General features: G+C 41.2%; 2 protein-coding genes and 1 pseudogene across 4 annotated transcripts; 2 read left to right on the forward strand and 1 right to left on the reverse strand.

The window, feature by feature from the left end:
• The first annotated feature begins 317 nt into the window (after positions 1-317).
• On the forward strand, positions 318-12,819 carry LOC146990233 (photoreceptor-specific nuclear receptor-like). Of its 2 annotated transcripts, XM_085770920.1 has the most exons (10): positions 318-417; positions 6,832-7,457; positions 7,488-7,604; positions 8,304-8,454; positions 9,195-9,298; positions 9,401-9,697; positions 10,244-10,422; positions 10,896-11,136; positions 11,648-11,753; positions 12,282-12,819. In XM_085770920.1, exons 3-10 carry the CDS (start codon positions 7,511-7,513, stop codon positions 12,412-12,414), a joined length of 1,305 nt encoding a protein of 434 aa, XP_085627046.1. In that variant the 5' UTR covers positions 318-417; positions 6,832-7,457; positions 7,488-7,510; the 3' UTR covers positions 12,415-12,819. The 2 variants fall into 2 exon arrangements, with proteins under 2 accessions (XP_085627046.1, XP_085627055.1); XM_085770929.1 differs by having other exon boundaries at positions 6,832-7,604.
• A 3,190-nt stretch (positions 12,820-16,009) lies between these two features.
• LOC146990234 (receptor for retinol uptake stra6-like) lies at positions 16,010-25,347 on the forward strand. Its single transcript, XM_085770940.1, has 17 exons — positions 16,010-16,318; positions 16,668-16,734; positions 18,306-18,391; positions 18,478-18,617; positions 19,167-19,333; positions 19,738-19,845; positions 21,232-21,299; positions 21,689-21,768; positions 21,883-21,944; positions 22,325-22,487; positions 22,625-22,700; positions 23,179-23,312; positions 23,433-23,550; positions 23,655-23,756; positions 24,177-24,340; positions 24,562-24,699; positions 24,826-25,347. Exons 1-17 carry the CDS (start codon positions 16,221-16,223, stop codon positions 25,107-25,109), a joined length of 2,055 nt encoding a protein of 684 aa, XP_085627066.1. The 5' UTR covers positions 16,010-16,220; the 3' UTR covers positions 25,110-25,347.
• Positions 25,348-29,018: 3,671 nt separating this feature from the next.
• On the reverse strand, positions 29,019-31,570 carry LOC146990235 (immunoglobulin superfamily containing leucine-rich repeat protein 2 pseudogene; annotated as a pseudogene). Its single transcript, XR_015035219.1, has one exon. The product of XR_015035219.1 is annotated as an immunoglobulin superfamily containing leucine-rich repeat protein 2 pseudogene (transcript).
• Between the last annotated feature and the right edge of the window lie 33,264 nt (positions 31,571-64,834).

The raw sequence follows: 64,834 nt of genomic DNA on the forward strand, positions 1-64,834 counted from the left end.
CTCAGGCTGTCGGTGGAGTAGTGGTCGGAGTTGAAGATGTTTAGAGAGGTACAAGTTTTGGGGAAAAAAACATTATTCTGACTGATGCCAGCAAACCTACAGAGAAAAAAAAAAAAAAGCAGTATTTAATCTTGCCTTTTTAATTTGTTTATCCAATAGGAGAAATTCTGTGATTAAGTTAATCAGATTTATCTTCCATATAGATAGCCTACACAGAATTTTTTTTAAATAGTTTTGTCGAGTGAAACTGACAGGAATCAGAAATGTTGTACAGTTCAGATGATTTGTTAAAACAATGAAAATCTCCCTGTGTTCACAGACCAACGTGTATTTTCAGCTCAACGTTCACTGAGATGACTGATGTGGAAGATGAAGATCTGCTGCCAGAGCTTTCCACCTGACACACCTGACACACAGGTAAGAGGCTCAGCAGCCACAGTCAGATCCCAAAGGCAGCTTTATCACACTGTTATATAACATACACACAAACACACACACACTGATGCAAGGCTGATGTGAGGACGCAGCCACACTGCTATCGTCAGCACTGGTCAGATCAGATTTAACAGCCCCCCTCCTCCTCATCTCCACACTCCTTGAGTTTCCCTCATGATCCGTGGTAACACACTCCTCCTGTGTGTGTGCGTATGTTTTTTTATCCTCTTTCATATTCGTGGCCTGCTCAGACAGGTAAGGTTAAGGTGGTGATGTAATCGGATATGCGAACAACAGATGTGAAACAAAGATTCATCACAACACCTGAGGACACATGGGAGTTATGCAACATAGTAGTCAACTGAAGAAACCAATTCACAAATCAAGATTTAAAATAATCAATCAAGAAATCTACACATTTCATAATAACAGGAAAAAACTGTAAATCAAAGAACAAAATGTTAAATTCTTAAGCCATTTTCAGGACTTTTATTTTTCTTACTTTTAGACTTTTAAAAATGGTTTTCAGTCAGGATCGATCTGTCAGATTTCTGATAACGACAAATCCGGTCAATCATAAAGTAATGATTCCACAATTAATACGTATATATTAAGACCATTAAATGTTAGTATTTTAAGCTATAATCAGTAAATGTGATGTAAATACACATTATTAATAAGAAAAACATATTAATATGAATAGGATTTCATACTGTATGGTTGCAACATCTTGCACCAAATAAAAAAGTACCATATAGATATTTTTGAATATGTCCATGTGCACATTGCACCATGGGAATTGTATAACAAACACATGCAATAAAATAATCATAAAAAAAAACTCCATGCAGTGGACTACAGTAGTAGTATAGTATTCCACAATGCAACATGAAAAGAAGTGGTCCAACCAATGGTCAATAACCAAGCTGTAGACCATCATAAATTGAGAATTATGCATTGATTCATGCTGAAAGACAGAAAACTGGTGTGGAGAAATGTGTTTTCATTTGTACAGATGAGCTCAGTCTATAGTCCCCTCCACTGACCTCTGTGGTTAGTGAATAGGAAGTTGATGAGTACATGATTTTGGGCACAACCTCAGTCTAAAGACCAATTCATGCGATTCTGCTGTGACCAGTGTCTGAAACTTGTCTCTGAAAGGTCACTAACCTCCTACAGACAGAAAAATAGTAGAACTCTGAGCAAAATCAGACGTAGAACTGTTGATGGAGGTTTGTGCTGTCTTAATAGACCTGTTTTCAGACTCTCATATGAGGCATAGCAGAGACTCATTAATGTCATTACATAACGGTTCCTCTAATCATTCTTTGAGTCCTAATATTAGGCTGCTCCCGAGCTAATCTATTTGTCTTCGCATAATCTATGGCCTGCTCGTGTAAGCAAGTCTCCACCTAAAACTTGATGGTGTCACAGTGTACTCCAGCTTATTATTATTATGTAAACTGTTTTAATGCTGCGATTGGCCCGGGACAGCAGGCTGCAGCCACTCATCTCAACGGCAGAGTCATCTTCTAAACTTAGAGAGCAGATCTGATCCGCAGCTCAACAGCTTCACACTCATGCAGCAGGTGTCACTTTTATACAGGGCACACCCGAGTACAAGCATGTTTGTCTTTCTCAGGGAATGATCAAAGTAGTTTCTGTAGTAAAGGTGAATAGTGTGCACACCAGGTCCTGCAAACATCAACAGACAGCAATCAAAAAGTTAAAAAGTTATAAAATTAAAGTGTACAGGAAACTTCTTTAAATTGCTGATATGTTTGATGTTTGTTTTTCATATTGTTCATTAAGAAAAATCTAACTATTTAAACTAATTCCAATTATGTGATAAAATAAAAGCAGTGAGATGATCTTTGCCAGTGAAAGGCTGGTAGTCAATACTGATGGTTAACAATTGATCAGTTGTTTAAGAGGAAGGCCTTTTGTTTACAATGTTAACACTCATTATCCTTCTTTAATTACTTTATAGTAATTATAACAGAGGTTAATAATTGAGGCTTTGCCAAACATAACCCTTCATGCATAGCACATATTATTTGAGTGGATAATACACGTGATTTCAATAAATAATAAAGCAATAATCCCATCACTCATGAGGTCCTTCTGCTCATAAGATATTAAAAGGAAGCACCAGCATAAGTAAATTACACCTGCATAATATATGAGTCAGATACCAGTCAGTTAGTTGGTTTTGGTCTGAATCTAGACCTGATGCTAGCACAACTGCTTTAATTTTCAATATCACTCCTGTAATACTTCACTATTTTAACTGTAAAATAAAAAAGCATTAGTTAAATGTTCAGGAAGATTTACTGACATGGCCAAATTTCACCATTGTCAAAATCAAAAATGTAATTCCTTGTATTAAAAATACATTCAAATTGAAATGTTATATCATGAAATGTAAAAATATCATGTAAGTTTTGAGGACATTTCTAAAATTCGCAAACAAATAAATAAAACAGTTTCAGTCCACTACCTTTCAGCTAATACTGTACATTCAAGAAAATGTGTCGCAGCTGTGTAATGAATTGAATAAATGAGAATTGTTTTGAAGCGGTGAGCTTTTTGTAAAATTTCCTTATAGCTAATATTGACATTTACAGTTGTTAACAGTGCAGAAGAAACATTTGCAGTTTGGTATTTCTTCACCAAGTGCTGTCTACAGAGGTGGAGAGGAGACCAATCTTCACTCTATCACAACTTTACCTCTAGTTAACATTACTGTAATAAACAGCCCCGCTGGCCTGTCTTGTCTCTTTCCGATAGCAACTGCCTTCAATTTCCAATTCGTGCTGCACAGAAGGTGTGTTAAAGTTGTCTTTTAAAATGATTAATCATGAAATATGCAATTTTTTAGATTACTGGAGAACTGAAAATGATCTTATCTTGTGATTGCAGCAATGGCTGGAGCTCTTGTCAAGACTCCACCCACTCCCAGCAAGAAAGTAATTCAGCATCTGAAATTAATTCTACCTGAAAAAAGTAGAAGCTAAAAGTAAAACAATAAACAATATATCCTCTGGGGGCGGTGCGTGGCGCAGTGGTTAAGGCGGCCGCCCCATTTAGAGGCTACAGTCCTCAACGCAGGCGTCCCCGGTTCGAATCCCGCGTCGGGCAGACCTTTCCTGCATGTCATTCCCCCTCTCTCTCCCTCCCCCTTTCCTGTCTATCTCACTCACTATCAAATAAAGGCAAAAATGCCAAAAAAATATACTTAAAAAACAAAACAAAACAATATATCCTCTGATTCTGATGCACCATGCAGGTGTTTCTTTTTATTAGTGACTTTTTTTTTTTGGGTACTTGCACTATTTATCTCCACTTTGTAGTTTTATTTGTAGTTTTATAACAGCAGAAGAAAAATCAGGGGGGGGGGGTCAAATTATTTTCTGTCAGCCTTGATCTCAGCTTCCCTTGTACAAAATAAAAAGGCTCCGTCAGTAATCAGCGTGTAATTGGGTGAACTGGCGCAGAGAGCCTGACCTGAGAAGACTAATTAACTGGTAAATCTTACAAAGGTCAACAGTGTGTTGGCCAAGGATGAAGAGAGTAGCCACCATATGGCTAAAGATGCCCACAAGAAGTGTGTCTTCACTGCTCTTTTAATCTTTTGAGCTAATTGTGTTTCTTTCCCCCCTCTGTCTCGTGGTGACTGCGGCTGGTGCCCAGGCAGACAAAATGTGGTCAAACTCTAATCTACTTAACTGCTTTCCACTTTGTTTTTCCAATTATGGCTGGGCCTTGTTATTGTGGATCTGAAACTTGCTGACATCAACTTTAATTTTGCTCTTCAAGCAAATTTTCTGCTTAGAGTTTAACAGAGATAAAGCGTTTAAAAAGACAGTTGTTTGAAGGTTTTTTTTTGCAGATTATACCAATAATAAAATGAAATAAATTAAATAACCAATTATTCAGCATGAATTAATTGGCTCTAGTTTATGTTCCTAGTGAAATCGTGAGTTGATTAAAGGTGCAAGAATCAATATTTGTCATACTGATAATAGATCAAGTGACTACAGTACCTATGTGTTATACCGTGATCATCCACGGTGAAGCCATGATTTGAAGGGGAACTATGCAAGTCCTGTTGCTTTTCCACTGTTTTGCTAACCCTCCTCCCAGCCATGTGCATTTGTTTTCAACAAAGCCGATGGGAAAGCAATCCATGTGGATAATGTTATTTATCATAGATGTGTTACGACATGTGTAGTCTTATCTCTCATAAACAAGAGAGTACGGGTTACGGGGTGTTTAGGGTTTTGGTGCCGCCGAGATGAGAGCTGGGACACCAGGTCGAAGGGAATGATGTTGCAAGGTTAGTTTTCGGCCAAGAGATGCTAGGTGGAAGGCAGACAGCCTCCGTTCTCCCTGTTAACAAGTTACAAATCATTTATTAGAATTGATAATGTATAATAATTCATAATTTAATATAATGTATTTATTAAACCATAACAATTTCTCCAAAGCTGTTCAATTAGGGTAAAAATGAAGCACAGTTAACCTAAAAATCCTGCACATGTCCTCTTTAAAGCAGCTATAACTGATTTTTGATGATGATGACGTTTGGTTCACAGAGCTCTACACTTTCTGCTTATTGCTAAACAGCAGACACAGAGACCAGCTGGTGAATATAGCAGGGAGCACTGAGTGACAGAGATTTCCCTCAGTTGTTTAGAGAGAAACAGAATTTAAGGATGGATGGTGGATCTATTGATAAGCAACTGCTTACTAAGTGGTGTCCTCTACAGGTGATGACATGTGTTCACAACCCAAAATACTGATGTCAGACCTGACCAAAACAAAACTCTGACAAGTCAATACTGTAGGTCTCATATAGTATTAGATTCTGTAATTGTAAACCAGGTCTAGGTTCTAGTATCAAAGCCTCAGTCTACAGAGAAATGCACACAGCCTGTATTCAGAAACTGAACCTTAAAACCAGCCGTCAGGACTTGTGTGACTTCAGCCAGTCACCAATCACAGCCATGCCCCAAGCCCCGCCCACCTGGATCAAATCGAGACTCAAAACTAGAAGTGTAAAATGTGGCACCTTTGCTTTTTACAGGATTTGTTTTAATTTAAAACTTAGACTTCAGGAGAATGGTTTCTGATCTGGTCCAAACTCACCAACTGTGCAGATCCCATCAGGACTACAATTTTTTTTTTTGTCTACTATCTCATTGTTTTGGTTTCTTTGGACAAAAATTGTTGTTTTCAGCAAATTAGCTCAACATTAAACTAGCAACCAGCTGACAAAGACATTTAGATGTTGAAGAGACAGACTGTACAGGAGTTAATGGAGATGAAAGACAGAGTTAAAGTGAATATAACATCTGTCATGTGGCCAAAACAGTGTTTGCCAAATGATCTAGCGCAACAACATGTCAGATGTTAGTTTCAGCTTGGTCAATTGGCATAAAAACATCAATTAATACGACATGCTCATGTGTCCAATCTAAAATCACTCATTAGTGCTGTTTCTAAAATCACTCATTAGTGCTGTTACTGAATCATAACAAACAGCAAACAGTAACAACAAACAAAGAGTCGGTGCAGATGCCAGTGGACAGATGTCAGAGACACTGCAGCTTGCGTCCCCTACAGATTTAGATTCATTCACTTGAACCACTCAACTGTGTGGAGCAACAAATAATGGACAACAGGCAGAAGCGCTGCCTGATGCCTGCTTCCACTTTTAGAACTGGATATTTCTTGATTTTTACAGTTGATGCTCTGTGACTTTTCTCTAAATTGATTTTTTACAATCATGCAGAGAAAGAGTTTTTTTAATGGCTTGTTTCCCTTTGTTTTGTTGGTCGTGCTTCTTTTAATCATAGCAATAATGTGTGGTGCTTTTTTCATTTAGCCCCAGATTGTCTGACATTTTAGTAAACAACAATTCATTTTCATTTAAATGTGATTACAAGGCTGCATGTTTCATATTCTCCCCCTGGTTCTTGGTGGCTGCTCCTCATGTAACAGCCACATGTTTGATGATCCCTGCTTCTATCTAAAAAATGAGAAATCGTTATAAAATGAGCTAAATTAGTGACACCTAAAATATCAGCCATTCAAAACTCTATTATTCCCTCTGTGACCTGTTTCCTCAGTGGGAGGAGAGGGAGGCTGCTGATCTCTAGTTTGTCAAAAAAAAAAAAAAAAAAGAGCAAAGTAGGAGTTAATAAGCAGCTCCTCAGCAAACACTGGGAGTCATTATGAATGGGAGGCAATCATACAGATCAAATATACGGCCGGGGGGAAATAGAGCTGGAATTCAGAGGCGAAAAAGATGGAAAAGGAGGGGAAATACAAATTGAAGAGGCTGGTAAATATAATAATGTGCGCCTCATGTAATCATTCCTTTAAATGCAGATACCGAAGAGGCGTGTTGACTGATGGATGCCCTCGTGGACAGAGGAGACACAGGGAGATGCAGCAGGATGGGAACTGGTCTAAAGTTACAGCTCCTCTACTGTAGGGAGCTTTAGGAGTCATCGCTTTTATTTCTTTTCTTTTTTTTGCCACGTCTGCTTTTGTTTGCAGACTCGATGGAGAGCCCAGTCTGAGCAGCACCAACGTTCTGGCAATGTGACTGATTGATCCAGTAGATGAACAGTAAAGATTAAGAGGATGACAAATAGGCATGCTGCTTACACAGCGCTTGGGGCTAATCCCCCCCCTCCACCCCCTGGACTCCCTTTTGAGGAGCTGCCACCGAGGAGCACCCACAGACAGTGACCGACCCCGACGACCAGAGGGACGACACCACGCAACCTGTTGACGTGCAACAAGTGTCAGCCCCGAGCTCATGGCAGGACCCCAGCCCATCTGCAGCTCCACACAGTAGAGGCTCAACCTGCCATCTGTCCACCGGAGACCAGGAGAGACCCCGACAGCTATACACACAGCTCAACTTTTCACCGTGGTTCAAAAGGAGTTTGAACTTTCTGATCCCGGACGTTGTATCTCATTCAAGAGGACAAAAACTTTACCACAAAGTTTCTCATCTTCATTCGTGGCTGAACGAGGATACAGGATTCTCAGTGGCAAAATGATGGAGGATCACCTGTCGAAGATCCCCATGATGGCCTCCTCTTCCCCCAGTGAGTCGTCAGCCAGCGCCGGGACTGATGACAGCAGAGGAGGTAAGAGCTCCACATGCACCAGCAGCACCAGCAACAGGTGATGCCTAAAAGATGGGAAACAAGTTTGGCCTTGAAAACAGTTACAAGGAAAATCAGTTATGGATATTCTTAATTTTTTGTTTTTTTTAGTTAAAAGTCTCTATTTGAGATACCAAACTTTTTTGTGCTTTTCTAAAATCATAAATAATAATAATAATGATTAATAATATTATTATATAATAATGATTATTCATAAATACACATATAAACATATTTCTAATAAGATCCAAGCAAAGACACGATGGCTCCAAGCTCATAAAACTGCTTTGTTTTTGAATAAATACATTCATTAAAGCAGAAATAAAAATTACATATTTATCATGGACCTGTGGGCAATAGGCTACAATCAGAATTTATCTATAATTAATGGGTTTATTTGGATTAATTTCAGTATCTCTGAATCATTTGTTTTAGTTGTTCATGTGCCTCCAGCAATTTATTTGTTCAAATTTCATAATCATCCACTAAATGAGATTTTCAGATCTAAACGTCTGTTGCAATATTGACTCGTATGCTTTGTGGCACCATGTAGCTCCATGCAGACTGAGCTGATGGTGCAGATGGCAGGCACATGTATGAAACAATACCAGGCTAAATGAATGGCACTAACTAACCGACCTGCCCTGTCTGTGTGTGTGTGTGTGTGTGTCTGACTCACAGCCAAGAGTCCAGCGCCTGGCAAAGCCCTGAGCCCGGCTCTGGTCTGCAAAGTGTGCGGAGACACCAGCAGCGGGAAACACTACGGCATCTACGCCTGCAACGGCTGCAGCGGCTTCTTCAAACGCAGCGTGAGGAGAAGGCTCATTTACAGGCAAGAGAAAGCTCCAACTCTCCTGCTGGGCCACCAAGTCTCAGCTTTTACATCTTCACACACCTAAACTCATCATGTCATGTTCCCATCCTATGAACCTAGACAGGATATGAGGTGCACAATGGAAAATTATGATAAAACTTTTTACCAAAAGATTCTCTCAGCCTTTGACTTTACAAAATCCACAACTTTATATGATATTGTACAAGAAATTATGGCCATGTTTTCAGAACAATAGTACAAATGTTTTTTTGTTCAAAGGCACAATTCATGATCCAAATGTAAACGAAACAAAATCTCAAATTACTTAATGTTTTGGTTAGTTTGTGCTCATGAATGCTTTAAGATAATGAATATATATAAAATAGGAGTAATTACAAAATTGCAAATCTTACATTTATTTATTTATTTTACATATTTTCTAAATATGTATATGTCTGTAAATTCACAGAAATTAGATGTGTCAGTTTATTGTTACTGGAAATTTACTTTTTTTTTTTAGTTTTTTCAATTTTGCGCAGGATTGTCTGTTTTCATTTGGATCACAGATTTTACCATTAGTGTGGATGATACAAATTTTTGGTAAAGGTTGGCATTCAGCCCTTCATTTCAGCTTTTGTTTTCATTTAAATACAGATAAGTCTGTGTTTTTTTTATTTGAAAACACCTTCAATCAGAAGCCAGACACAATGTTTTTTTTGTTAGACACTCCTCTTAATAGCTTGATTGTGTGTTGACAGGTGCCAGGCCGGTACAGGCATGTGTCCAGTGGACAAAGCTCATCGCAACCAGTGTCAGGCATGTCGACTGAAGAAGTGCCTGCAGGCGGGCATGAATAAGGACGGTGAGTGAGGAAATATAATCTCTGTTAGTTAGTAGTTAAAATTAGTTAAAACCCAAACTACAGATGTATATCATGGTGTTTATGGTTCTTCTCTTCGTGCAGCGGTGCAGAATGAGCGGCAGCCTCGCAGCACAGCTCAGGTCCGCCTGGACTCCATCGATGTGGACCCAGAGAAAGAGCACCTGGCCACCACACGGGAGCCCACCTCCTCCTCTTCCTCCTCCTCCTCCTCGTCTTCCTCCTCCAGCGGCTCTGTCATCACGTGGCCCCACATCACCTCCTCCATGTCCATCACCTCCTCCGTCGTCCCCCAGCGCTGCATCAGTCCCCAGAACAACCACCGCTTCATGGCCAGCCTCATGACGGCTGAAACCTGCGCCAAGCTGGAGCCCGAGGACGGTGAGCACTGAGACTGAAGCTGCTGCCAATGAATAACATATACCAGACTCAACGGAAACATCTCCAGCAAACATTATTGGCAACATCAGTGAAAATTAAGAGAGAATAGCCCTCTCCTCACATTAACAAGGCTCCGATCTGAATTTAACATTTTGTATGTAGCAAGTGGATGGTGAACACACTGGGAAACAAACATGTTAGGATGTAGATATATAAACTAGAGTTCTGCAAAAATCCAAAAAATTAAACCTTTAAGGACTTGATGTGATTGGAAAGTTGACACTGACCTGAAACTAGAAGCTTTGACTATTATTTTGTGAAAACATGTCCAGCCCTTTATTAGTTATAAGTCTTGAGATCGAGTGAGAAATGAGGGTAGACAGAAATGAGGTACAGCAGATAGACTGATCTGGATTAGAACCAGGGATGATGCAATTGAGGGTCCAATATCTATTGTAATTTTCAAAGTTATTTTTGTACATATAAGAACATAAAATGAACTGTAGTGGGTGACCCTTGGTTCTAAACTCATCTTTTCTGACTCAGTTGATGAAAACATCGACGTAACCAGCAACGAGCCAGAGAGAGCGTCCTCGGAGTATCACATGGCTCTGTACCCGTCCAGCTCTGAAAACGTGTATGAGACGTCAGCGAGGCTGCTCTTCATGTCGGTGAAATGGGCCAAGAACCTGCCCGTGTTTTCCAACCTGCCCTTCAGAGACCAGGTGAGACATGAACTGAGGTGGTTTTTACTTTAAGTTGCTAGTTGATTTTTGTCTGTTTTCCAAGAAAAACAAAACAAACAAACTAATGCAAATGTCATTTTGTTTAGATATTCAAAATTCTATAAACACACAGCAACACCATTGACTATGTGCATTTTGTAAGAGCCAAAATAATAATCGTTGAAAATCTTAATTTTTAATTTTTTTTTTTTACCAAAGTAATAAAATAAACTAATGCAAAATTTGTGTGAAGAGAAAAAGTGAAAACTAAGCAAGAAAATCTAAATGATTTAGTCAATTCTTTTTAAGTTTAAAAAATATTTTATAGTCATTCATCAGGCATCATGGTTTTGTGGCAGCACTCAACTTCCGTATATTCTCTCAGCAGCTCCTCTGTGAAGCTGGAAACAAAGCTGCTTCTTCCAGCTCTTGAGTTGTTTTTGTTAGATTTTCACCGTCTCTGTCTTCACCAGGTGATCCTGTTGGAGGAGGCGTGGAGTGAGCTCTTCCTTCTCTGTGCCATCCAGTGGTCTCTGCCCCTGGACAGCTGCCCGCTGCTCTCTCTGCCCGACCTTTGCCCCGGCATGCAGGGAAAGACCAGCTACACCAGTCTGGACCTGCGCCTCCTGCAGGAGGTCTTCACCCGCTTCAAGGCCATCGCCGTCGATCCAACGGAGTTCGCCTGCCTCAAGGCCATTGTTCTTTTCAAGCCAGGTGAGGAACCAAACAAGTTCAGTCCTGTTGTCTGCCCAGGACTTATATCAGCCGTATCAGTAACTCTAAACGCAATCAGGGAGATTTCCATAGAAGATCCCACAGAACACTATAATCCCACGGGGGGAGGCCGAGCACACTCTTCTCAGAGGATGAGCCCTTTACTCCAGGAGCTTTCCTCTGGTGCCACCCTGAGGCCTAACTGTCACACTTACACACAACATATCTCAACCTCAGTTTCAGTTTTAACTTCCAGAGAGAAATGTATCTAAAAAAAGTAAACCACAAAACTACTTTGCTCCATTATTATTGTGTGCTACTTTTTACTTTACTTTTAATTATACATTACATTATATTTTGATTATTTATCTGTTACAACACTTACATTTTTTTCTGTCTGGATTGGAATGAGCTTCCATAGTTGAGCTTATATTTAGTGACTCTTTATTCTCCGCAGCATCTTCTCCTCTTTATAATATTTGGATAATTAATCTGTCTTTCTTCTGCACAGAGACTCGTGGTTTGAAAGATCCAGAACAAGTGGAGAACCTGCAGGATCAGTCTCAAGTGATGCTGGGGCAACACATCCGCTCACACTACCCCAGTCAACCAGCCAGGTATGTCCTGTCACTCTAAAATAAAAAGAAAGAAAACACTCCTTCATACTCTTTTAATTATTATAAGTCAAATTGATGGTCACCTTCTGTTGAGTTGAATTCAGCCCCCTCTACTTCTCCCTTTTCTAAATTTCAGCCACAAGAGGGGGCTCAATACATGCAAATAGCAATCCATAGTAGCCTACTGTTCATTATCTGTTTTATCAACATACATATTTATCAAAGAAAACTATGTGTTCTTCAGCTTGACCATGCTGAATATGAAGTAAAATACAACAAATCATTCAGTGCACCTTGTTTTTCTGATTTATTAATTGCAAAATTGAGTAAAAAAAAAAGGACGACTTCCTGTTTTAAATATGTATAAAATTCAGACTTGCCCTCAAAGACTTTACTATCTTTTTTCTTTTACATTGAATATTTCCTTGTTGTATAAGTGATAAGATACAAACAAATTGTTAATGCATGCTGTGCTGTTTCCTGTTGCATGCAGAAGTTGACTTTTATTCTATTTTTGTGTCTGTTTAGGTTTGGGAAGCTGCTTCTCCTTCTTCCGTCTCTGCGCTTTGTGAACTCGGAGCGGATCGAGCTGCTGTTCTTCCACAGGACCATCGGAAACACTCCCATGGAGAAACTGCTGTGTGACATGTTCAAGAACTGAGCTTGTCATCCAGACACCCATGCAGTCTTCAACAAATCGAGATCACATCTCCCCGCCTGCAGGAATGACATTTGACACATACAGTACTTGCTTCATAACACCTCAGAGATTCTGTGTGATGTTATTTTTTCAGAAGCCACTTTATTATTTGTTGTCTCAACATCAGGTTTTTGTGAAAATTAAAATCATCATGCTTGCTGTTTATTTGTATCATATTTAGACTTTGATTTGTGTCTGAAGTGACTCACCATCACAGTTCCTCCTGTAGTGTTTCTCTGATTGTGTTTTTGTTTGTTTGTGCAGATCTTTATTTGTTTGGGTATAGATGGACTGTATATCCCTGCTGTCATTAATGTTATGTTCATGTTGTCATGCCTCCATAAAAGGAAAAATGGCTTGAAAGTGGCTCTTGATTCTGTTTTTATGACTATGACTCATAAAAGGTGATGCAGCCTCCAGGCTTTCACTGATAAAACATGAAACAGCTTCGTTGTGCATAATTTAAAAACACAAACAAGTAAAGAAAGGAAAACCTTGTGAGCTGCAGAGAATCAGAGGGCCTCCTCCACACACACACACACACACACACACACACACACACACACACACACACACACACACACACACACACGTGTACACACAAGTATGATCTGTAAACAGAGTCTAAGCCTTGACCATAGATAAGTTAGGAAGTCCAATGTGAGTTCAATGTTTCCCTCGTGTCCAGTTGCATTGTCAGGATAATGGGCTCAGTCTGGAGAAGACCAATGCTTACTGTATGTCTTCTGTGTGTATTCCAATTACTGTGTAGGACTCACGTGAAGTTAAAGGCCTGTTATGACTTTAAGTAAAGAAAAAAAAAAGAAAGACAAAAACTTGGTCAAAGAGGCCTTGTTGTCATCTTGTTAAGAGATGGATATTACAGTGCAGGATGGGGTTTTAGGGCTGACATTATTCTCTGCTGACATTATTCTCTGTTATAATTTAATGACTGTTTCATTTTTAAGCAGTCATTAAATTATAGATAACATTAATAAAACAAAAATAAATTAATAAAGAAAGAAGAGTAAAAAAGTAAAAAATTAAAAAAATTAAAAAAAACACTGTGTAAAAACACTGTCAGCAAAAAAGATTCATTGTAGGAAGTGAATGGCAGAATGTACAATACAGGAATCTCCTCTGGCTGTGGAGATGATGGCTGTCGTCCAGAGTCAGCAGGAAGATTTCTTCATTCATGTCAAACCAAATTGTTCCTTTGTCTAAACTTAACTTCAAACACTGAATTAATGAGACTGAGAATAACATTGTGTACAGTAAGTTGAGAAAACTAGTTTGCAAAATAAAGAGAAGGTCAGCCACTTCTATTGAACCTCATCCTGACCGGTGGCGAGGGCGGGGTTCACCTGCTTTTTGATGTGATGAAACTCTTCAGACTCCTGGATTCATTTGTTTGTGGCCAGTGTAATGTAATTATTGTGGCACTTAACGTATAAGATGTACTGACTCGTTGGCTGAGAGGAGAGTGTCTGCAGCACATCCAGCATCTCTACACTGAAACCTGAACATGGGATGTGTTGAAGCTCTTTCAGAATAAAATGACTTTGAAATTAAAAGTGAAAGCAAGACATTTGTGGTTGAAGTCAGAGTCGGTGCACCTCAACCAAACCAAATGTCAGTGTGATAAGAGACGTCACTCAGTATTACTTTACTTTCTGATTCAAACACATGAAAACCGTCTCACACACATCAAACGCTTCTTCCACTGACTTCGGCTGAGCTGTAATTCTGGGGTTTAACAGAAACTCGGCACATCAGTGGTGGCCTTTTATTTTGAAATAGCAGCAGTTGCGCGTTGAGTGTCCCGTGCATGGCCCCTGTAGAAAATCCATGGGGTCAGATCAGCTGGCCCCTCCATGCTCTCCGTCATATGAGCGAGCTCACAGATCCAGATTAAAAACTTTGAACTGCCAAAGCAGATTCATCTGATTTCACAGCAAACTGTGTCACTTTTAGCTGCGAGTAACGAGTCCTGTGGCTCAAACCAACACTTGCTTTGATCCACAAGATGAGCCTAAAAGAGCTAACTATGTACCTTTGTGCTAAAGTTGTGTGGTTTTTGGGTCAGATTAGTTACAGTACTATGCAGCAGATCATCAGTTGTTTTCTGTCTTATCAAGTTATAGAAATAAAACATGAATCCTGAGTGATCCAGAGCTGAAGCTTTACCTCACGTGTCAGACGAACAACATTCTGATTTTGCCCTTTTCTTAATCTCTGTTCACACAAAGGTCGCCTGTGTTTAAATGAGAGATTTTCATCTTATTATGAGATTAGTCCGTTGAGTAACAGGCGGAGGGAGGCAAACAGGTTAACGCCACGTTTCAGTGCAAAAAAAGGAAGAAAGAAATGACATTACTTAACCAGCGATCACAGAGAGCTTTTATTTCAACACATGTTAGAATGTCAGACCACTTCACCAAATGGACAAGCATGTTACACATCCTGCTAGTTTTGTATTTCTGGTATTTGTGGCCTGATGATTTAAGAAAGTTTTAATATGGCTTGGAAAAAACTGCACAGATCATTGACCACATTTAAATCAGTCACCAGTCACCTGAGCTGAGTCTTCAAATCATTTTAAAAGAAAAATCCAAATAAATACACAGTAGAAATAGAGATCTCTCATTGCACAGATTGTGTATTTGACCTTTGCACTTGTCCAACTGTTATTCTGGCCATCAGGCCACACTGTCTGTCTGTTGATGTCCATTAGTGATGGTGCTACGCCAGTATGTGTGTGTTTTCAAACAGTCTGGCTGCAAACCTGTTTCCCTACAAGGGAGGGTAAAAAACACTTTGAAGTTCGAAATGAACAAAAACACTGGGCGCTTTGGTGAAGCTTTTACTGAAGCACTTAGAAATGTCAGGTACAGCAAAATAAAATCCTCACAACACAATCACAACGGAACAGTGAAGAAGGGATTTTATGCAGTATGATTCATTTAATTTAATTTCATTCATTTGGCAAATGCTTTTGTGCAAAGTCAATGACATTTTGCACCATACTTTTGGCAAAATTTGGGTTTCAGTGTGTTGCTTTTGGACTGAACCACCAACTCAACAGTTCACTGTTAGTTAACTCATTTCATCTTCTGAAAAAACCTTACATTTCAATAGAAAACACAACATATTTAACGTCTTCACTGACATTCATTACCTAGTACAACCATACCTTACACAGACATGTAAATGTTTGAGACGTTATTAGTTGTAAAAGTGTCTCTCGTCTCTTCTTGTGATCCCCGACTGAATCCATGATGCTGTGTGAGGGCCTGACCTTCTGCTGCTCTGGTCTCTGCAGATATGACTCCTCTGGGCTCCTTCCTGCACCATGGATGAGAATCTATTGAAAGCTGCATAATGTTTTATATTCATCTTTACTGATACAGTTTGACTCATATCTTGAATAAAAACATTTTTGAACTTGTCACTTTAAGGAGCAGCAGAGGTCACTTTGGGTCAGTTTCTTCCTTCACTTCTTCCCTCACTCATTGTGATGTTGAAACTCTCTCTCACTCTCCCTCTCTCCCTCCCCTCTGAGCAGCTGTTAATCTGCTGTGTTTGGCTCTTGGTTGGACTGGAATGTGTCGGGGGGTGTTTGGGCCAAACTGTCCTGCCACGTTACAGCACCGGCAGATCACGGAGCTGAGGTTACCTGTCTGACTGGGAGGAAGAGGAGGGTCCCAACCTCTCTGGATCTTTACCTGTGTCCTGCTTCATCTGTTTGACTCAACCAAGCAGCCGCCATGAATAACAGCAAAGTTGAATTTGAGCCTTTTGAATATTCCTACTATGACTACGACTGGTACTCCAGCAACGCAGAGCCAACCAAACCACCTAAAGAGTGAGTATGAAAATCCTGTCAGGGTGAAGTTTGACAATGTCATGGTAAATCTCCAATACTGTAGTTATTAAGAATGCAGGATAGATATGATTTGACTTCTTATTGTGATTAATTTCTAATGAAAGCAGACGCTGCTCACAAATTAAGTATGAATTCTGATTTAACTGTCTCATCCTGAAATTCTGAAGCATTGAACTGTCTAATACATACGTTGTAAAATTATGCTATATGGATATTAACAGGGGCCATTTTGGATCACAACATTCAAACATTTCTCTCTGTTGTCTCTCACACATTTGCAGGTGTTTTTGTTCTGATCTTATTTCACAATTTCCTTTTGTCGCCACAGAGTGATTTTACCATGTGACCCCACGGCAGATGACAACCTGTTTCACATATGCATGCTGTCAATATCTGTGAGTATACTCAAGTCCAAAAAGTGACTGTATGGCTCAAATGTAGAGACACGTGTTTTTTCCTACAGTAAAATATGACATAGGTTGTCAAGGAAGTAGGCTTATTTTAACCCAAATTATTTCCTGAACCTAACCAAGTAGTAAGTGCCTTTACATAACTGTAATTGTTGTAACCATGGTGACAATCTGAAGGCCACAGTCACATTGAGGGTGGAGGAGTGGTTGGTTTATATGCCTAAACTGAACAAATTCTTCACTGTACCTTTGTCACATTGCACAAATCCTTATTTATTATGTTTGTTTATTTGCTCGTGTTATGAATCTTTTTTTTTTATGTGTTTTTTAAATTGAGCTCTCAGGGCCACCATACTTTATAGCACTCTAGCTGTACAGAACTCAACAGAACAGACAGCATTTTACTCCTCCCATTTAGAGAGGGTAAATATTTAGTATCTAACCACTTTGTGTGGTGCAGTTTTATGGATAACAATTGGTAACAACCAACACTTAGTATTAGAAACAACTAAAAGTTTGAATCTTTGAACAAAACCAGCTCCGCAGTCCCAGATTATAAACATTAATTCATATAAATCTGTAGAAGACATTTACACCACTTCATCCTCCTCATAAATACAGGATACATGGAAAAGTTTTTTTTTTTTTCCATCTTCCATCAAAATTTGTGGGACTTTTTTTCTGAAGCGTCAGCTGTGTCTGTTTCAGACTGATGTCAAATTTAACGATGTTTACCCTCATTTCACCTTCACCCAATTACAAGTGAGGGCCGCTTTAACTCGGTCCAGAGAGAGACCCTTCATACTGTACACAGAGGGAACATGGGCCAATTTCCTTGTTCAGTAGATAATAAACTGTGACAGCTGGGTCACTGCAGCTGAGCAGAAATAACAAGGCACTGCTCTCAGCAAAATAAGGTTCTTTATATGAGGCACCCAAGAGAAAATCATCATATAGACATTTAGTCGAATCTAACAGTGTTTTATCATTAGAATAAATATGTTAGTTTGATTGATGTTAGTTTAGCTTAAAATGTGTGGTTGTTATTTTCAGACCACTGAGAAACTTAGAAACTGAACATGAATCATTCTGACTTGAAATGATGAGTTGAACGAGGGAACTGCAGATGGTTTAGTCTAAAAATCATTAGATTAAGTTTGTAAAGACTCTGAACAAAGATAAGTGGACTTCCCAGCATGCACTGTAGTTAAAGTTCCCAGAGATTCCTCATGGAACTTAATCACTGAAGAAAATAGACATGTAAACAAAGAAATGAAAGTTAAGTTTCAATCCAGCCCATAGCCTCACACTTTCAACAGGGTTACATAGTGATTCAAAGGTGGTAAAGGTAACAGTTCACAGATAAAAACACAACAATAAAAGGATAAAACCCTTTAAATCAGGTTCCACAGGTTTTGATCAAGAGCTTTCAACCACCTGCCTGTCCACATCTGTCCTTTTCATGATGTTGAGAAAACAGTGACATATTTTAGCTGATGCTCTCCAGTACAGCCTGTTTTATACAAAGTCCTGATGAAGTTCACATTTCCCTGCAGCTGGTGGTCATGTTGGTCCTGGCAGCTCTCTCCAGGAAAAACAAAATCTGCCAAGGCTTTGCACGAGGATCCTCCAGTATCTTCAGGTGGGCTGAGTACACCGACACATAAACACAACATCAGACTGCAGGATTGTCTCATATGAACCAAATGCTCCTGTTTTATTTCCCAGCCCGACCAACTTCCTGGACCAGACTCAGGAGAAAGGCTTGGTCATGGCAGTGTTTGGACTGGTGTTCAGCAAGCTGGCGATGCTGGTCATCGCCCCAGACCCACTGCCTTTCTCCAAAGACACACCAGCAGAGATTAAAGGTGCACATATTTATGTTTGTTATAGTCATAAATATCGTTTTGGTCAAAATTAATTGTATCTCAAATAAAAACATATTTTAAAAAAAATTGTAATTGTATCAAATTTACAGTTAAACTTCTAAATCTTGTGCCGTCTAAGAAGAATATAAACTCAGACAGAGTAACTGTTTCTTTAATATGCCATAAAGCTTTTTATACATACGTACAGTAGTAAGTGGATGAAAGAAAGCCATATTTTACTCAAAGTGAAACGTTAAATACTTTTGAGACAACTGCATAGTATTGATTAGAAAGTATTCAATACTAATCCAAATATTTACAATTTACATTTGAGTGTAGGATTTTTAAAAGAGCTACGCTCTAAGCTTCTACATAGAGTTACATAATAGAGATGTTAATGTTTAAGGGACCTTGAGTTCCTACAAATGATAAATATGATCAAGATCAGCCTCTATCATGCTGCTGAGACTGAAACTATTTTGAAGCAACATTTTCATATGTATGGTCAACAGAATAATATACTTGTCTCTGTTACCTCTCATTTGTCAGAGTACATGAAGATAATTGCCATCTTCTACTATCCAGTCCTGTATTATCCTCTGTTGGCCTGTGGCACTCTGCAGCGCAAATCAGGCTACGTATTTGGTGCACTCCTCTCCTTCAGTCATTTTGGGATCCTGGTGTGGCAAAAGTTTGACTGTCCAAAGACTCCAGAGGCAAGACACTTGTAACGTATCAACACACAAAATGTTTTACTGAAGTATTAAAGTATGCAGTGACAGTGAGGAACCAAAACAACACTGGGCTGAAAGATGCTAAAAGGGGAATGTGTTGTTATTGTCAGATAAGTGTGTGTGTGCACAGTGTAAATGAGGTTAGCAAGACAAGTTTCTAGCTCTGTGTTACTTTTCTCCATGATGATCAAGGTACTGTTTTATATGTTTATATTACATACTCAATTATTAAATTGTTGGAGCATTCATGTTCATTTTTCAGATGCAGTAAATGGAGAAAACCAAATAAGTTAGCATTAGCTTAGACTGGCTGTGCAATCACTGTGGTTAAATCTGGGTAAATAAAACATGAACAGACCCTTCAACTCTTTCCTCCTTTTTCACAGATCTATAAGTTCTACGCTCTGTTTGCAAGTCTTCCTCAGCTGGCCTGCCTCGCCTACCTCTGTGTCAAGTTCATTTTGCTGTTCGTCAAAGGACCAGAGACGGATGAGGTGAGAAAAAGGCAATATTCAGTTAGGACAAAAAATGTAATCAAGCATTTTAATTCCTTATGATTTATACGTGTAAATACAACATCTAAACTGTCTGTGAAGCAGGAAACATGAATTCCAACTATGTAAAACATAACCGTGATTACTGTAAGCAGCTTTTTCAGGACAGAGTGGGTTTAACTCAGCGTCCTTGTGCAGATTATGACAAGGGAGGTGATATTCCCCCCTTTCAAACAAATGAGTTTGTTACAACAGCAGATTTAGTCACAGTCTGCTGTTTCAGTGATTTAGACTCAGAGCTCCCTGTGGTGGGTTAGAGTTAACAAACAAACAAACAGCCATTCATCTTTTAAACTTGTATTTTCACTCTGACAATGACAGCCTCCCTGTTGTGTGTTTAACTAAATATTGATTAAAGTGTATTAAAACCTCAAATAAGTCAGAATATAACAGGCTGGAAGCCCCCTTTAGCAAGGGTGTATTTTTTTCCACTGGAGGTGGATGATTTTAGTGTCACAGGCAGGGCTGTTGCTAGGAATTCTGGGCCCCCTGAAAGAATACTAAAGTGGGCCTCTGCCCCCTGACTTTTCCACTTTTTTTCTTAGACTACGTACTTATTATCATTTTTTATTTAGCCTACTTTGTTTTGATGCTAATGTAGCATTACTGTGAGTATTAGTCAGGGTCTTATGCAGAATAATTAAGTCATACAAAGATTAGACTACTGGGGTTTTTTTTTTTTTATATATTTTTGGCTTTTCATGCCTTTATTCGATAGGACAGTTGAGAGTGTGACAGGAAATGGGAGGCAGAGATGGGGGGAATGACATGCAGGATAGGGCCGTCCGATGCGGGACTCGAACCGGGGCCGTCTGCAGCGAGGACTATAGCCTCAACACATAGGGCGGGTGCTCTACCAACTGAGCTAAACACCGCCCCACTGGGGTTTTTTTGTGGGCCCTACTGGTTGCTGGGCCCCTAGAATTATCATCACCTTCCTCCCCTATACAATGGCCCTGGTCACTGGCCACTGTGGATGCCTGGTCCGAAAAAAAACCCATCAACATCAGTCCAGACAACCATAGAGGTGGTTTTTATGGGCACTGTCTCTCTTAATGTTACATCATTTCACTTTTCCCCTCTGCTCCTGTCATATAAACTCAAGACGTCACCTAGCAACAAATCACAATTTGCTGCAGGTGGGCTCAGTTTTCACAGCTGGACAGTTTTGAAATAAATAAATTCACCCACCTCCCTTTGTACTGTGAGTGATGCTCCAGAATCAGGTTTTCCAGTGAAGATCAGCAATTAGATCATGATCTTATTAGTTACAGTGACTAGTCATATATGATCTCTTGATTGACGTCTAATGTCTTCTGCTCACAGGACCTTGACAGCAGGTACTACAACAACTATGTGAAGTGTCTTCTCAAGAAAAAGTCCTCCACTGTCAGGTGAGTGATTCTGTGCCATTAATCAGCTCATTACACATGGTACAGTATGACGGAGGTCATAAACCCATCACAGAAGAAGTACAAGTGGAACAAGCTGTCCCTTGAAGCCACAAACACAACACCAGCACTGGGAACCAGCTCACCTGAATGAAATGCACTCATCATTCTTTTCTAAAGTCAGAGGCTCAGGTCTGGTATGTAAAAGCTCTATGAGATAGGCCTGCCAGTACTTTCTGCTCTTATTTACAGACTTTGGTTTGGACTTTTACATACATCTTTAGAGCTGGGATATTATTGTTGGAAATTCCACCAGACAACTGTCATTATTTGAGCTTACAGAAATAACTCTGATACTGTATTTGGCTAACGTGATCTGTTCATGATTGTAGCTCCACAACGACAGACAAGCCGACAGTGGCAGAGAGAATACAGGAGGTGCTGAAGGGTTATATTTATTTGCCAGAAAAAGGTGAGTGTCCTCCCACCAATACAGCTTTACATGATTCTACTTAAATGACACATGGACTTAAGTGTGTGATAACAGTGAGTTTTGTGAAAATCTGCCTCTCTTCTTGTCTTTCAGTTTTTCGTTTCCCGCTCAAACTGGCTGTGTCTGTGTTTGTTGCTTTAGTGGCCATATATCATGTAAGATCTCCATCAACTTCATCACCATGTGTTACCTCTAAAATCTGACTGAATATATTTGCTACTGTTTGTCTGGTGACACTTTGAAGTAACTACACACTATGCAGTATTAGTTATGTGCTTAATACACTATTTATAAAGCACTCTCCCTACTTTGATACAAATATATGTAATTACAAAGGTTTATCTCTGAATTAACAAGCTCATCTTTATGTGTTAAATGATACTAATTGGTATCAGTGTTGGAAGAAAGCTCTATACATGATGAATTTAATAATGCTTTAACTCTCCGAAATAATGCTTAGTTTTTATAAAGTGAAGTTGATCATCTTTGTGGAGCCCAAACACCTTGTACAGTATGTGACGTCACTTTGTTTCAGACGGCCTTGTTGTTGGTTGTGACCGTAGTCCCCACTCTCCACATTGTTCGTGCTGGTATTGATGAAAACATTGCCTTCCTGTTGCTGGGCTTTGGGATCGTCCTGTCAGACGACAGGATGGAGGTCGTCAAGATCGTGACCTTCTACACTTGGTTGCTGGAAGGTAAGAGGCTGCCCTTTCAAAAAATTGCTTTATTTTTATTTATTTATTTTTATTTACCTATTTGTATTTGACATATTAACCGTGTATGAGGAACACTGACTTATTATGTGTTTTCTTTCTCTTTTTCACCGTGTCAGTGTGCTACCTGTGTGCAATGACCCTCTCTTGTCTGGTCAGTCTCGTTATGCTCCTGAGGTCCATGGTTCTTCACAGGTAGCTATGTGTTTAAAGCTCCAGAGAGAGAGAGTCAGTGTTAACAATGGATTATCCTAATGTGATAATTTGAATGTTAGTGACAATAAATATTTAGTTCTTAATCCTGTTTTTATCTTGGAAGCTCAATATTGTATTTCTTTACCTTTTTTTATGAGCCTCACTGGCTCTTTCTATGAAGAGGTTTCCAGTCAGAGCTTTAACAAGCACAGAGCATTTCACCACAACTGAATTTGTGGAAGAGAGAAAAACAACAACAACAACAACAAAAATCAAAGGGGAAATTAAGTCAAATAGTTGAATTAATCCAAATAGAATAACCAGCCTCTAACTTTTCTCTGCTATTAGCTAGATAAAGAGGAAATTCATCTTTTAGCTTATTAAATGGAAGATATTGTTGCAAAACAGGTGACCTGTTGGCTTTTTTAGGCTTATCTTAGATTGTCTGATCTTAACATTGATATTTCCCTTGTTTCAGGTCAAACCTTAGAGGACTCTATAAAGGAGACATTTACAACATTTGTAACAGCCAGAAAACCATCTCTCCATCTCAGCCTGGTGTCGTCTGTTGGATGGGTTTAATAGGATACCAGGCTGCAATCGTCTGCTTCGGTAAAGCTACAGATCATCATTCTATAACAACTATGAAAACATCAAAGTTAAATTAGCAGCATATTTCCACGAGACTATGCTCCAGAAATTAGCAAAGGTTTCTGTTCTGTTTTTCTGCAGCAATGGCGATCCAGACTGTCGTGTTTTTCATCTGCTTCTTGTTCCTGGTGTTTTTGATCATCATCCCTATTTTTCACGGCCGTAACATTATCGTCTTTGAAATCGCAGGGAAAGCATGGTGGGTCAGCAACATCTCATGCAGCTCTCTTTGTAGTTTCTGATCAAAACAGAGGTAACAATTGTCTTTTTTCATTCCCATCACTGTTGTTTGTGATGTGTCAGGCCTGCCTGGGTCACACTGATACTGGTCACAGCGCTTCAGCATGTGACTGCCAAGTTTGCTTTCATCAAAAAGGAAGCTGGAACAAGAGACTTGAAAAACAGGTACAATCAAATGTTGTGGTCTTGTTACTTGTTAAAGGTGTTTTTCTAAGTTAATTGTTGCAATTTCACAGTGAATTATAGCATTATATATTAAGTATGTGATTCTCAGTGTTGCAAGTTTTGTACTATTTACAGACTAAAACAGACAGTTTCGTAGAATATTATAGAAATAACTCTCTCCTGAAATATTAATTCCAGAGCTATGTGTAAGGTTAAAATGTTAAAATAAAAGGAAAGCTGAATATTACAAATAAACTGTACAGAATATAATTATTAGAGAAGTGCTCCATCAATTTAATGCTGCAGTTTTATTAAGTCTGGGTACAGTTTTATTAAGTCTGGGTACTTAAAAGACATATTCAGTATTATACTGTACAGTATACTGAGATCCAGTTTCAGTTTTTTTGTGATGATTTGCAGAGAGAGCCTCTTCCTCCTGACCTACCTGCTCTTCCTCATCAACACTGTGTTGGGAATGGTCGTTGCCATCTGGAGAATGGTGATCACAGCTTTGTTCAACATCATCCATCTTGGTCGTATTGATGTCAGTCTGCTGCACCGCACCTCAGAGTCCTACGACCCAGGTACAGTACAGCAGTGTGGCTTCTAATGGGTCAATGAAATGACTAAAAGCACGTAATACAGTTCCGTGGCAGATAAGCATCAGCTGTGAGGCTACAGCGGGAAAAGAAAGATCTGGTTATAGTTTCTCCAGGTGATTTGTTGTCAAAGAAAAGACAAAACCACATTCACCAGGAAATGGCCTGAGTCTGACTTTTACTCTGTGACCTTTGACCCCATCCAGCCTACCGATACTACACTCAGTTTTTGAAGGTGGAGGTGAGCCAGTCGCACCCGGTGATGAAGGCTTTCTGTGGGCTGCTGCTGGACATAATGATCGAGGGCGGCAGATGTGGACAGAAAATACGAGACGCAGAGGAAGGTACATGTAGCACCTAGCTTGTTTGTTATCATTCATTCAGTTAGCATCCAAACATCTAAGCACAACCAGGAAATCTGGAGAGAGACCCTCCACCCTTCAGTGTGGTGTCTCCCGCTGCCCTGACAGCCTGCTCCTCCTCCATGCTTGCAGGGATCCAGGAGAACAGGCCCAATAAGGCAACTAGCAGTAAGAGGATCCGTGCTCGGTGGCAGTTGCTGTACACGCTGGTCAACAACCCGTCCCTGCTGGGCTCCAGGAAGCACTTCCAGGCACTGCACACCTCAGAGAGCGTCCTGAATGGCACTCCTAAACACAGCTCCAAGAAAGGCAGCAAGAAGGAGGCCAGCAAGGCCGCCGCTGAGCCTGACCCGTCCACCGAGACCCCGGCAAGCCAAGAAAAAACTGACTGAGGTTGTTAATCTAGACAGTACGGCCTGTGTTTTACTCCAGATGAAGTCACATCATGAATGCAGTTCTGTCCATTCACATCATGCTCAAAGGTTTGGCACCAGAAATCAAAAACATGCTCTGTAACCAATCACATTTTGCTGTACAGCTACAGGTGACTTTATATTTTTGGAGTCAATCAGGTTATTTTATTATTTTTATATTTGACTATGTTTGGCTGATCCATCTGCACACACCGGTGATTCAAACCTCATAGCCACTGACAGGAAATTTGGTAACACCTGTACAGCCATAAACTACAGCTGAGATATAATTATGCTTAGACAAGTAAAAAAGTTTGTTAACGTTAGGTCTAAGACTGTGATTGTGGAGTAAACTGTCTATACAGTCATGTAAGGCTTTCCCACAGCCCAGCTGGTGGGACTAGAATAAACTAAATCATCAGTTGGGCTCTTTAATGTCGGTCCAGTCAGGCACATGGTGACACACTCAAAGCCAGCAGAGCATTTGTTGTTGCAGAAGATAAAAGCACAGATTTTTTTTTTTCTTTTTTGGTCCCGATGTGATTTAAGTAGTAGAATGTGTCATTAATGTACAATAAAGCAGCTGCAGACTGGTGCTGGCTTTAGAGTTTGTTCCCACCTGTTAATGATATACTGAGATGCTTCTTAGCCTCAATGGTTTCATATGTGAATAAAAGCTTGTAAAACTAGAATAAAAAGGATCATAAACTGTGCCATTTAACAAAATAAAGCAACTGACCTGATCTCATGAGCTCCAGCAGCAATATGAATCAGGTCACAGCTACTGATGAAAAAAACAAGTTAAATTGTGTCACGTTTTGGCAGTAGTCTAGAGGTCTTTTAGTCATTTCAAACTGACACTGTACAGACTGACAGAGCTGATCAATGTTGGCATCAGAGCTGGAGTGAGGGGTCGATAAGAGGTCGGACATTAGTCTCATTAGTTGCCTCAGGTTGATGCAGAAATGTCAGCACATGCAGGTTCTCAGTGTGTTCTCTGCTTGCGTCGCTTTGATGTTCAGAAGGATTTTTTGTAAAGTCATGGATGGCAGGAGTGATAGCTTTATTGTTTCTCCTTTGTAACCTTTAGTTGCTATGATACAAATAGAATGTAATACAAATGCAAAACAAATCACATCATAATACTGTAATGTAACAAATACTGATGTCCTAGCACATATCAGAATATGGCAGATTAGAGTGATCTGTTACCTGATGCTTTTTATTTCCTACATGCTGTTTTAATGGTATTACAAATACAATTTTCTAATGCGAGTTAAGGAAAAAATAAATGGCTCCAATAGAAAGTACTATTCATACTCCTTTTATTCTCATGTATTTGAAATATAGCTTTTTACAGGGCAGGATTTTTTTACAACTTTGATATGTGTTGAGGTCTGAGGACTGACTGACTGACAGACAAATGGTCTGTAAATGGTCTGTATTTATATAGCGCTTTACTATACCTGAACAATACCCCAAGTGTTTTGAATAATAATGAACAATAACCAGTGTTTTGTCTAAACTTTATTGAGGCACACAGGACTAGGAGTCAGTGAGGAGATTTAAATGCTTTGGTAAAAACAGACAGTTTCATTTATTACACAGGTATAAAACAGAAAAGTACAGCAGCAAACGCTCACCCAGAGTTGATATTTTAAATATCTAAAACATATAAACAAGACACAGCATACTGCGGCTCACAACAACAGCATGCAGATTTTCTAACACAGCAATTACTGCAGGATGGACACATGACCCAGATACAACAGAGTAGTAACTTCACGTACACACTTGTTAGTGATGTTACAGTTAGGGTTTAAGGGTTAATCCCACTACACTAAAGTAGGCTTAGTGGATAATATTGAACTAACTTGTCGACATTTTAGCAACGTTTTCTTCACAATGACAACAGTTATGTTCATAGGAAATGTTCACAGTAACTGGACAGAGAGCTCACAGCTGTGGGACACAAGAGTTTTTTCTTTGAAACAACACAGGTTTTTATAAACATTGAAAGTGTCTGCATTTTGAAGCTACTTCACAGTGAGACGACAGCACAAATTTACTGTGGTTACTTTGAAGCAGAACATTAGTACATTTTAGTCACAGTTAGTCCATTTACGACTGCTTACATCTAGTTTACATTGTTCCTAATCAGGTTGCGTTGCACTTCATATGTGACAAAAGCTTTGTTTACTGTTTTCACGCTGTCTTTTTATTGTTACACCTGGCTCTATAGCTAACTGCTGCTCCCTCTCATCCTGACACTGGATGGCAGAAATAAGGTCAGATCATTGTGTAGTCATGTCTTGCTTTCACTCACTAGCCTTATGTAAAGAACAAAGAGATGTTGAGGGAATAGCAAAATGTTAAAGTTAGTGAGATCATTTGATTGCAGAGTTTTCTATTCCTCATTGTGGGCGTGTGCGCTGAGGGAAACATTAACTTGGGCATACAATTTAAAAAATGTAATAGGCTAAATTAAAAAAGAAGGAAAATTAAAGCTGCACCCAAACTGTAATCCACCCACACAGACTATGTAACATATATTGTATTGTCAATTCTCTTATAATCTTTATTGCACCTATTAGGATTGGGAACACTTTATAACACTATATGATATTAATGAAATTGTATTTCATAGAAAGTGTCTGTAGCAGGTGTGCATGTAATTGCCAGCACAATTTCACTCAGCTTCATCCTGACAGGAGTGACTGAGAACAACTGTGGACAACAGAGGCTTTGAGGATTCACTGTAGTTTCTGGATGGACAATGTGTGGTTCTGTCACCACTATACAATTTACAGGTGGGTGATGGACATTTCACAACAAGTCTGTAGCTCTAAAGTTATATATTAGTTATATACTTTTGTCTGTTGGGTTTTGCAAGTTAATGGGACACCTCCTAATTTTTTAACAGATTTTAATGAAATTTGCTCCAAAGTTTCCCCAACGAACCAAAAAACATAATCAGATTGTTGACTTGTTTAAATTGTTTCTAAGACGCAGTTGGCAAGTTTTCTCTGTTAAGGTCAGTTACGTAGCAATAGCAAAAACTTAGATATAGAGATAAGGCATTTTTGAACAATTTGGTATTTATAAACTACTACGCTTGGCTACATAAATAAAGGGGACATGTTTGGTTTCCAATGATTGTCAATCACCATGTGTGTTTTGGTGCAGTCCTTGATGCAAATTAGAAAGTAAAACCATCAAGAATTGTGCAGTTAAGTGCAGAGTTTCTATGTGCTCTTTAATTAATTATCACAGTGGTCAGTAGGATAGCTGTGTCCCCAGTCTTTGTGCTAAGCTAACCGACTGCTGCTCGGAGCTTCATATTTATGTTATAACATTTATGTTATTATCTAACTTTCCCACCTGTGTCACAACCGGGCTCATAGATTATGACAAAGGACAGGGAGGGACATGACCTGCAAATGATATAATCATAATTTATTTAACAAACTACATAAATGTATCAATTTAAGCAGGTGGGATGTGGCAGTCAGTGGTATCCTTAGTGTAGATATGGCTGTGTTTAAATGTACTATTTCGAGTGTTGTGAAGTGAAACAAAAACAACAAAAAGAAGAGATGTGGCTTGGATGAGGGTGCTGGCACAATAGAGAGTAAGTAAGCTGCAGAGCGCCGGGCCCAGGTGCTCCACACCAGGCCTCCAAACAAATCAGTCACTCAGGTTCCATGGCAACCTCGGGGGGAACACAGGTCTTAAACACACCCACACCATGTCACATTCATACCAGTAACCCACAGGCACACAGCAGGGGCCACCACACCTGCTTGAAACACAGTTACAAGTGGCATTTTAATGGAAACCAAAGCTGCACACTCAGACCTTGCTGATTTATTTTTTTTTTTTTACTTTGATAGGCGAATTGTGGTTTTCTTTCTGGTGTTTATTTATGGAAACTGCTTTAATATGCATTAATGAATGGACAGACATTTGCCTTAGAAGGATGAAACAAGCCCAGATGTTTCTAGCTGCAGCAGATTCTGGATAACAAGGTTTACATATAGCTGACACCAGGTCTAATGCTAAAGGGCGTTTGTCTGGAAAACCTCTCCTGACAGTTGATAGAGCCTGGCAGCTGCATGCAGCCACTGATTGTTTCAGCTTTGGGTGTGGTTTGAAGCCAATAAATGTATTCTGAGTCTTGTAGAATAAAGCAGTGTTTCTAATCAGCTTTCTTTAAGGCTAAACCTTTGGCACAGACTGAAAACAAAACACACCTGTTTTACCTTGAAACTTAATACAAATTATGCTATGTCACAAACATTCAACATTTACTGATTTGGATATTTGTAGTTGCTTATAATATTCACTGCCTCAGCTCCCAAAGGCAACCTATCACTGTACTCTGATCCTACCTCACAGTCGTCTAAATTCCCCCGGCACTGAGACAAAGAAAATGATTCAGTCACCACACTTTCTTCTGTATCCGCCTCTTTCTCGCCATCTCCGTCCACGCTCTCCGTCTCCCCGTCTTCCTCGTCCAGCTGGCTGACATTGATTTTCCTCTGAGAGTCAGTGTGAGGTGCGTGGATGTTAAAGTTGGCGGTGAGATTCCTCTCCATGTGGTACTGGTCTTTGGCCTTCAGGATCAGCTTGTACGTCTTGCTGCGATATTTGTACACCAGGTGGAAGCACGTGGCGCCAAGGAGAGGCACAGTGGACACAGTCAGGAGGCAGATGCTGACCGAGATGATGATGAGCAGGTTTGGCACCCTCCTCCTGGTGGTGAACAGCACCTGGACTTCGCAGTCCTCCCCCCTGTAGGTCAGACACAGGGAGTAGTTTGTGCCGGGGCGCAAACCGCTGAAGAGATACGTGTTAACACCTTCCTTGATTCTTGACCACAGCACGGCTGAGTGTTTGCGATCAGCAGTGACGCATAGATACAAGCCGCTGGAGTGGAGCTTTTCAGAGACGTCCTCTTCGCTGTCGGTGTTGACACTTTCAGATGTGGCGGCCCGGTTTGCACTCTTCTCCCTTGGTATGAGCAGAGGGTTGAGTCGCACTGTTGCCTCTGTTTCCGACACCCCTAATGCAATGACACCAAAGTCAAATGTGTACTGCTTGATATCATCCAGGCTCCCGTTAAAGACATGACTAGAAATGTATCTTGTGTTAGCTGTCAAACCACACTTGCTAGCACGGGACAGATACCTAGTTTCATTCTCGTAAGACTTAGAACTATTCTCTGCAGTGAGCAAGAGAGTTGGTGCAACATTGATGAGGTCTTTTCTCTCTACATCAGGCAAACGCACAGAATCAAAAACAGATATTTTGTCTGTTGCTCGGTGTATAGATGATTGCGTCTCAGTGTGAGAGGGTGTTGTGGTCATTCGGGTTGGGGATGTTGGTTTGGGTAAAACCATCACCTTCACTGACACTGAATCTTCAGCTCTACCAAACTCATTTGTGGCCGAGCAGCTGTAGTTGCCACTGTCCTCTTTCCTAAGCCGAGAAATGATGAGAGTCCCATTATTAAAGACTTTGACGAGATGGTCAGACAGTAAGGAGTTCTTTGATTCTGCTGAGTCATCCTCGATGAACGACAACACCAGCTCTTGCTTCCGGCTTTTGCTGCGAATATTCCACATGACCAGTGGTTTTGGGTTTCCTTTGAATTCACAAGTCAGGACCAATGTGCTGCGCTCATTGATAGTTGAGTCATCAATATTTGGTTCACTCCGTATTGTGACGTTTGGACTTGTGCACTTTGACTCAGGCAAATTCGCGATCACCTTCCCTTTAAATTTCTCCGGGCTTGCACAAACAATCGAACTCTGCTCCGCGACAGACATGGCGTTTGTTGAAATCCAGTCTCTGAGCCAGTCGAGGGAGCAGGTGCACGCAAAAGGATTTTTATAAATTTGCAAATGAGATAAAGACACCAAACCATCAAATGTCCCCTCAGCGATGGTTATAAATTTGTTTTCGTTGAGGCGCAGGGACCTCAGCTCTTTGAGGTTGGACAGGGCGTTCCTCGGCAGGTGGGACATCTCATTGTTGTTCATCTTCAACAGATGAAGAGCTGTGAGGTTCTGCAGATCCTCCCAAGGAAAGTCTATGATTTTATTATAGCTGATGTCAAAGTTACGCAGATGGACCAAAGGTGTGAGGGCCCCTTGCTCGATGGAGACGATCTCATTGTGGGCCATCCACAGTGATGTTATCAGAGTGACATTGTCAAAACTCCCCAATGGTATCAATGTGATCTTGTTTGCAGAGAGACTCACAGTTGTTACATTAGAGGGAAAACCATCTGGGACTTCTGTTATTTCTTTGTAGGAGCATTCAGCAAAGTGGCGGCCATATTTATCTGAGCAAGTGCAGAGATCAGGGCAGCCGAGTGCCGTGGTGAAGACTGTGGTGATCCACAAAGTGAAGAAGAGGATTTCAGCCATTTTCTGCTCCTGTAAAACAAGGTCACAGTTGATCTATCAGAGTTCATTAAAATGTATACTATCACATTTAATACAAAAATATCATAGTAGAAGACTAAAAGGTTATAGGCATCCATCCATCCATCCATTGGTCTTCAACAATAGTTTCTAAGGTGGTTTCTCATTGGTCAAGGTTACCAAATTCTTCTTCCAAATATATATATATTTTCAATTAACAGACATAAATTCATTTTCAAATGGGAATATTTTCTGTCATACCTTTGAACTACTAGCAGGTGTTAAAGTGTTACAGTGTTAAACTGACCTCCTCCTGAGACTTAATCTTGGTGACAAACATTTTGGTTGTTTGAGGTCAGTTTCTCCAGTTTTGCTTCCAGACCCTCCAGTTCCTGAAGGAGGGCATCCTGCTCTCACCTCAGCCCCTGGATCAGCTCCTGATCCTCTTTCACTCTCTCATCATGAGACTGTCTGCCAGCCTCGAGTTACTGCTGACGGGAGTCTTTTTCTTGCTCAGCTTCCTCTGGATCTTGGGGATAAGATAGTCTGCCTGATTTAACTGAGACCTGATCTGAGTAGTTTGTCTCCAGCCGGGCGGAGAGATCACTAACCTTTTCCTCCTGACACCTAATACGCTGCTCTGCTTCTCTGAGGGTCAACACCTTGACCTGTGAGCCTAGCTCCTCATTCGCAATGTCAGGGTGCTCCAAATCTTCAGTTCACTTTTTTGTGGAGCCATAGGCTGCTGGAATCCATCTAAAGGTCATTGAATATTGATATGAATATTTCAATTATTCAGGTGTGGGAGCACCATGAAGTAAAACTCCATTTGCCTGAACTGTAATGTAGCAGGAGCAGAGTTGGATATTTTAGATTCAAACATTATTCTTCCATTTGAGAAACACAGCCAAAGCTGGACCCTTTTTGACCACAAATGGTGCAGAAAAAAATGTGTGCCCTCAATTAGAGCCCATTAGGCTCTGCCATTGCCTTCTACACTTACATGAAAAAAAAAACATTAAAAACAAGAAAAAACTGTACAGTACATTAGGCCAGTTCTAGTTGCAGTCTGCACTGCACTCAAGTTTGTATGTGAATTGATATGAATGTTCTGATACTTTCATAAAGCTCCAATTGGCTCAAGATTCAAATATGACAAACTGTCTCTCATTTAATCCCCCACCATGCCCTTTTACATCATCATCTGCCAGTTTTCTGTTTCTATCCACGTTCTAAGATGAATGTGAGTTTTAATGAAATATGTTTCCAATTTTGGATCTCACCAACTAAGAGACATAAGGGAAGTCAGATCTGTCGTCCATTTTAAACCAATGTAAAAATTTATGAATTCTTCTGTATACATTTGGATTTATTAGTATCATCATAGCCTCAAATCAAAAACACAAAATAGACCTAATTTGCACAAACATTTGTCCATTTGACTGTTTTTCTGTGGCATAGGAAGCTCCTGTTCACTACATTAAACAGAGGCACAGATGCTTTGTGCCTGTCTGTTGATATCAGGAAGTTGCTCCTAATTTTTCCATGCTGCAATTTTGCTATTTTGGTCTATTTTGCACACATAACATATAATGCTTCTACTGACTTCAGCCAAAGCTTTAATAGCCTAGATTATAGACTCATGTCATTCTGCTATTAACAAATTAACATATAACCTTTTTCTATCCAGCACATTGATTATTTTCCTCTGCTAGTCACTGGTGATGAGTCAGATACTGAGTAAACATTTTTTTTTTTTTTACAGAGGCTCAGCCAGTGGCGTCATGAAAAATGGTGCAATAACAAATAATTCACAGCTTATCTTTGCTCTTTTTCTTTTAAGGTTGTTATTTAGCCTATTTATTATTATTGACATTCGTCAGTGTCTAGTTGAGAGGGGAAACAGCTTCAGCTGTGTGGAGTCGTCGGCAGCAGGAGAAGCCTCTGGTGATAAACTACGCAGCAGCCTCCGGTGCTCTGTCCTTGGTGCTGAAAGGCAGCCGCATGTCTGCTCTGTTTGTTTACAGCGGTGCGATCAGCTGCTGCTGCTGCTGCCGCTGCAAACGGCAACACCTATAACACCAGCATCATAACTCCCATTATAATCTGACACAACAAGACCAAAGTTCCTCTCTGCAGAAACACCGAGACGCAGGGTCACGCATGAAACATTGATGCGGGGGAGAGGGAAGACGATCCCGCACCTCTCTCCGCTTTATCAGCCAATAACCCTGGAGGAGAAGCCTCTTACCTGCGGGGTTTTTATTTGATATCAGTGGAGGAATCCGGCTTCGTCCGTCGCTGTTTCCAGTGGCAGCAGCTCGGGCTACATGCTGCTGTGTGAACTTTGAGTCTGAGTCCGCCTGTCGGTCTGTCAGCTATCAGTCAGCCTGTCTGCTTCTACATGATGAGGACGTGCGAATGTTGCGTGGGTGCGTGGGTTTTTTTCCTGCCTGTGACTGTATGTCATACCGAGTTATCACACCCTCCCCGAACCTCTCCTGCTCCCCCTCCCCTCTCTGGACAGAGCACCATCGACAAAAAGCAACATTTAAAGCGGAAACGACCTTCAAGCTGACGGTCACCGCTCACAGGAGAGGACCAGGCCTGCTGTACTGTTGAGGGCTCTTTAATAACTTAACTAACCCCAATAGCTGCTGTTCATCTTACCTCATCAAAGTTTCATTAAAAAATGATATAAAATAAATAAAAAATAACCCTACCCACATAAAAAAAATCAAAACCGTTACTGTAAAATAAACATAGCCTATAATAATTACAGTCACAAATTAAGAATAATGAAATATATTTCAGATAACCTTTCAGATTAAATTAAATTGTTATTTTTAAATTTTAATTTAAACAAGAGACATATTTGTCATAGACTTGAGATATCCTAACTTTTAGTTAGGTCAAGCAGCTTCATAAAACGCTGAATTTTACATTTCCCATAATGCAACCCATGGACCACCACGTTCAGTCGCCAGACGTTCATACATTTTATTTCCTCCTTTTTCCTGAGATAACAGGGATTTTTCTCAAGAACTTGGGAAATGAAACTTTGTTCTCCTGCAGTTAATGACATAATTAAGGATGTGCCTGAGATTTCCATCTCATGGGTGGCTGTATGCTGATTGTGATCTCTTACTGTAGTTGTAATCTGGTATCAGATGGAGACATGCACCCAGGGTCTTCAAGGAGGTCAGCTAGATAAAACTTAACCTCCCTCACCTCTTCTTAGCTGACACACAGTATTATTGTTGAAGCTGTTTCAGTCAGTGTCAGGCCTTGATTGAACAGATACATATTTTCCTGCTGCTCTGATATTGACTGATCTGGAAGAGAAAGGAATTGAAAGGAGCAGTAGCAACGTACAGCATGGCTGCTTAGGGTTTACAGCAGGTAGTTTTATTGTGCAAATTAACAGCTAATATCCAACACAAAATGGAACCTAAAAGACTGTTAATAAAATTAAAACTCATATCATCATCAGCTGAAATATAAACATAGCAAGATTAGATTTAACCTGAAAGCCACACCTCATTCAGATCTTACAATCACATATACAGAAACAGACAGTGGGGGGCAATTCAACATTTACAATATGAAAATTGAGGAGAGCACAGCAGTATTTACACCATGCACAGTATATCTGTGTCCCTTAGGTGGCAGCAAATAACCAGTGACACCTTATGTCGCTGGTTATTTGTAATGGTTGAGGTCCTGACTGTTTCTTTAGCCCACATGTTCCACATGGTTCATACAAACTGTGGCAAAGGGATTGATGTCACCTGCACTGTAAGGGTTTTTAGAGATGACTGGACCCAAAGGCAGGCAGGAACAAGAACAGGTTCAGTGGCACATATTTATTTAAACTTACAAAAATCCCTGGAAAAACACAGGGGAAAACACTGGCACAGAGGGCATGGACAAGGCATTCGATGCAGACGATCCGACAAAGGCAAAGGGAGAACACTAACAAGACACAGGTGGTGAAATCAACACAGGTGAAACACATTGGGTAATCACAAGCAGGTAACACACAGGAAGACTGGACACTGAACTTCAAAATAAAACAGGAAACAACTCAACTACGCAAAGGAACACACAGGCTTGTTCGGTTAGAACATTATAGAAAATATTGAAAGAGAGAAAAACACAATGAGAATTCGGTAACACTTTACTTGACGCCTATCTCTATAACACATTACGACCATACTTATAATGAGTTATACTAATGCAGTTATAGCACTGTATAATTATTTGATTTGGTGGAGCATAAAACAGCCCAAGTATTATATAAAGCAAGGAACTATCTGCTACCAAGAAATATTCAGAGAATGTTTCATGAACGAGAGCAAGGTTATGATTTAAGAGAGAAATCAAATCTGAAGGTTGGCAGAGCTCGCACAACAAAGAAAAGTTTCTGTATCACCATTTGTGGAGTAAAACTGTGGAATAATATGAGTACTGAAATCCAAAAAAATTCGAGTGTAATCATGTTTAAAAAGAGACATAAAGAAATGATTCTCCAGAGGTACATTGAATAATTCACACAAGGTGTTTGCTTACTTACTATTTGGATTAAAATGTGGCAGGAAATGGTACATAGTGTAATGGAGGAATGAAATAATAAATGTATGTCTTTGTGCTATGATTTTAATTAGAACATATAGTTAAAATTATAGGGGTAGGATTAGATAGGTTTATACTTCTTCCTACTCCTTTTCGCTCATGTAAACTGTGTTGCTTATGAGATGTTACTTTTTTGTGTATACATTTTTGCTGTTCACTTACTTCCTTATTATATTATTATTTTATCTTTTTTTTTTTTTACATTGTCGTTTACATGATCGAAATAAAGATATCAATCAATCAATCAATCAATAGTTATAAACGCTCATTAATTATCATAAGGCTTTATAACAATTAGCATAACACATCATAGAGCATTTTATAATGGCTTATAAGGTCTTAGTATTATAATAGAGTTATAATGCTCTATAATGTGTTATGCTTATTATTATAAAGACTTATGTGATTTATGAGTGTTTATAATGATAGTTATAGCTACACATGTATAAGCCAATTATAACACACATTATAACTATATTTCTATATTTATAATGCATTATAAATGTGGGCATTGTCAGCCGCCAGTTACTAACAATTATAACATATTATAATACCTGACCTTATAAGTCAAGATAAAATGCTTTATAGTGTGTTATGATTATTGTTATAAAGCATTATGATCATTTATGAGTGTTTATAACTATAATTATACAGTATTATAACTGCATTATACCTCATTATAAGTATGGTTATAATGTGTTATAGAGATAGGCGTCAAGTAAAGTGTTACCGAGAATTCTAAATGTCATGACATGCTTTGTAAAATTGTCAGGAGGCATACATTTGTCATCAAACATGCGCTACAGACAGTATGCACAGTACAAAAAAAGCAATAAGAATAGTAATGTTGTTTTTTATGATCATACTACGGTGGCCCTGAAGTGCAAAACACAACGGCAAATCAGACAACAACGGCAAAAGAGAAAACACAACACAAAAAGAGAAAACACAACGCAAAAAGAGAAAACACAACGCAAAAAGAGAAAACACAACACAAAAAGAGAAAACACAACGGCAAAAGAGAAAACACAACACAAAAAGAGAAAACACAACACAAAAAGAGAAAACACAACGGCAAAAGAGAAAACACAACGGCAAAAGAGAAAACACAACACAAAAAGAGAAAACACAACGCAAAAAGAGAAAACACAACGCAAAAAGAGAAAACACAACACAAAAAGAGAAAACACAACACAAAAAGAGAAAACACTACACAAAAAGAGAAAACACAACGGCAAAAGAGAAAACACAACACAAAAATAGAAAACACAACGGCAAATCAGAAAACACAAAAGCAAAACATTTTGGGCAATACATAGCGGCCTCTGTGCTAGTCCCGCTTGCGATACATTTTTTTCCTACTATGGCCACGCCAAGACCCGCCCTCTGATTGGCTGCCTCTGCAAGGCTAAGCCTATCCCTGCATCTTACCCTAACCTTAACCACTCCCTTCACACTCCTAAACCAACCGTCTTTGCCTAAACCAGCCCGAGGGTACCTACCTTTTCCGGTTTGGTTAATGTCGTTGTGTTTTCTCTTTCTGTGTTGTGTTTTCTCTTTTGCTTTTGTGTTTTCTGATTTGCCGTTGTTTAGTAATTAGGGTCCGGGCAGCTAAGCTGCCGGGACACTATTGTATTCCTAGGAATTCTTCTTCTTTCTTTCTTTCTTTCTTCTTCCAAGGAAGTCATACTTCCCATGGGCGAAAACTCACCAAACTTCACAGAAACATCCGACCCCATGCCAGATTCACTCAACTCCAAGGACATGTGCCCCCCCCTCCTAGGGGGGGCACAATAAGCGTTTAAATTTAAAAACTTTAAAAATTCCTACCAAACCAACGGTAGATGCTACAGTGTTGAAACTTCACCACAATGTAGCCTCAATACTGCTGAAACTTTTGTCCACTTAAACTCATTACAAATTATGAAGTCCATCACTCTGTTTTTTTCAATAACTGTAAAACTTTTAAAATGTATCTCCTCCCACAATTTTTGCTCAATTGTCACCAAACTTGCTACAGAGCATCTCCAGACTGTCCTCCACAAAACTTGTTTCTCGGATTTTTGATTAAGCAAAAATTGAGCCTACAGTGCATGAAAACGTTTGACTGTAAACACTACTGTAAACATATACCATCAAATTCTTGCTAAATACATTTTCAAACTTCCTGAAAAAAAATTAGAATATTTTGGAGTCATGGTTAATGAAGTTTGGCAAATATCAGAATTTTAATTCAAAAACTGAATTTTTGAGAACATTTTGAATTCTGCTCTCATGGGAACAACTGCAATCAATGTGAGTGTGGAATTTTTAAACATCAGATTTTCTCTTATGAAGCAAAACACTCATCATTAAAAACAAATCACCAACATTTTCATGCTGTCAAGATGCAATTTATGTATTATCAGATTTTTGTTTAGATGACTGAATTTCTGAAATTTTGACCATTTCATCACAACAGCTGCCCGGGCACTGGCTCACCTGAGTGGATAAATGAAGCTACACAGCAGGTCTCACTACCAGCTAATTAGCTCAGCGAGTTAAGAGCTGGTTCTTGGTGTCAGAGGTTGTGGGTTCGAGACCCAGCAAGGGTGATGATGATGATGATGATGATGATGACGGATCAAAATGTCACATGTCCTCAAGCTGTTTTGCTGTCTAAATGCAATTTATGTATTAACAGATTTTTGTTTAGATAACATAATTTCTGACTTTTTGACCATTTTTGAAATCTGCCTTTACAACAGCTGCCCGGGCACTGGCTCACCTGAGTGGATAAATGAAGCTACACAGCAGGTCTCACTACAAGCCAATTAGCTCAGCCAGTTAGGAGCTGGTTCTTGGTGTCAGAGGCTGTGGGTTCGAGTCCCAGCAAGGGTGATGATGATGATGATGACAGATCAAAATGTCAGTTGTCCTCAACACGAAACACAAGACAATTGTCCTAATGGTGGCACCACAGCAAGCTTCTAATTTTAAAAATCCAAATAGCTTGGACTGGACTATGTGCGAAGGCTCCTAACATCTTAGAGTCACAGTAGATGTTTAACAAATACATATCATTACCTCAAAAACTGATTTTTCTTTTTACTGTGGTTTCAAATCTGCCTACACGACAGTGAATGGCTTACTCAATTTGTGAAGCCACTGTTGAACTGCCACTTGTCAATTAGCTCAGTGCGATAGACAACGGTCTTTGGTTCCCGAGGTTGTGGGTTCAATCCTCAACTGGTCCAAATTGGACATTATAAGGACAACTGTCTTGTCTTCCTATTCTCCTGTTTGTTGCTCAGAATTGCCTAAATTTGCCCAAAAGTAGCCCGGACCCGACCCATCGCTGCGCAGCAGCTATAATTTGTCGTTGTGTTTTCTGATTTGCCGTTGTGTTTTCTCTTTTTGTGTTGTGTTTTCTCTTTTGCCGTTGTGTTTTCTCTTTTTGTGTTGTGTTTTCTCTTTTTGTGTTGTGTTTTCTCTTTTGCCGTTGTGTTTTCTCTTTTTGTGTTGTGTTTTCTCTTTTGCCGTTGTGTTTTCTCTGTTTGTGTTGTGTTTTCTCTTTTGCCGTTGTGTTTTCTCTTTTGCCGTTGTTGTCTGATTTGCCGTTGTGTTTTGCACTTCAGGGCCACCACATCATACCAATTAATTATTCATAAAGTCAAAAGGACTTACTGTAAATTCATGACCAGAAAACAGCGTTAGTCATGTACAAATCCAGAAATAACCTGCTTCCATCCAACATACAATCCATGTTTAGAGAGAGAGGGAGGGGGGTTACACCCTCAGAAACAAATTAAATTGGAAACAGCCCGTCTACAATACAGTTATGAAAAGCAGGTGCATTTCTGTTCAGTTATGGAATGCATTACCTGATTAACTAAAATACAGTAAAAATGTGCCAATATTTAAAAAAAGATACAAAGACATGATGACAGATAAATACTGACATGAGAGCAATGAGTAATATAATTATCACTACTTATGAAAAGATGTATGTATGTATGTATGCATGTATGTATGTTTGTATCTATGTATATGAATGCATAATATACCTACCTTCTTTTTTTGATGGATATGTAAGAAAAGGGGGGGCTATATATAAGCTGAGGCTTCCGACCCTATCCTTTGGTTGTGACCAGAGTTTATACTCTCTGAGTAACCAATAAATTTAATTAATTCATTAATTCATTAATTCATATACATGAGATTTGTCAGGTATGAGCCATTACAGTAAACTATGTTGAAGTTCGGGTGAGGAGGCTGTTTGTCCAGCAGATGGCATTACAATTCTATTAATAATGATGAGGATCTAAGTTCTGTCTCCTCTCTGGGAAAACATCATACACATGTTCAAAGCTTTATCAGAGGGTAAACTCTCTATATTGTCTGTTTTTCTTCAAAGACATTTTTGATCATTTATTGCTGTTGTCTCTCTTGTGTACTCAGTGGTGGTGTACAGCCTAATTCACCCACCAGGGGTCAGTCTCTACAAAGTCATGTGATGTGAACAAACCCTGTTTCAACAATCAACAGAGATGTGTTTGAAGTTTTATCCTAGACCCCAAAGCCTCGTGTCAACATGTTGAGTTCAAGTGAAACCCATCAAAATGTAAACAAAATGATGCAATGCAAACATCGTTAGGCTTTAAACATTTCACCACAACCCTTTGTGCATTCTCATCTTATTTATTTGATAAAATTGTAATAAACCAATAGCTCATTTATTCATCTGGTAGATACAGCAAACAATAAATAAAAGTTAAGTCCTTCTCCTACTAATTCCTGGCATACTGTAAATATCTGGTTGTTAATTGTGTCTACTGCACTAGTCACATTGTGGGTTTATCAGCTGCCAATGAGACCTGAGAGTGAAAGACATTAAAACTCTCGATAAAGCTGTCATGAGCTTCTAATTAATAACTCTCTTGTTTAGCCACTATGATCAACATGGAACAAAACCTTTTTTTAAGCTGTAACCATTCAGTATGAACATAGATCACTTTTGGTGCCCTTTTATATTATTTCAAAGGACATTTGTCAGCCAATGAGATATTGGCTATTGCCTTGGCAAATTGGTTGACTCTGGTAACAGCACATGGGTTCACCAGCACTTAATAAAAGGTAATACTAAGAGTAGGCTACAGCGTCATGCCGTAGCTTTGTGAGGCTGTGCTTGAGCTTGAAGCTCAACCATTGGACAATGACTCAAAGGTGTAGCATTTAGCCAGTCTAGTTGGCTTTACCTACAATCTTCAGTGGAAAAGTGAAAAACAACGCTGATTTCCCAAAATGTACCTAGTTACCTAATTTCATGTAGCCTACAGTATGTGTGTAGGCATGCTGATTATTAACTCAATAAACTCAACCATGGCTTGTCTTATTGTTAATCTGAACGCACATGTATAAAGGGCAGAGTCAAGGCAGCAGATAAATCACAAAACATCAACGCGTCCGTGAGCGCAGCGCACCTCATTTTCTCCTGTGAAGAAGAAGAGAAAAAAGAATCCCATGGTCCGACCTGACCCAGTTATTTAATGTTTAGGTTTATTTAGAAGAAGTCTGATTATGACTGCTGCTCTGGATCAGATTATTTGCTCATAATTCGGGTTATTTTCAAACAGTGGCCAAACAACAGATCAATTAATTATTATAGACTATATTTTCCATTTTTGCTAAGCGGTTTGTTCTGAATTAAATAAAAGCCTGTCCCATACAGCCGCGTGTGTTACGCCGTGTTTTGTTGATGCTATCATCTTTGCCTTGCGCGGATGATCCTTCATAATTAAAAATAAAAAGTCCAGGCCGGCTGCATGGCTGACGGTGTCACCACTCTCATTATCACTGGCTGTTTGTGTTGTCTGTCAAAAAATGGATGAATGAAACCTATCGACTTTGTATCGGCCGCGTCTTCTATCGAGGGAAAGTTATTTATCCTATGTTTTATCGCCCAGCCCCAAAGTGACACAGACCCGTTCATTCACAAGAAATCATCCAGCTGCACTCTCAAACAAGGTGCGGAGTGAGAAATCTGCGGCACTACTGCACAGTACTGTAGTTGGCTCATTTTAAAAACACATTTTGGAGATGACGAGACAGATGACCGAAAAAAGAGAGTGAGACGTGGGCTATAGTCTACTGTAGCTGCCGTCGTTACATTTTGTCATTGAAAAACTAGGCTACTATATTATTTACTGTCTGCAGCTAGTTCTCCTTTCATCCTCTTGTATTCTGTATCATGAACAGCGCCACTCCTAATCGCGGCTACATTGTGTGACTGTCAGCATTGTCCCCAAAACGTCTGAGCAGTATTTAGTACGGTGCTGCCACCTAGAGGAAAACAGTTGTGGTGAAAAGACACGCGTTCACACGATCCTGCATTGCAGGACAAACCCCGCAATTTTGAACCAGTAACATCTGTATAATGAAGAGATACAATTAAAGTTACACATTTTCTGGTGGTGGGTCCACCTAAAGCCAACATAATAGTTTTTTGATGAGCTGGGAAAATCCAGAATTATACATTCTGAGGACATCTGTCTATGCAGCCGATGCTGATAGGAGGCCAACGTACCGTTCTGAAGTGGACGTCAGTGGGACGTATGTGTGCTGTCTGGGAAGTGAAGTGCAAAGGCAATAGTTCTTCCTCTGGGCACCATTAACATCTATAAAAGTAAATCTGTTCTGATATATTTAAATCTGTCAGCCAGGAAAAGCTAAGGTACTTTAAATATAGGGTTAAGTTAAAGTTAGGTTAAGGTTATATTGACCAAAACTCCCTAACCATCCATCAAATAGAGATATTTGACAGGATTGACAGTTTAAAAACTCCTTGCCACACAATAGCTCCTGCATTTCACTGAAAGCCATGAGCAGATGTAATAAAACAGTGTCAGATTCCTCGCTTTAACATAATTTCAGCTTACAAAGGGGTGCATGTGCAGTCACTCAGTGTGCGCCGCTTCGCATCAGAATCCAGCCAAGGAAGAATTTAATCAAGTCATCTTCAATATTTCACACAGGCAGAAAATTAAAAAGAGATCACACGAGTCAATGCAGATTGTGGAGAGGCTCAACCACACCTGCACTACCCGCACCCCCAGCCCCACCACCTCTTCCCTTGTGTGCTCCATCCATTTCCGTGGTAACTTACACCCCTCAGCGGGGGAGAGCAATGTGATTTCAGCAGTAATGTGTTTCTATTGCTCTTCCTGTGATGCCCCGCGGTATCACTGACTATCACTCGGCTGTATATGGAGAGCTTGGAGGGCTTTGGAGAGCCTCATTTACCTCCATAATCTTCACCAGTCATCGACATGCTAGCATGGTGTAATGCACTCATGCACACACAATATACAGACTGAGAGAGATAGAATAAGTCTCACCACAAAAAAAGAGCCCTTGTACATGGCTGAGTTGAGGGAGAATTAACATAGTGAAGACGCTGCATTATGCAAATGTGTTATGGTTCCTCTCCGACAGTGCTGGTAAATTGGATGATGTTTTATGATGATGTAAGAGTGAGTTAAGGCATGGCGGATCAGTGCGTTTAATACCTCTTTGATATGTGTCTTCCTCCCCAGGAGCGAGCCCCTCCTTGACTCGCTTTCTCCGAGAACGCCAAACTCGTCAGCTCGCCTTAGTGACGCCTCCCACAAGCTGTTTTGATTCCTGGAGTTCAGGCTTGGAGAGTCAATGAAACAATAAAAGAGTGCTGGATTAGTCTGTGGATGAACAGGGGACGAGGCCGACTGCAGCAGCTGACAGTGTTAAACCTTACTAAGGGGATAAAAGGATTGGGAATGTGTTTTGGCTGCTGAGTGCCAATTTATTTTGTTTCAAATATCTAAGACTTTTTGGTGAGGTCTGCAGTCTTGACTGGAAGTACGGGATAACGGGATCATCTGCAAGGTCAGACGCATGGAAATAAACAAGAATTAATCCTGTTATAGTGGCTAAGGTTGAGTGAAAGAAGGGAGTCAAGAGCACTGCAGCAATATACGTAAACACAAACACATACAGCAACACACACAGGACAGCGGCCTTGGCTTTGTTCTAAAGCTCTTAGCCGTTTGTCTAGTGTTACACAGGCTCCATTTACTCCTGATTGCCTGTGACTGGTGACCTCTGAACCCAATCCACCCAGGTACTGCAGGAGGAACCATCAATACTGGCAGCAAGTTGTTTTTGCCTCTAGGCTGGTGGATAAATGATGCCCTTGGTGGACACACACATGACCAAATAAGAAACACAAACACACCCATTCACACAAAGACATTCTTGGAAGAACAAACCGATGGCTTTGCATGTTTTATACCTTTTACCACAAAATGATCATCAGAAAGCTAACTTCAGACTATACATACTGTATAGATGTAAAAACATGCTGTAAAATTCACACTACACAACTTGCTGACTGGTTCTACACAAGCTGGTGCTAATAGATTTGATTTTAAATCTGAATGACAGCACTGCAATGTTTCTACTGAGTATCCTGCACTCGTATTGGCTGTAAAAGTAGTTGGCACATTGGCCAATTATTCAGCAAGCTAGATATCTGGTAAATAAGCCTTAATAATCATGTGTTTGAAGAGTTCACACATAGTGAGGGGCGTTTGTACATCAACTGCCGATTTGCCTCTTAGCAGGATTTTTTGTCTGTGACCTCAAAAATCAGAATTGGGCTTTAAAATCATGCAGTCTGATCGTAACATAAAGAGTTCCCTGCGGTGCTTTAGAGATTTCCTCTGCTGTCCCAGGTAGACGCTCAACAATCAGATTCTTAAACTTGGTGCATCTGCAGTTCATGATACTGATCATCAGACCGATGCCGATGCAAAATAAAAGAGCACGTACAGGTCACAGGTCTGCTGATATGAATGACCTCGGCCAAAAGGGTTGTGTAGGGGAGAATGGTCACTAAACTTTACCTAGGTTTTAATGTGCTCAAGGAGTATACATCATTTCACCAATTCATTCAACTGAACAGCCAACTTTGATTTATTATCTGGTTTAACTGTTTAACAAACAGATTTTATCAGCACAAAAGATGTAGGTGTTGACTTTGTCTACTGTCTCCCTCTCCCTTTCCCAATACAACTGGTCAAGGCAGATGAGTCCAGTTCTGCTTGAGATTTGTGCCTCTCAAAGGTGAGAGGTGCCCCCGGTGGACCTTCACCTGCTCTATTTGAAAAGTACCTTGAGATGACTGTTGTGAATTGGAGCGTTGCAAATAAAAATCAGCTTGACTTTACTTTAAAGTTTTGGATATCAGATCGTCCTTGAATATACCTTATAGGAGAGTTTTCTTATGGGGCCTGGGACTGGTGTCACAGAAGGTATATGATGAATAAACCCAAACACATCTGGTATGCATTGGACAGTGATCAGTGGGGTTGTAAAGTATATACAATTTCCAATTAATGGGACAACATAGTACATAATTCAAAACCATGAAAATGGTCCCTTAGAGTAGAAGCGTTTCTCTGAAGGTCAGCTTGTTTTCTGTCTTCAGAGGAAGAGTTTTCATTCTCATTCACTTCCCCAGAACAAAACAAGCATTTAAAACATTTTCATGTCGCTGCTGCATTTCTTTGTACTCAATCTCAAAAACATGACACCTTACGGTACACAAGTAATTATCACATTTTTTTTACTTGTGAGTGTTGCTTGAGTCAATTTCCAGTTAAATGCATGTGTTAAAATGACAAAAGAAGCTGCTAAAAACACAGTTACGTATGTTTGGAAAATGTGAATTTGATGTAGACATACTGTAGTGTAAAAGACGTCTGCAGGCCCACACACGGTATGCAAACAGACACCCTGTCTCTTTCACACACGTACGCACGCACGCACGCACGCACGCACGCACGCACGCACGCACACACACACACACACACACACACACACACACACACACACTATTCATTGTGATGAATCGTTGCCTCATGGCAGGAGGCCTTGATTTTTGAACATCATCCAATATCAGGCCCAAGGGGCAATACACACTATATACACGATATATATATATATATATACTGTATAAATATAGACATGCACACACATATATGTACCAATACACACCCCAACTACCCAACCCCTTCCTCTCATCCTGCTCCTCCTCCCCTCCCCCTCCCCCTACCCCTCCCCATCCCCTGCTGTCTGAAGCCCTTGTTACAGATACAGCAGATTTAGTTGGGGGGCCAGGCGCCCAGGGACAGCACACATCAGCTCAGCCCCTCCCTCCCCCGGCCTCCTCTTCCCCCTCCCTAGCCTCCCATCACACAGGGAGTAAATGTATTCATCTCATCCTCTCCGGCCAGAGAGGTCACAGCCTTATCTCGCCCTCTGCTGTAGCGCTGTCAGCTCACCAGCCACAAACCATAACTTCTAACTGCTAGCAAGAGCGCCGTGTGGTGGGAGGCCAGCAAAGGAAGGAAGACAGGGAGGCAGTGATGAGGGGGGAGCAAGACAGCGGAAGGGGAGAGAAAGAAAGGAAAGAGAGCAAGAAGGAGACTTGAAAAGGGACAAGGAGAGTGATGAAGGTGAACAGGTGGAGTGTTAAAAGAAGAGAACATCCATGACACAGAGAAGGAGAAGGAGTGGAGAAAACACTGAATTTACACAAAAAGAATCAAGCAATGTTTACCTTGGTCATCAAAGAAATCAGACTTCCTGAACAGGCAAGCACACAGACAAATGTATCCAAATCCCACATTTCTATAGGCTTGTAACTATTCCCACAGGCTCTGTGTATTTTCTTGGGAAGATTCTACATTTCCACTTTGCATGATTCTTATCTGTGCATTTACTGTGAAAGCTCTAGCTTTCCCCAGACCTCTTAAACAACCCACTGGCACTGTAGCTTTTGTGGGAACTTCACGTTTTGAGAGGCCTGTAAACAACTGCACGCAGGGTCTGTGTTGGTGTAACCTACAGTTTGGTTCTGTCTATGTACTGTACTGCAAAAACTCCTACCCGGACCCCTTAAACTACCAACCTGGCAGGTCCTATAGGGAAATCCAGGTTCTGTAAATTTGAGCACAATATGTTGTAAAGGTCTTTTGTCCACATTGTTTGGTCAGTACTGGGAATCCGCTTCAATTATAGTATGAGTTTGTAGAACATGTCAGTTTCATACAAAACATTAAATAAGATTTGTTCGGGGCGACACATATTTCACACAATGTTTTGTTGTAGTTTTCTGCAGCTGCCACTAGATGTTACTAAAGAGCCACATTCTCCTCATAGCCCCTTTAAAGAGACTGACAAGGCCAAGAAAATCTTTATGCAAGAGAAATTGCAGCGCATGGTGTCACCCGGCTAGAGATTCCTTCTTGAATTAAGAGCCTTGAAGCCTGAAAATGAGTCTAAACGACTCGTTAGGACAGATGGGTTTTGAAATGAATATAAAGAGAAATGAGGACTGTGTGAACAGGGGGAGGGAAGTGAAGGGTGGAAGACAGTGGGGGGTGCCACTGGTGGGGGTATTAAACTCCCCTCCACGGGAAGTGTTTTACAATGCAGCCGTCAGATGTAGAGGAAGGCGCTTCCACCAGAGTCCAGTTAATTAACCACATCAGTTTCTTAATGTGATCAGTTTTAATTAAAACAGAATTTAATCGGGAGTTGTAGCAGGAGGGTAGCGGTGGTGACAGTTGGGGGAGGGGAGGGTGAGGGGTGTGAGGAGGTTACGCCACAGTAGGCAGGTTGCTTAAATGTGTGCATGTGCATTTTTGTGTGTGTGTGTGAGTGTGTTTAGGCCAGAAACCGCAGCAGCCCCGGTTTCCCTCACTTCAGATTTGTGGGTGTCTAATTAATATGGATGGAGCATTAAGCCTTTTGGACTCTGGTGCCTCTCATTTCATGACTATTAATGATTTTAATGAACTGGGCTAATAAGGCCGTTTTTCTCCGCTGAGCTCTGGAAGGGCTGTCCGACACACGCCAGGGTCAGAAGGACGGGCTCCCCCGGCCTCCACATGGGAAATTAAAACAGCACTCACAAACCCATTAACACTACATTGTGCGTGCGCTCATCAGACGCCAAAACATGAGAGATGGCGCCGTGTGAAACTCCTGTTTATCAGGGAGGAAGACAACGCCGGCCAGCCATTAGAGGAGGCGAGTGTGTGTGTGGAAATAAACAATGAGAGAACAAGAGCAGCATCACCTGTTAAGGCAGGAGCTCTTTCTCATTCAGTACAGTGAGTGTCTGTTATGTAAATGTCCCGAACCGGCTGATTCAGGGTTTTCCGGCGCTACCCGAGCGCTGCTGGTAAAAATGCTTCAGAGTTGAACAGTAAAGACACAAAAAAGTATTTTTCTGTTCTTTCAGACTTTGCCACTGAGGGCTGTAAAATCATTTTTGACACTTTTGTTCCTGCCTGTTGTAGTGAATCCCCTGAAAATGCTCTTGGCATGGATGCATATTTCATGTGGTATGTTAAGCATTTTGCTAGATATTCAAAAAAACTGAGTCCATGCAGTTGGAATAGCTATAGCAATTATGTGTACTGTCATAGATAAGCATTAATGTTGGTTCAGACTAAAAAATATTTCAACTATTGGATGGATTGTCAGTAATTAATAAATGTAGGCTACAGACATTCATCGCTCGCAGACAGTGAACCCACCTGCCTGAGGTGATCTACAGACTGATGTTTGTGACAATAGTGGCTTAAAAACTGGCTCAAAAATCAATTTTGCAACCGATTTGCAACCGAAGTTTTAGGAATGAAATGTCAAATTTTGGCTAGACTGAAATAAAGACCGCATTGTGTATTGGATATTTCCATTCCATTAGCTTGAAGGTTTAAAAGAATAAAGATTGACCAGTGTCAAATCTTTAATTTGTCCCATGTCTTATTGATAAATTTATTCCTGCAAAACTAACAGGAAGCATGATGCCGCCTGCTGTACTTTACGTTTTTAGCATGCATGTTAGATGGCATACCTGTTTTTTGCACATAGTAAAGCAAGCATCATGTTTGCTGAACATTGGCAAGTTAGCATTGGCATTCTGAGCATGTAGCCCAGAACACTGCTGTGTAAGTAGACCCTCACATCTTCACACGGGAAAGGGAAAATAAAACCTTTGTCTAAACTCATTTGATAATCTCCTGAACAATTGAATGATCTCATTTCAGTGCTGTGTGTTTTGTAAATCTGTTTTATTTTCTTTGTGCATCGCTTATGAATATACGATGTTCTTAACAATGCAGAACATGATGTACGTTTAATCTCTCTGTGCATATTTAACCTTGTGCTGCTGCACCTTTTACATGAATCTGAGAGCTTTCGGCTAAGATTTGTGCTAATTTGAAAGTGTTGGGGAAATTTTACTAGGTCAGACCAAGTGGGATTGCATTTGTTTTTTATTTTATTATCAAAAAAAATCAATCAGGGAACTTGTTCAAATGACAAGTGCAATTGTGTTCAAACCTTTTCCACTGAGGTTTGTGTCTAAGAGGGCTCTAGTGAAACTCTACTTCAGATTATCAATAAAAGCTACAATCACTCTAGAGAAAATCAAAGTCTGATCTGTTTAATGAGTGACACACCACTTTACATGAGTAGGGAAAAGCAACCTTGATGCATGAGTATTTTCATTTCTTTTTCTGTCGAGGCTTCAGTCAGTGAATCTACTCTGGAGAGCTTTTGTCCCGTCCTGTGGGAATGAATGTGTCTCATCTCATTTTAGCTCATTGAATCAACGCAGAAACAGTGAAACACAATAAAGTAGCTGTGCTGCAGAGGCGGCTCTGGATGAAATATATATATATATATATTTATATAAAAAGCATGTTGTGCGACTGAAGAGTGTGTTCTTTCACAGCGAATAACAAGGTGAATTCTTTAGGATTTTCTGCCTCTTTCATGTGTATAATCATAATGTGAGAAACTCACTTTCATGTCCAACTTCAAGGTCTGGGTTAAAAGGGAAACTGCTTTGGCCTGGTTCTCATGCATGAAAGCTTGTGACCCCTGATGCCATTTCACACACAGCACACTAACCCTGAACACCCCCACCACCCCCTACTGGGCCTCAGAAAATACTCTCCGTCACACTGATAGACAGGCATTGGTTATCGCTTAACCACAGCAACAAACAAAGCTGTTGAACTCAAGCCTTCCAATCACAGCTCGGCCTAAACCGAGCGAGAAGAACACTCATCCTTGACTTCATCCCTCTCCATCTTACCTCTCCTCATTCTCCTCGCCGGCTGGGTCACATCATGGCAGAGTTGCCGGCCTTGTGTGGGGAAATTTACAGCCTGATGTAACCATCTGTTATGTAGCATGACGCTTAGGCTCCTTCACCTTCTTGAGCGCACTGCTTTGTATTGTAAATGCGCTATTAGCATTCATGAAGGTATTTACATGCATTCACAGGCCATCCTGCTGGTATTTATATCGCAGGCTGCACACAGGAAAAGTCGCTGCAATCTCTTTAAGTTATGATGGCTCTCCTTAAAGGGACAACTCATCCCAAAAAGATTAGCTCTAGTGATGAACTTCAGATTTCATTTTTACCTACAGTATGTAATAAGTGGATAAATGAAAGCACTGTCCCATACAGTAAGATGTAAATGCTTTCATTAAAGTGTGAGAGTTTATTTTGCAGAACAATTATTGGATATTGGGTTGGAACAGTCATCACTCACATTGTAACTTGTTTTTGACCATGTATACAGCAGGAATATGTATATAATAGACAAAGAGCATGTTTTATTGCCCATAAATTCAAAGGGGTTATTTTCACATCAGTGGTGGTGATTCTTGTTTGGACAAGGAATTTACAACAGACTCTCTGAGCAGCACTAAATCTTCTCCAAACTGGTAAAGCAGATAAGACTGTACATCACATAACCCCAAAACCCAAGCCATCGATTTAAGGTATGATTATTCAATGTTTAATATGAAGGATAATCGAAGAAAAAAAACATTTCACACCAGTTTTTGGGAGCTTGAGAATCACGTATAAATCAGAAATTGCCAAGCTGGTAGCTTGAGCCATCCTGAGCTGGTAACCAGTTTGAGCCAGCTTGAGCTGGTAGCTGCTGGCCAGTTATGCAAACCTTCATGAGATTCTGAAAATGTGAATGCCATCAAAAGCATTATTTTTATTCATCACTCCCTCACACCACTCTGTCACATAAAATTAATCAACATGACTTTGTCATACCTGCTGGTAGTTAATCTCTAAACTCTCACGTGTGTTTTTCATCATCTTAACCTGTCACAGTAGATAAAGAACAGGAGTTAGCAACATCATTAACAATGGCTTTGGTCTACTCAAGTGTCCCAGCAGGTTATGTGATTGTGAATAAGCAGGTACACATAACCTCAAACAGCCTGTACTAAGTCCATATCATTTACACCTGTACTTTGCTACTGTTACATGTCGACACCAACCTGCACACCTGCCCCCAGGTGCCTAATCAGTTACACTGTGTGTACTCCTGTCCCCTAGTCATTGCTTTGTTCGTCCAATCATCTATAGTGCCAACTCAGCTTCTCCTCTTACCCTGAATCCCTTTTTGGACTTTCAATCACATGCTGTGAGATTTCATATTGGACTAAATGATATTTGCTTTCATCTTCTGTCTGGAGGAGAATTTTGATCCACCTGCTCTGTATTTTCAATTGAGAAATTCAGAAAGAAAATAGGCATCCACAGCCATTTCAGGTTCATATGGAGCTCTTGTAATCTGTACATCATCTTAATGTGTTTGTGTAGCGTGGTGCAGAGTGAAGCTACCTTCCACTACACATTTAATTTGAATGTCTTTATTTTTGTTCTCTAACGCTCCCTTCTTACCTGCAAAGAGCAAAAATATGTATTTTATCATCACAGTTCGCCACACACACATAATAACTTCAGACTCAAGTGTGTGTTCTCATTCACTGAACAGATTCACTGTTTTAACAGAAAAATCATGAACATCTGTACCAACATCAAAACAATAAATCATGTGACTGCTGTATCACTGTTCTCGACCAGTTTCATCATGTACATTCAATATATCAACTTATTTAGCAAACACACAGTATCAATCATGTCTAAACATTGTCAAATTAATCATGTATCTATTTTAACCTATTTATGTATTTATTTATAACTACACGAGCAGTCCGGGCTGACCGGGGCTCATAGTTTTCCTGTTGCTCGCGGTAACTACGCAACCAGTGCTAACTACAGGCGAGCCGTTTTCCGTACAGTACATTGGCTGAGTAACGTCTATACACAACAATACATAACGTCCGAACAGGGTAATAAACCAGCACATAACACATTCACCCACTCGTTTCACATCTCTAACGCTCCCTTCTTACCTGCAAAGAGCAAAAATATGTATTTTATCATCACAGTTCGCCACACACACATCTTAACTTCAGACTCAAGTGTGTGTTCTCATTCACTGAACAGATTCACGCGTGACTTCCTTATTCCTGAACACATCGTGTAGCGAACGCGCCCTCTGCTGGTCGGAGTTAGTACTGCACATTCCTAGGGAACTACATTTTTCAGACAATAAACCACTCTTTTCTCACCATAAACACACAGACAATTATTAACACACTCTGAACATGAGCTGTCCTGTATGTAAATTATATTAACCATGTAAATAATAATAATAATGTAGGGATATTGGCTCTGTATGCCACACTCTCCCCCCCAATAATAAATGTCTCCAGACATTTCAGATACCCAAAGTGTACCTTTTCCCAACACATTGAATTTTCTCACTGAAACATGGTATTACTTATTTTAAAGTGGCACTTGACATGCAATTCAATTAGTACCCATTTATCAAAAGTATCTGATCCATTTAGACCTATACCATTATACATCAGTTACTGTACTCTGGACCCCAAAATCAGATCAACTCTCATATGTAACAGGACTCATATCGGCCTCAGTTCTTTTAGTCTGTTACCAGTCTCTTCGTTTGTACAGTATCAGTTCAATATGTTCTCCCGGAATTGTCTCTTCTTCACAGTCCATGGAATTTCACCATTCTACTTTTCAGAGTCCATTTTCTCTGAGTTAGAGTCATGTTTGTGTAATGTGAGTTCAACCCGTTACCTCAATGTCTAGTGATGCCCACGGTCGCCACATGACCGGTGGGTTGCAGGCTGGGGACATACTCACGACATTCAGGCTCTCCACCCACGTCGGCTCACCCAAGGCGTTGTAGGTCAGCATTCGGGGACGGTGCCTGTCTCGCTGCGGGTAGCTGGTCGCTGGAGGAGGATCAGGATCATCTTCCTCTGATGACTCTTGTAGACCTTCCCCAGGCTCTGCGTCGTTCTCACCGTCTCCATCAGCTGCGATGCCTCTGTCGTCAGTCTCTGTCTCCTCTTGAGCAACCGTTGCATCTTCCAGATCTGGTGCTCCGTCTTGCATCATCAGAGCTGGTGCAAATGGCTCTGCCTCTGGATTCAAGTCTGCAGCTCTCTGACTTAGTTCTTGGTCGTCTGGGAAACGGCACACCAGCTCCACTTCATCACTGCTTTCGCTGTCTGAGTTCTCCTCTGATTCGTTGATTTGTCGTTGTCTTGTTCTTGTCCGTGTCCGTATTTTCCTCTCTTGTGTGGCAGGGGCAGGTTTCGGTTTCCCCAAGGGCAGACTGTCACATGGGAGTAGAAGGTTTCTGTGCAACACGCGGCTCTTACCTCCTCCCTCTGGTGCTACTTCATACACCGGGCTGTCACTGCTCCTCCTCTTCACCACCACATGCACTTTAGTTTCCCAATAGGACCGCAGCTTACCAGGGCCGCCCCTCTCTGACAGGTTACGCACAAGCACCCGTCCACCAGGCTGTAGGTCGGCTCCATGTGCTCTTTTGTCGTAGCCTTTCTTTCCTCGTAGAGCTTCTCGGGCCGCTGTTTTGGAGGCGATCTCATAGGCTTGTCGCATTCGGTTTTGCCAGTTCTGTACATACTCAGTGTAAGTCTCTTTTGCCTCTCTGGGCTGTAGGTTGAAAAGCAGATCTACAGGCAAGCGAGGTGATCTTCCGTAGAGCAAATAGTAGGGAGAGAACCCTGTGACCCCACTGCGGGTGCAGTTGTACGCGTGCACCAGTTTTGTCAATGAGCTCTTCCAATCAGCCTTCTGTTCACTTGTGAGGGTGCGGAGCATTGATAAAATAGTTCTATTGAATCGCTCACACTTCCCATTGCCTTGGGGGTGGTAACATGTTGTGTGGGATCCCCGTACGTCACAGCTCCTCTGTAGTTGGTCCATCAGCTGGTTGTCAAACTCTCGCCCCATGTCGTGGTGAATTCTCTCTGGGAATCCGACGCGGAGTGCAAAGTCATTGAATAGTTTGTCAACAACAGTTTTGGCAGACTTATTTTTCGTGGCGTAGGCTTGGGCGAAACCAGTGAAATGATCGATCACAATAAGAATGTACTCAAACCCCTGTTTGCATGTCTCTAAGTGTAAAAAGTCAATGCATACGAGCTCACCTGGGCGTGTTGTGACAATCGTTGTCATGGGAGCCCTGGTTTGCTTTTGTGAGGTCGCTTTGCCTTGAGACCACTCACACTCTTGTGTGACAAAGTGCTCTATGTCAGAGTACATACGGGCCCAATAGAATCGATCTTGAATCATCAGGTTCAAAGTTCTCTCGACTGCGAGATGTCCCATTTCTCTGTGAAGCTCGTGGAAGACTGTTTGATGATGCTCTTTTGGGAGGATAAGCTGTTGTTTATCTCCTGCTTTCCTAAAGAGAATTCCATCCTCATTGACATACAACTTTGCCCACTGTCTCATTAATACTCTGACGTCCGCCGGTTCTGCTTTAAGAGCTCTCCTGGATGGGTGCTGATTGTTCCTCTTATAATGCAGAACTTGGCCTATGACCGGAATCTCTTTTCTGACTGTCTCGTATCTGTTCTGGTGTCAGGGACTTGGTTCGCGGGTGTGCACTCGCATCTCTCACTAAGTCTAGTGTTTCTATGGGGACTGTTGTTACCCAGACTGGGGAGTGTCTCCCTGCACACTGACTCCCTGCACTGCTGCACTGAACACTTCCTGACCCACCTCCTCTGTACACTGTGTCATGAACGCATTTATGTCTAATGGCAATGCGGGATAGGCCATCCGCATCTGCGTTGTTTTTTTCCCGGCCTATACTTAATGGAAAAGTCAAACTCGGATAGCTCACCCACCCACCTATGACCCGTAGCGTTAAGCTTAGCTGTTGAGAGGATATAGGTTAAGGGATTGTTATCGATATATACCACAAAGTGTGGGGCATGATAAAGATAATCCCGAAACGTTCACATTTCGCCCATTTTAGTGCTAAAAAACTCTAATTTTTCCCGAGTGCATGTGATTGTTCTTCTCAGGTGGTGTTAGAGTCCTGGACCCATAGCCTATAACTACCATCTTGCCATCCTGTCTCTGATAGAGCACGGCTCCCAATCCCTCCTGGGATGCGTCTGTGTGGAGGACGAACGGTTGGGTCATCTCTGGGTATCCCAGCAGGGGGGGCTCTATCAGCTTGTCTATGAGAGAGTTCAATGTCTTTTGGTGGTTATCTGTCCACTGTATAGGAGTGTTAGGTGGGAGGTTACCTTTCTTCCTGGTTGTGGTCCTGACCTTCTCTCTTTTCATTTGATCAGGTGGTGTTGAGAGCAGCTGGTAGAGAGGCTGGGCTATTCTGGAGAAGTTTGGGATGTATGTTCGGTAGTATGAGAGGAATCCCATTACTCTTCTCAGCTCTCCCACTGTTGTAGGCGCTTTCTCCTTTAAGGCCTGGACTGGGGCCACCTCAGATGGGTCCATAGTGTAGCCTTGTCCCGACACCAACCGTCCCAGGAATCTCACCTTCTTCTTCAACACCTCACACTTGCGGGGGCTGAGCTTAACCCCATGCTCCTGATATCTCTGCAACACAGTTCTCAGGTGCTCAATGTGGTCCTCAAAGCTTGGGCTATGGACCAGATTGTCGTCCAGATACGGTTGACACATGACATCTCTCAAACCACGTAAACAGTCTTCCATATTCCTCTGAAATTCTGCGGGCGCTGCACTCAACCCGAACGGGATTCGGAGCCACTGGTACAGGCCCCAGGGGGTTATGAAAGCTGTCAGGGGCTGGCTTTCCTTGTCCAGGAACCCCTGGTGATAAGCCTTCCCCTGGTCCAGGACGGAGAACCAGGAGCTGCCAGTGAGGGAGTCCAGCATGTCCTGGATTCTGGGTATGGGGTGACGATCAGGAACTGACTTTTTGTTCAGCTCTCTGTAGTCACAACACAGTCTTAAAGTCCCATCCTTCTTTCGTACGCACACGACCGGTGAGGCGTACGGAGAGCGTGAAGGAGTAATCCAGCCCCGATTCAACAGGTCCTGGATATACTCTTTCACCTCCTGGTGTAATGGCTTTGGGACTGCCATGTACGTTTTTCTTACTGGGGTGGTGTCATGCAGGGTGATGTGGAGTTTCAGTGAGGGGATTGAGCCGATGTCATCATCATCGTACGCGAACGCGTGACACTCCTCTCTCAGCAGCTGCTTTGTGATCCTCCTTTGCTCCTCATTCAGGTGACTGAGGTCGACCGGAGGGTCCCACCAGGTAGGTTTATGTTTCTTTGAGTTGTCACCGCCTGGGGATGATGCTGTGCTAGTTGGAGGCTTTAATCCCTCTCCTCTGTTCATCTGCTCAACACTGGCTGCATAGGCAGTTTTGACTGTTTGCAGGTGACCAAAAACAGTGCGCTGGGCCAGGGTTACACTGTGTTTGTTTGTGTTGGCGATGGGGACTGGCACGTAACCTGACCTGTTACTGGGGACACTGACTAGACCCTCCTCTATCACTACCCCCTCTGGCAATGTCGGCTCTTCACTTGGGACTAGAAGCAGGTCTTGGCCCTGATACTGAGCCCCAGTGTTGACGTTAACATACACTGTGGTGACCTGTTCAGCGCCTAGGGTAAGTGTTCTTTTTCCTGTGTGTATAATTCCTACATCTTCCTCACTAACAGGGGCATGGATAAGCTGAAGTACTGCTTGTGCTGTCTTGACTGTTATCTGGAAGGCTTGACACACAGTATGGATGGTCTCTGTCTTTGTTGTCTGACTACCCTCTCCCGTTATTTCTTCTATCACATTGTAGCCAATTATGGGCTCTGCTGCTACGTGTGGGTCACTTGACACTAAAATAGGGACGAGAAGTGGCTTTGTCAAAGCAGATTCTTTCCCTAGTCTAAACTCTACCTCCACCCAGCCCATGAAGGGGATCTCAGTCTGGTTGGCTGCCACTCCCAATAAAATGTCTGAGCCTAACAGTTCACTGAGAGGTCGCACTGTGCTGTGTGGTAAGTGCAGCTTTCTCCACTCTTCATTAATGATGGTCGCCTGAGCGCCTGAGTCCCATAATGCTACTACTGGAACCGTGTCCAGTGTGCAATGGACAGTGTGTCTCTTTGCGATCAACTTGATGAGTCTTTCCTTGCGTCGTGGTGGGAGGTAGTTGACTGATGAGATGTGAGGCGGTGCTAGAGGGGGGACAGGTTGCTGCATGTTGAGACTGGATGATTCACGGGCTACCGAGGGTCCCGGCTCGGCAGCCCGGTCCCGTTTCCCTGCTGCTCTCTGGTCCGTCGACATCCTCTGGAGAGATGCCCCTCTTGCCCACACTTAAAGCAATGTCTACAGGAGTCACCTATCTGAGCTTCCTGACACGCCCTACAACCCCTGGGCCGACTACGGCTGGGTGTGAACGTTTTCTCTGTCGCTCTAGCTTGTGTGGCCTCCACTGTCTGTAACATCAACTTTTTAATTTCTAGAACCTCAGCTTTGAGCGCTTCTATAGGGTCTGTCTCTGTTTTGGGTCCCTGACTTTTCTTACTCTTTCCCCCTGCTTCACGGTAAGTAACAGTGTCAACTGCTGTCGCTGAGGCGTCAGGTGGATACACCTCCGCCTGCACTTCACTGACTTTCGGGGGCTTGTTTATGACTGTCTTTCTCAGTTTTTGCTGTCTCTCCTGTTCTAAGTTTGCAGCCTCACTGATTCGCTCAATTAACACCTCATCTGTGACAGTACGGTTACTGAGATACGGCTTGAGCTGGAACTTAACCGCATCACTGTAAAGACCAGTTTCTATGGAGCGGAGGAATTTTCTCTGAATTAGCTCTGGACTAAACTGCTCACCTTCCTCACCTGCATCCTCATCACTAGATTTTCTCATTAACTTCTCTTTCAGTTCTATTGCTCTGAATAAGAAATTCTGTGCTGACTCTTTTGGATCTTGTGTCATGTTCATCAGGCGATGCAGTAAGTCAGAGGAGGAGTCCACTTTGTAGTGACCCTTGAGTATGGTCTTGAGGGTGTGCAGCGTCAGCTCTCGCTTTATTTCCAACATCTCCCGCAGATGAAGACCTGGGCTCACCGCACGTGTGACTGCTTCAATGATCTCCGCTTCTCCATGTCCTTTCCGCTGTCCAGACTCGATCTGGTTGATGAGGCTTGTGTAGGACAATTTTTCCTTCTGCCCAACTTCACCAATCTGTCCAATGATCCGGAACTCCCGCCTCAGCGTCACCTCGGGCAGTCTGGTTGGTGCTGTGGTGGCAGTCCTTGTGTCCTCGTCCTTTGCAGTCGCGATGGCAGGCGTAGTGTCTCCTCCTGCTGCTTGTGTCTTCTGCTGGATCTTTTCCTCCAACGCCCCGATTTCCTCTGCCATCTGCTGCCGTAACTTCTGGTACTGTATTTTCAACTTCTCTAACTCACTTGTCTCTGGAACTACAATCTCAGCCTCAGTTTCCTCCGGTGCTGGCTTCAGAGGGACCAGGTAGGACAGTATATTCTGCAGACACTGCTGATACGACTCGGATTCTTCACCCTCCTCGATTTCATCTAACGTCGTCTCCACCAACCTGATGAGGGAGCGTCTTGTTTTGCTGGCAAACCCCCCAACAGGTGTGTTACACTTCAGATGCTCACACAGGGTAATGAGCTCCTTCTCCTCCAGCGTCAGCAGTATCCTGCTTACTTCGTCCCTTTCTTTCTCCATGGTCCTCCTCTGCTCTGTCCGTCTATGCTTCTATGCGACTGGGCCGTGGGCTGAACCAACCATCCTCTGCTACCAAAATATGTAGCGTGGTGCAGAGTGAAGCTACCTTCCACTACACATTTAATTTGAATGTCTTTATTTTTGTTCTCTAACGCTCCCTTCTTACCTGCAAAGAGCAAAAATATGTATTTTATCATCACAGTTCGCCACACACACATAATAACTTCAGACTCAAGTGTGTGTTCTCATTCACTGAACAGATTCACTGTTTTAACAGAAAAATCATGAACATCTGTACCAACATCAAAACAATAAATCATGTGACTGTTGTATCACTGTTCTCGACCAGTTTCATCATGTACATTCAATATATCAACTTATTTAGCAAATACACCGTATCAATCATGTTTAAACATTGTCAAATTAATCATGTATCTATTTTAACCTATTTATGTATTTATCTCTGAACTACACGAGCAGTCCGGGCTGACCGGCTCATAGTTTTCCTGTTGCTCGCGGTAACTACGCAACCAGTGCTAACTACAGGCTAGCCGTTTTCCGTACGGTACATTGGCTGAGTAACGTCTATAAACAACAATACATAACGTCCGAACGGGATAATAAACCAGCACATAACACATTCACCCACTCGTTTCACATCTCTAACGCTCCCTTCTTACCTGCAAAGAGCAAAAATATGTATTTTATCATCACAGTTCGCCACACACACATCTTAACTTCAGACTCAAGTGTGTGTTCTCATTCACTGAACAGATTCACGCGTGACTTCCTTATTCCTGAACACACCGTGTAGCGAACGCGCCCTCTGCTGTTCGGAGTTAGTACTGCACATTCCTAGGGAACTCCATTTTTCAGACAATAAACCACTCTTTTCTCACCATAAACACACAGACAATTATTAACACACTCTGAACATGAGCTGTCCTGTATGTAAATTATATTAACCATGTAAATAATAATAATAATGTAGGGATATTGGCTCTGTATGCCACATTTGTTTCTTCTTCTTCTGTGGTTAAAAGGACACCACGTGTTTATAATGATGAACTACTGTAGTAGTAGTCAATGGACAGTTTCTTTTTCTTTTGTGGATCTTTGGAGTTATTCTGGTTTGGTTTCAATGATGCTTTACATGTAATGTACTGTAGGAGTTGATATGTGATATATATTTCATTTTATTTCATCATTTAGCAATGACCACTTTAGTCTGGGCAATTTCTGCCAATGAATGTTCATCAGTGAATGACTTTTTTTTCTCTCCAAAAGTCAGATTGAAATATACGTAAATAAAGCCATTTATTAAAAAACAAACAAACTGCATAACGACTGTCCTAGTGCAGATCGAGTTTCAAAGTAAAAGGCAGTCCAAAACTGAAAAGTCTGAGGCACTCAGACAAATAAAGCCATCTCGTAATTTTTTTTTTTTTTTTAACAGCACAAACTGAGTGAAACATTGACACAGCTAAGGAGTGTCAAGCATTTTATTTCTCTTGGGCAAGTTCAAAAGAAATACGTATAAGTGCGCCATAAAATCTTGTACAGTACATTGAACTAAATCCACGAAACAGTGAGGATTATGTTGAGCAGAAACATTTATGTGTACAGTACAAGGGTTTACAAATGTGAAGCAATGAACAAATAACTGTAATTCTGCAGTTTAAAAGTTTAAACTTTGCCTTTTTTCCATCAGTTCTCTGCTGCTCATCCAGGGTTGTGGTGGCAGCAGGTTAAGTAAGGTAGACATCTCTCCCTCCTGCCATGTTTCCCAGCTCCTCCTGAGGCGTTTCCAGGCCAGATGACATAATCTCCTACCAGCTGGATGTGCCCTCAAGACCTCCAATGGAGAGTACCCAGGAGGAATCCTGATCAGATGCCTGAGCCAGCTGAACAGACTCGTATCGACACAAAGAAGCAGCCCCTCTGAGCTGCCTCCAGCTCCTTGCCCTATCTCTGTGGCCGAGCCCAGCAAAACTGATTTCAGCTGCTTGTAACCTAAACCTTGGTCTCTCGGTTGCCACTCAAAGCCCATGACCATTGGTGAGGGTCAGAGCATAAATCTGTTCAGCCTCCACCCTCCTGCAGTCAGGCCTGGGAGGAGAGCTTATTGCTGAGCTTCAGGTGACCGGGCACAGCCTGAAAAAATCACATGGGGCCACCACGTGGAGTAATGACAGGTGTGAGTTTGGGTCAGGTGGTCATCCATAGTGTTGCACACTTGTGCAACTTTACACAGTATTTTTTGTATACGGGAGGTTTGTGTCAGGATTAAAATGTCAATGTTTCATCCATTGAATTATAATCATTGTGTCTGTTAATCATGCACCCAACATAGCCTTGATGTGGCCTTAAAGCAGAAGTAAGCGGAATGTTTGTGTTAATATAAGTCTTAAATAGTTATATATTCCGACAGCAATCACTTATATAGAGTGTTTGGAGAACGGCATAAAGGGGCGGTCCTCTCTGTGTGTGCAGCTAAGGGATGCGTGTGAATGTAGTGACGTAGGGACGAGGGCGGGGACTGCTAACTCCATCAACTGACAGGAAGTTAGCCAAAACCACCGGATCGCTTACTTCTGCTTTAATGCCCGAATGATACCTGGTATCTTTCAACCTCACATCGGCTGCAGCTGGGATTCTGTTAGAGATTTAGATTTTTATAATTGAACATCTGAATATGATTCTCTATAGTTGATCCTAGCTATTGGGCGAGGGGGCAGGGTCAAATGTTGGACAATTAACGTCAAAAAGCTCTCCACACTTCACAATATTGAAACCACGTGACACCGCTGAACTCTCCTCTCTGTACATCACAGAAAATGAATGAGCATAATAATAGTCGTGAAACATTATGAGGAGATAAATGACTTTGGCCTGCTGGCATTTAGCTGGATGCTCCTCTGTATGCTGCAGACATGCCTCTCCGCTCCTCAAGGCCTTGGCTGGCTAATATTCTGCTCACTTCTTGATGGGCGAGGGAGCACAGCTAATATGGCCATGGTAGCTTTTTTTTTCCAGCAACATCTATTACGGCCGCTAACTATCTCATTTGTCCTCCTGACCAAACAACAATGGCGGCTGGCTGAGGTTTTTGCAGGTCCTGGCTGCAGTTGTAGCAGATGGCAGTGGAGTATGTGGAAGACCTGCTATGTTTACATTCCCCCCTCCACTGCATAAGTATTTCATTTGGTCATTACTGGGTCCCTCTCCGACATAGTCATTATTTTCCGTCACCATTAAAGCCTTATTGCCTCTTTTTTAATTAAGCAAGTTTCTTAATTAGATGTGCAGCATTCAGGCCTACAAACGGCCTGTCGAGGTAATGAAGTAAAGGCCCGGGTTTATGGAGGGAGAGTGGATAAAGAGAGACAAAGAGAAAGAGAGAGAGAGAGAGCAGGGGCATCTGCTGTAGAGTGATGGTGTTTGGTTGCTTATTGTGTTGCTCTGTGATGAATGCGTTTGCAAGGCGAATAGAGCTGGGGGAAAAAAAGAAGAAGGAAAAAAAGCTCCGCCATGAGGCAAATAGTTTCTTCATATTATTCACCATTGACATCCTATTTTAGTGCAGCTTGATCTAGTTAGTGCTGCTGCAGTCAGACATTTGGCTGCCAAACATTAGGCTCATCTCTGCGAGACATCACACACTGAGGACGTGCCCTGAACGGCAACAACCCGCCGTCACAAATGGAAGGACAGAACCTATCTGTTTCTGCAAGATGTTTTGTGCGCTTGCATCTTTTAGCAGGGTAATTCACGGTGCGCGCGTCAATACATCATAGGCCTCTCTAAATTGAGCTTTGAAACACAAAGGGAAGGGCAAACAAGATGGACACAGAAATCAATCTCCTGCCTGATAACACACAGTGAACGCACACGCCGCCGCTTTGAGAATTGACAAGGAGTCGGCATACGGCAGTATCTGTCCATCTGCCTGTGATGTCCTGCGAAAACAATCGTCTCTGACACGCCGTACACAATTCTGGAGGCAGACTCAGATAAGGCTATTTAGTCCCGACCAAGCTTGAAGAATACCATACATGCATTGCCTCGCAGAAATTGAAAGAAGAAAAGACAATCAGTGCGGACGTTGGAGAGAAATATGTCACACTGAAAACCCATCAGAGCAAATAAAAAGTTCACCTGTTCCCAGCGTGTTTCTCCCCGCAGCTGAGGTTCACTTCATTTATTGTAAGCTTTTAAGAGTTTGATTAAACAGGGGCAGCGTGAGGTTTGTGGTAGGAGTGAGGAGGGATAGCACGGTGGGAGTGCAACAACCATGTTTCTGCTGCTGCTGCTGTGTGGACTTCATCTCAGCCCTGCCTCTGAGCTACTATTGATCTGAAGCACATTAGTTCTGCACTAGGGGACTAAACAAGGCCTACAGAGCTGTGCCACAATCACGCAGCAGGCTAAAGATAGGCTTTTGCCTGGAGACCTCTGCAGAAAAGACTGGAGCTCAGGCACAAACACGGGCAATTCTGCTCACTGGGAAATTTAGGTTTTTAAAACCCCATAGGTACTTTTCATTCATGTTGATTGCATATGATCATATGTTACACAAGATGCATGGGGGCTTTTTCATCTTTAACTACATGTCTGTGAGGGCAGCAAACATGAACTTCAGTAAAACTTCAAACCACATATTTGGAAACATTTTCCAACTCAACAATTGTTATTTTCAATTATCTATTTCCATTTAAAGCAGAATTAAGCGATCCGGTCGTTTTGGCTAACTTCTTGTCAGCTGATGGAGTTAGCAGTCCCCGCCCTCGTCCCTACGTCACCACATTCACGTGCATCCCTTGGCTGCGCACACAGAGAGGACCGCCCCTTTATGCCGTTCTCTCTCCTCATTGGATAAAGGTTGTAGGATACAAGGAAAGTTTTCTCCTTGGTTTAGAGCAGAGCAGAGTGACTGACAGACCCGTGTTTCGGACCAAACGCTCTATGTAAGTGATTGCTGTCGGATGATAGAACTATTTAAGACTTATATTAACACAAATATTCCGCTTACTTCTGCTTTAATGACTTCTTGATGAACAAACAGTATTCACAAAAATGGTATATTTCATGTAGGCTATTGTAGACACAAATGTGTTGAGCACACTTGTTCAATGACTTTTGAAGCTAAAAGCATTGATCTGCAAGTGCCCGTGGATCATACTGTGTATCAGCCAGGTTTGTGTCCCCTAAAAAACTTCACTTCTGAGCTACTTCCAAGGTGTTTGTGTATTTTATTGTACTGTATGTTCTTTCAATTTGTTTGTGTTTTCTTTGATATCCAGTGGGTTTAGCTCTCAGGGCACAATTACAAATAAATACAAGATTAGTTCCAAAGTGAAATAAAAGAGAGAAAAGCAGCAAATTCTCACAAATTAATATTTTTGATAAATTTTAACTACATTCCCTTGAGTATTTTTTGTTCAACAATCAACAATTTGTTTTAAAATTGTGACAACCTTCAGTTGCTTTGTTGATCTGTTTCTGGTTGAACCTTCACCACTGTCTTATCTTCTCAAAGAGAAACTTTTCAGTCTTCGTTGTTGTAGAGCAACAGAATACACACATGGAGGATGTTTAAGTGGGTGTGTGGGTCAA

This window comes from Trachurus japonicus, chromosome 3 (genome assembly GCF_045865225.1).
Source record: "Trachurus japonicus isolate A0001 chromosome 3, Traja_1.0".
NCBI lineage: Eukaryota > Metazoa > Chordata > Actinopteri > Carangiformes > Carangidae > Trachurus > Trachurus japonicus.

Excerpts from the sequence above, each read along its gene's own strand:
- LOC146990233 (XM_085770929.1), top strand. The coding sequence starts at position 7,511 with ATGATGGAGGATCACCTGTCGAAGATCCCCATGATGGCCTCCTCTTCC. Across the intron at positions 9,299-9,400 it reads GGCGGGCATGAATAAGGACG|CGGTGCAGAATGAGCGGCAG; the intron begins GTGAGTGAGGAA and ends CTCTTCGTGCAG. Across the intron at positions 11,754-12,281 it reads TACCCCAGTCAACCAGCCAG|GTTTGGGAAGCTGCTTCTCC; the intron begins GTATGTCCTGTC and ends GTGTCTGTTTAG.
- LOC146990234 (XM_085770940.1), top strand. The coding sequence starts at position 16,221 with ATGAATAACAGCAAAGTTGAATTTGAGCCTTTTGAATATTCCTACTAT. Across the intron at positions 16,319-16,667 it reads CCAACCAAACCACCTAAAGA|AGTGATTTTACCATGTGACC; the intron begins GTGAGTATGAAA and ends TTGTCGCCACAG. Across the intron at positions 21,300-21,688 it reads AAAAAGTCCTCCACTGTCAG|CTCCACAACGACAGACAAGC; the intron begins GTGAGTGATTCT and ends TCATGATTGTAG.